This window comes from Chlorocebus sabaeus, chromosome 10 (genome assembly GCF_047675955.1).
Source record: "Chlorocebus sabaeus isolate Y175 chromosome 10, mChlSab1.0.hap1, whole genome shotgun sequence".
In the NCBI taxonomy this organism is placed as follows: Eukaryota; Metazoa; Chordata; class Mammalia; order Primates; family Cercopithecidae; genus Chlorocebus; species Chlorocebus sabaeus.
The window spans coordinates 73,811,464-73,883,552 of NC_132913.1; the positions used below are offsets into that span (position 1 = coordinate 73,811,464).

Genomic DNA, 72,089 nt, shown 5'->3' on the forward strand with positions numbered 1-72,089 from the left:
CTGCCTTAATCTATTACATCTGATACATTCCAATAGATGTAAAGTTATCCAAATGGCTATATCCAAGGCAGTAAATTCACAGCCTGTCTACCAAATGAAAGCAGTCAGCTTTGGCAGTTTTTCTTTTAGGTCTTTTATGGTGGGTATTTACCTCAGGTTTAACACTGTTCCCACAACTTCCTAATGTATTTCACTCATTCTGACGCTCAAGTTTATATCCCTGCTTTCTTGGGTATTTGAATCGTAACCCTTGGACTATGCCTTCTAAGTATTGTTTTGTGAAAGTTTCGTTAGAATTGTAAGGTCAATAAAAATAGCAGTAGAAAACATAAAATTCCCAGCCCTGCTTCCATTTGCTATTTGAGACCATGAAAAACCATTTACCTTATTTCAAAAACTAGTGAACTCAATGAGTTGGACTTGTTATTTCTAAAATGTATGAAGAAATGATGTATGAGGGAGAGTGCTATGAGAGCATGTACTGTATTCAGAAATGTATATTCTCCACTTGAGGCAAGAAAGGATCTTTGTTCTCTACCAGGGCCACACTTCAGAGGAAAAAAACGAAAGCAAAGGTCACAAGGAGGCAGAGGAAGCTATGAATCATGAAACTGAAGCCATTATCATAACATTATAAGATTCTAGATTTTTTGTAACTTCCCCGTATTTGTTATTTATAATTCATTTGCCTCATAATAATCAGTACAATTACTCAAAATCAAAGACCCAAAGGGTATCTTTGGGGCACTAAAAGTAGGAAGTTAAGACAACTACATTCCATATGCAAACAAAGTCTCAAAGGAGACGATCTCCAAATAATCAAATGGATTATAATACTAAGTAAAGAGGGAGCTGGCTGCATCCCTTCATCCTCTGACAAGAACCATGACAATTACAAAAAATAAAGATGAAAATATGTAAAAGAGGGGGGAACCCATTAACCTGCAGTAGGAGCCCAAATGAAAAGAATTGTGTCTACACACACCTATCATTCTCGACACAATTCTTTTTAGTAGCTATCACATTTTTTCTACACACACACGCTCACACACCATACTTGGGGTTCCTTGACATTATCTTACGTAGAAAATTACTAAGTAAATAATCAATTTGACTAAGTAGGGGGGCTTATCGTTTTCTCCCTATTCGAATTAATGAAAAAGATAAAAAACTTTTATCTATAAAGATGATTCTTGGTTCCACAATGCTTCTTAACAGAAATAAACAATAATCATTTTTTAAAATAACAGCTAAGCATTGTACATTTAAAAAAAATAGTATTTTGGTTTGTACAAGTATCAATGGGTCCCATTCATCATTTAAGTGCCTTTTCAAACAGGATCTAAGTTTGTAATGTTAGGTAATAGGCATATAGGCTGAAGCCAGACTGCCAAGATTAAAATTTCTGGCTCTGTCCTTAGTATAACTTTGGGTATCTTTCTTCCTTTCTCTGCTTCATCTATAAAATGAAAACAGTAACAATTCCCACCTAAGTGTCGTTGTGATAACTAAATGAAATAGTGTGTGCAATGTGCCAAGCAATTTCTGGAGCTACCAAGTACTTTAAGTTCAAACTAAGTTTGGTTACTTTCACATTATAAAGGAATTTTTAGGAATCACCTAGGCACTCTCCTAAAGTCTCAAAATAACTTAATACAGTACTTTTAAGGAGTTCAAGTGCCTCCTTATCTGGGACGCCATCTCAGATGCTCTTCAAATGAAAAGTTAACTTTTTCCATTTTTTTCATAATCCTTCACAGGAATCTGAAGTACACTGCACTCACGGGCCATTCAGCTCCGCCTCTCCAAGGAACAAGAAGGTAACTGAGTAACCTGGTCACGGAGCAACCCCGAGTCCCTGCGGCTGCTCAGTAGTCACTCAGGATGGGGATGGTACAGGGGACCATTAACCGAGCCGGCAGGAAAAGTTTCCAGGTGAGGCGACGATAGACAAGAGTTGCCCCCACGGTAAGCGAAAGTTGAGTGAGAGGAAGCACAAACGCATGGACTCAACCAGCTCGCCCAGATTCATCCTCAGGCCTGTTGCCATCTGGAAAGGGCCTATCGGATGCGCGACATCACGTGTGACGCGTAGTCATTTTCCCACGTCCCATCCCTGCCCCCTCCTTGTCGGACTCAGTGGATGCGCACGCGCAGCTCCGCTTCCGGGAGCCGCTCCTCGCTACCCACTATGCTCTGCGACATCGACCTGTCGCAAAGGCCGCGTTTGCGGGGCGAATGAGCGACTCGCTTTCCGTGCGGTGCGGCGAGTGAGGCCCCCGTCCTCCTCCTCCTGCCGCAGGGCCAGAACCCCTGACAGTATTCAGCTGCGCTTAAGTCTGGCCGGTGTCATCTGTCTCCGCAATGCCCCCGAAGAAACAGGCTCAGGCCGGGGGCAGCAAAAAGGCGGAGCAAAAAAAGAAGGAGAAGATTATCGAAGTGAGTACCCACCCCTCCCCCACTCGTGCCGCGAGCCCTCCGGAAAGCCACTTCCCCGCTCCGGGCTTCCCTGGGAGCCGGCTCTCTTCCTCGGGCCACGTGTTCTTCCCTTAAGGTTTGTGTGGCCCACTGTCCCTTCTCCAGCCCCTGATGACGCTAGCTGTCTCTCATTACTATAGTGACGCTGCTGGCGCCCCCGCACCTGGGCTTTGCCTCTCTGCCCACACGCCGGTGTTCACCCACCCATGCACCCGGGTGCTAAATGACCCCTCGGGACTGCCACAGGGTTTTATCCTTCGCTAGTCCTCAGAATTGAGGAGATTTTCCAGGGTTGTGTGTGAAGAAATTCGCTGAACGGTCTTGGGCCAGCGTCTTTCTGGAAGACCGACTCATGACGAGTCTTTGTGTTCCTTATTTCTTTACCTGTCACCCAGGGGTGGTACTGTGCTTTCGAACCAACAAATTACTACTTGGTGTCTTTTTCCATCCACCTTTGAACTGTTTGAAGTTCCATAAAGAATGGAAGGACTTTCCATCACAACCCAGGGTCTTGAACGCAGCGCGTGATACTTGTATTCTGAAGTGGATTAAATAGAATAACGCCTTAAAAGAGATTAGGTTTCAGTGTCACTAATTGTGTGACACTGTTTGAGATATATATGTGTGTGTGTGTGTATATACGTATATACGTATACATATGTGTGTGTGTGTGTATATATATATTCGTTTAACACATTGAGCCTGTAGCCCTTTAGTGGCCAAGGAACCCTATTGATGTTCTTACATGTTCTGCACTTGTTTTCCAACAACTGAATTGTGAGTTTCCTTAAAAGATGAACCATATTTGACATTACATAAACATACCATACAGACCCCAACGAGGTATTTCTTCCCTCTATTTCTGCTATTAACCCTCCTCGTAATTAAATAGGACCTCTTGTACTTTGAATATAATTAGAAAAAGCCACGACCATTTCACCGCATAAGGTGTAAAGTCTGCTCATTGGATTTAAGAAAATGCTTAAGAATTTTAGTGTCCTTGGCCAAGTTCAACTTTGAAGCAGAACTGGTATTCTTATTGCTAATTTGTACAGTTTAAAACTGTCATGAAGTACTATAGCCAGACCCTTACAAACAAAATATTACCTTCACATCTGTGTTTTCTATTACCTTATTTGAACAACCTGGATTCGTGGCACTTAGGTAAATTTCAGGGATTTCTGATCAGATGGCATTCACTTTTATGAAAACCAAGTACCTTTTAGGGATGTTGTTTTCCTTGAGTTTGGACCATCGTACAAGGTAAGACTTCCATTGAAATTAAATGTTATGTAACAATTTAAACAATTTAAATTATACTTTATGCATTGTAGGGCTTTCTCTATATCTAATTGTTTTATTTTTAATTAGTAGAACTAGTATTTTTATTTTAAGGAATTACATGTGAAAGTTGTTTATAGTATCCATCAACTTTTAAAATGATGCTTTTGTTATGATTCTAGTCATCTTGTGACAGTTATTAGGTAAAGAGAAAGCAATTTTAGTTTCAATAATGAAGATATCGCCAAAGAGAAATGCAAAATAAGACAACTGCACTTTTTTAACTAAAAATATCCTAACAAAGTGGTGAAATTAAGCCTGATTCTGTGTTTTCCACATTTAATATAATGTTTTTAATTTATTTTTTGTTGAGGTATAACTTATGTAAAAGAAAATGTATAGGTTCTAGATGTGTAGTTCTGTGTGTTTGAGGAATTTATTCACCCAGGTAACTGCCACCCTAATTAAGACTTGAAACATTTCCATCACCCCACTAAATTTGTTTTGTGCCTCTATTTAATTCTTTCCACTCGTGCAGCCACTAATTTTTTTGACAGGATAGATTAGTTTTTACCACTCTAGGAATTCGTATAAATTACACAGTAGGTAGCCTTTGTGTCCTTCTTTTTGCTTTCACACCACGCAGCGTTTCTGAGATCTATCCATGTTGTGTATACTTCGTATGTTCCTTATTGCTGAAAAGTATTCTCTTGTATGAGAATCATTACAATATGTCACCTTTTGTGTTTAGTGTCTCTCTCTACTTGGAAGAGCCAAAAGATACTATAATTGACGCTTGAAGAACAAACTTAGGATTTCAAATTGGGTTAGAGGCAGTATTGGTTAAAATCTTGGCAGCCAGAATGAATTATTTTGTGGCTAATGGAGTCATCTGTAGGGACCTCAACCTTGGGGCATACGCTGAGTTGGCATGAGAGTGTCCAAACATCTGTATACATTAGAGCTACAGGATAGGCATCATTAGGAGATCCGTGTGCTGTGCCTGTATTTCTCTTGGAAGGACTGGTCTTAACTACACCCTCAGGTAATTGCAGTTGTTGAGCTTCTTGCTTTTGCTGAATATGCTTGCATTTTGCTTTCTTGTGTTTTGTACTATCATTCTTTAACCTAACCTGCAGTACCGTTGGACGTATGTCTTTGAGGCCATTTCTTTCTGAAGACTGAGATTTGGGTATGGGTTCTTAGTGAACAAGATGTTCAGATCTTCTGTTTGTTTCTCAGTGATCATAGTTTGTTTCCTTTGAAATGTGTCTGCTTGCCTTTAAGAAGGTCCTCCTAGCCTGACATCTTGTAATCTAGATGTTCTTTTATGTTCCGGTCCAGGGACCTGATGAGCTTTTTCAAAAAATATTGCAATAAAGTTTTTCAAACTCATGTGCAACATTAATATTTGCTACTACTGGAGAGGTACAACAGTATTTTGAATTGTAGTGTTAAGTTACAGCATTTGTGAAATTAGATTTATAGAGACTATTCTGTTAATCCAGCCTGGTTAGGAAATGATGTAGTCTGCTTCATTAGACAGGCAACTTTTTTTTTAAACTTCCCTGAAAGCCTAGCACGTCTCAGTGACTATTCCAAGAAGATAATTGATCTCTGTGGCTGTTATAATTTTGGAGGGGGAAATACTACTTTTTTATAGTCTGTTTTGACATATAAAGACTGATACTTATTTCAGAATCTGGTTAACTTTGGGAGATTTTATAGCTGTATGACCTGAAATTCTAAATTGCTCAAAATTAATAGTTAACTAAAACATGTATTTTTAAACAGCATTTTAAATAGACTTGAAAATAATGGTTGCCCTACCTACCTCTTTCCTCTTCTGTACCTGTTCTGCTGCCACCTCTATGGACCCTCACTGTGGAAAAATCAACATGCAGGTTTTGGGAACACTAAGGAAGTAAAAACATCAGATAGCACTAGCTTTGGAGTCAGAGACCTGGGTTTGAGTCCCATGTTTCAAATTACTAGCTCTATATTTTTAGACAAGTTACAAAATCTAACTGGACTGCAATTCTCATCTGCAAAATGCAGCTAGTTCCCGTGAGTTAAATGAGATAATACATGTAAAGTGCCTGCCATATGGTGTGTATATTCAGTAAATGGCAGCTATTGTTATTGCCTATTTTGATAGTGTATTCTAAATAAAAACGGGGATATAATCAGGCCGATCTGCACTGTTTATACAGTGCTTAGTTTTTGCCCATTTTTGAATACTGCCTCCATTTTTTTATTTGCCTCTTCAAATGCCCCAAAACTTTTTGAATTCATTTGTATTATTAATGCTTTGCGAAATGAATATGTCAAACAAGTTTATGGTTCTGTTAGAAATTAACACATTAGTCCGAAATGGCATATGCCATTTGCTTTCTTACAACTAAAATTTAGTGACAAATGGAGTCAGCATTGAGCAATAGAAAGTTTGAATATGGAAAGAGGGAAATAATCTTGGGCTTAGGGCAAGCAAATAAAAGATACCCAGCTAAGAACTTGTATCAGCAAGGAAATAGTAATAGGATCCTATAGAGACAGGATCCAAGTGTTGTGAAGGATGGAGCAAGAGAAATTGGTTGCCATTGTAGAACAGCTGCCAACAGCCAAAATCAAATGTTGATTACTTGAAGGTGGATTAACCAGTTGTGTAATATATATTGCATGGATGGACAACAAAAATACATTAGTGCATGTGGGAGAAAACTAACGAGATAAAACAGTGACAACCTCTGCCTACCTGAATGTCCCAAGAGGTGGACTCCCATTATCTTGGAGCACTATTCAGCGTGGACCTGCCCTTCTGCTGCTTCCCTTTTCCAAACATCTTATTTAGGGAGTGGACGCTGGCCCGTAAAAGGAATGGGATTACTTAGAGATGGGAGGGGAGTTTTAAGAGAAGCCTGGAATTCACTGAGTGTTAAGGCTCTTGGAGCCTCAGGAAGTCGTCCTTTTCTTACTACCCACTTTCTAGACTCCTCTGTATTCATTTCCCAAGTTGTCTTCTGAAACACACATAAAACACAAAGTTCCTTTACTATCACGTTAACTTTTGAGACCTTATTAATCCAATGAGGACCATTATTCCCCTAGTTTTATTTTAACTGTGGTTTGGGTTGACTTCTTTTTTTCTGCCTTATAGTTCAGATTAATCTTTAGGTAAGGCTCTGTCCTAAACTCAGAAAGAAGTCTTTTGAACTTCTCCAAATTGCAAATCATTCTGTTTTCAAGAGGTGCTATTGGTATCTCACATCTGCAGTGTGATATTTAGAAAGCTTATTGAGCACCAGCCAGCTCAATAACTTAACAAGGTGTCTCTGGGAAGTAGTTTATTAAAAACTGTAGAAAGAACAAGGAATTTGCTTGGAGTCAAATATACCTAGGTTCAAATATCATCTGTGACTTAATAGTTAACATTTACTGGGCCAGACAAGGTTCCCAGTGTTTTGGGGAGAAGGAGAGAAGAGAAACAAGCCAACTACAAGTGATAAATATACTAGCTCCTTTGATTCTCTCAGTGGGATACGTATTATTACCCCTTTTACAGTTTTAAAAACATGCATAGAGATTAAATAACTTGCTCAAGTTTACTAACCTGGCGAGTAACTCTGCCAGGGATTCTAACGCAGGAAGTCTGCCTTTAGAGTCCTTGCTGTCCACCACTGTCTCTCTGAGGTAAATCTTTTAACTTGCACAACAACCCTAAGTGAGACTCACTTTACAAATAAGAAACTGTGGCAAAGAGGGTAATTTACCCAGCTCTGTTTGGGATTAAAATTTGGGCAGTCTGGTTCCAGAGTTTATACTTCTAAATCTTTGCACTATACAGCCAGCCCCTTATTAATGACTTAACTTCAAATGAATTTATCATTTCTGAGTTTCTGTGTATCATAGAATTGTTGAGAGGATTCAATAAAGTATATATTCAGGGGTTGTGTTTATGTTTAGTGAATGCTAGATGAGTAAGTAGTCCCCTTTCTCTGTGGAAAAATGTTAATTTCTGAGCTCTAACTTAAAGGTGAACACAACTCACTTATTATCTCTTTAAACTGGTCATTTATGTGCCAGAGCAGTATAATGAAACCTGAATTTTTTTTTTTTTCTTCTGGAATCTGGAGTTTATACACCTTTACCAGTAACTGCCATTGTGAGTACTTTCTTTTCTTACTGGCCAGGTCCCCTTAGGGGACTTTTTTCTTTCCTAAGTCTATGTGGCAGTATCTACTTTGCTATTTGGCCTTATTTATTCATTGTTTCTTCTCTGTAATTACAGGTGGAGCATGGGTTGAACCCGTTTATTTTCTCTGGCAGAGCACCTGTAGATGCTGTTTAATCCTGATCATATTTTTTTCTAGAGCCTCCTCTGCCTCCCGTGAGAGCTCACTTTTTTGTAAAGGAAAAGTATGGCATTTTATACTTAGTTGCTGCACTGTGTTCATCTGTATATATCACATTATCTTGACTATCTTTCTTCAAATTGAATTGAGTGTTAAACTTTATAGAAACAAGGGAAGCCATCCGTAAAAGGCTCAGTGCAGAGACATCCAACTTGTTTGTGTGCATCCTACCTTTTTTCATACACATAGGCTGTAGAAAATTCATGTAGAATTTTGTATAATACCATGTTGGGATGTTAAATCATGAAACAAGCATTTAAGTAGAGGAAATCAAAGTTTTGGTATATGGAGATAGATGTCATTAATAAAGAGTTATTTCCCAGTGAGAGATAACCATTTAGAAGCAAAACCCTCTGTACTTTTTTGTTTTAAGACTATTGAAAGGTCTTTTACTGATATTGAGGTTGCTATAAACATTATGTCATGTTGGATGTTTTTAAATACTAATTGTTTTAGTACTATTGTTTTCTGTTTCTAGCTTGTCCACATGGTGATTTTGTTTCTATAATACTTTCTACTCATTACTTTTTCCTTTCCCTTAGAAATAATAGCAAAATAAAGGCTATAAAATAGCCACTTGTTTCATACTAAATGCCACTCAGAAGGTCTCAGATTACTTTGAGAAGAGCTTTTTGCCTCTTCTTCCTCTCTAAAACCACCCATAAACAAGAGAATGAGAAAGAAGTACAAATTCTATTTTGAAATTAGAAGACATCTATAATCTTGAACCTCAAGGTATGAAGATTGGCAGTGGATGGATGAGTTGGTAACTGACTTAGAGCAGAGCGGTTATGTCTGAGTGCCTGTCTAGGAGTGTGCCAGTAAAAATCAAGTGCATTTCCTCTACAAAATTATGAAAAAAACCTCAACAATGGGAAGCACTAGGTAATACAGAAGGCAAGAGGCTGAAAACTAGGAGTTAAAAGTGTTAGGAGTGATTAATAATTCTTACCTACTACAACTCGGCCAGGTGACCACCTCTGCAAGAAACAGGAGGTATCTTCTTGGAGGTAGGGGGTGGCGGGGAACAGGCCTCTCTGCTTCCAAAACACTAAGCACAGAGGAGGTGGGATGTGAGCCTGAAAATGGAAGCTAGTAAATCGGTATGGTAAACTGAGACCCCTTCTACCTACTCTCTTCTCCTGTTTACAGTTAACTTACTACCCTCCCAGCTAGAGGATCTTTCTCCAGAGAATCAGAAAAGACCCAGAAAAAAAATATTTCAGATATTAGCATTTGGTTATTTCTTGTCAGGCTTGTCACGCATTCACCTTAGGGAGAAGCTCACTAGTCAAGCCTGCTTTATGGGTTTCTTAGGGCTGCTGTAACATGACTATAAACTGGGTCACTTAAAACAACAGAAATTTATTCTCTCAGAGATCTGGAGGCTAAAAGTCTGAAATTAATGTCAGCAGGGCCATGCTCCCTCCCTCTGAAGACTCTAGGGAATAATTCTTCCTTGCGTTTTCCTAGTTTCTGGTGGCATCTGGCAATCCTTGGCCTTCTTTGGGTTATATAGCAATGTCACTCCAGTCTGTCTGCCTCTGTCTTCACATTTCCTTCTCTTTGTGTCTGTGTGGTCCTTATTAAGGCACCAGTTACTGGATCTAGGTCCTACCTTAATCTAGTATGATGTCATCTTAACTCATCACGTCTGTGAAGACCTACGTCCAAATAAAGTCAAATTTAAGGTCAGGTGGACTTGAATTTTGGGGGGCATTCCAAAATTCAGCCCACTACAGACCACTGCCCCCTTCCACACACACGCTTACTCATACTTGTGCAGTGGCTTCTAAATGTTTTTGTACTGCATACTTATTTTTTTTTATATTTTTCTCCCCCCAACCCCATACTGCATACTAACTTAATATGAGTAGATAGCCAAGGATCACCATTAGTGCTTAGCACATAATGAGCATTCCGTAAGTGATAGCTGCTGTTATATTGAATATTACCAAGTTATTGTATTAATATTCCAGATTTAAAGAAAATGTTGCTTTTAGTTTATATACTTTCAATATTTCCATCTTAACAATAACTAGAAATGTATACATTTCAGTAGTTTGATTCAATTTATTAAATTTATTTTTGAGAGGAGAACATTTATTAACTAAAAAACCAGTCCAGAACTGAGTGTATCTTCCTTTTCTTATGTAGTAGTCCTAAACATGTGTTCAGTATTGTATAGCCTCTCAAGATACTCTGAGTAAAAATGGATTCTGCTGCAAAGGAAGATTTGGAGGTGCTGCATATTATATTCCCTCTGATAAGGGCTGTAAGATACCTTGTGCTTAAGAATTAAGAATCCTTTTAATCAAGCATTTTCCTAAATGTATTTAACTGTAGGACTTCTTATCCCGGTATAAGAACTTTGCACATCCCATAGAACTGATAATCCAAAACAGGCTTTAGAAAAACCTTCATAGAATAACAGGTTTAGTGATGATAATGGTGAGTACGTATTGAATTGTAAAGAATCTGGGTGATGATTAAAGGTCATATATTGCCTTGACTTGATGTTCAGTGTTTTCCATGTTTTTATATTAGTAAAGAATAATTATCAATAAATAAAAGAATAATTTTTAGGTATCATTGGAGGAAATATATGGTAACATAAATTGCTAAGATATTTCTGTGCTCTTTCTCATGTAGGACAAAACTTTTGGTTTGAAGAATAAGAAAGGAGCAAAGCAACAGAAGTTTATTAAGGCTGTCACACATCAAGTTAAATTTGGTCAACAAAATCCACGTCAGGTAAGTAATTTAAATTTCCATGTCTTTTTATGAATGTAATATTAATACAGCCTCTGTTTCAGATAAAATGTCTGGTATTATTATATAATTGTATTTCAAAACAGAATCCTACTCGAAACGTTTTTGCATCTTGGCCTTCCTTACCAGCAGTACCTCTTGGATGTTGTCCAAGCCATTGTGATATAGCTCTTATTTATTCTAATAATGACTGCATGCCATTCTACAGTACAGGTGTGTTATATTCATCCATTTCACTATTCATAAGTGATCACTTTGTTTCCAGCTTTCTTTTTTTCTCTTTTTTTTGAGACGGAGTCTCGCTCTGTCGCCCAGACTGGATTGCAGTGGCGCGATCTCGGCTCACTGCAAGCTCCGCCTCCCGGGTTCACGCCATTCTCCTGCCTCAGCCTCCCAAGTAGCTGAGACTACAAGCGCCCGCCACCGCGCCCGGCTAATTTTTTGTATTTTTAGTAGAGACGGGGTTTCACCGTGGTCTCGATCTCCTGACCTTGTGATCTACCCGCCTCGGCCTGCCAAAGTGCTGGGATTATAGGCGTGAGCCACCGTGCCCAGCGTTTCCAGCTTTCTGACGCTAAGACCACCTCTAGAAGAAATACAGGAGTTCTTACATGTGTTTGGGCTTTTATTTCTGTGGCATAAATTGTCTGGTAACAGACTCCAGATCAAGGGAAATGGATTTCTAATTTTAATATTATAAATTTGCCAGATCACTTTCCGTAGAGGCTGTAGTACTTCACATTTTCATTTGTAGTACATGAGCAATAGATACTAACGTTCTTTTTAATGTGTTCCAATCTGATAAGTATAAAGTGATATCTTAGTGTTACATTGTTTCTCTCACTACTAGAGAGTGTCTTTTGTATACATGTTAGCTGTTTGAGTTTGCACTTCTGTGACTTGCCTATTGAAATTATTTGCTTTATTGGTTGTCTTTTTCTTGTCAATTTATGAGATACCTTTTGTCTGCATTGCAGATATTTGGTGATATTTCAGTTATGTTTTGCCATGCACCAATTTTTAACTTATCTGTATATATAGAGTTTAATATTGCCAGTTACATTTGCTAGCTTTTTAAAAATATGGTTAAAAGGTCTCCCCTGCCACTGGATTCTGTGTGTTTTTCCTAGATCATTTCTAATTATTTTATTTTTGTAGTCTATATTTCATCATATAAATTTATTTTATATATCTTAAAGTTCTCACTCTGTTGTCCAGGCAGGAATACAATGGTGTGATCTTGGCTCACTGTGGCCTCCGCCTCCTGGGTTCATGCCATCCGCCCACCTCATCCTCCTAAGTAGCTGGGAACTACAGGCGCATGACACCACACCTAGTTAATTTTTGTGTTTTTTGTAGAGACGGGATTTCGCCGTGTCACCCATGCTGGCCTCGCAATCTGCCTGCCTTGGCCTCCCAAAGTGCTGGGATTACAGATGTGAACCACCATGCCCAGACTAAGTTTGTTTTCTTTTAAATGAATAGCTGCTTACACCAGCATTATTTATCCCACTGAAATACCGCTATTGACCTACAGTCATAGTCATACGTTGTTTAGTGATGTGAATACAATCTGAGAAATGTGTCGTTAGGTGATTTAGTCATTATGCAAATAATATAGTGTACTTACACAAACCTAGATATTACAGCCTACTACGCACCTAGGCTATATGATATAGCCTGTTGCTCCAAGGCTTCTAACTTATAAAACATGTTACCGTACTGAATACTGTAGGCAGTTGTAACACATTAGTAATGATTCGTGTATCTGAACATAGAAAGATAGAGTAAAAATATGGTGTTATAACCTTACAGGATTACTGTCATATGTGGTCCATCATTGACCTAAACGTCATAATGCTGTGCTTGACTGTACATTAAAGTCTCAAGGCAAGTCTTTTCCCCAAAATGGTATACCTTTTCTATTTTTCCTGGTTGTTCTTAGGTATTTGTTCTTTCATATGAATTTTAAAATGAGTTTATCCATTGGCAACTCGTTAGAAAAAAATGTAGCCCCTTTTTCTTCAGGTTCTTTAGACCTCTCACTTCTAAAGATTTCATAGACATGGATCTGTATTTTTTAAAGTACATTTTTTCCACCATTTCTATATCCTTTTCATTAACTTCTGGAAACACATTTTTGTAATGTAGGAGAGAAGAAAGAATTTCTCATGTGTTTATAGATTTTTTAAAAATCTGCTAATATGTATTTGTGAGATAAATTTCTCTTGCTCATGCTGTCTACAAATCAGTGACCCAACACTTTCCTTTCACATCCATTTTCTCAGCTTGATTCTAGAATCTAAAACTATTGTTCTTCCAAACTGCTAACTTAATAGCCTGGTTTAATAAAAATTAATGTTTAGACCATGGCTGGGTGCAGCGGCTCCTGCCTGTAATCCCAGCACTTTGGGAGACCGCGGCGGGCAGATCAGCTGAGAATTTGCAGTCAGATAGACTTGGGTGTGATTCTTCCTGTCTTTTTTGTTACATGATCCTTAAATGGTAACCCTGGTCTTTATATGTATTGTGGAAGTGCAGTTATTCCTTGTTGGATTCTTCTGGTGGTTAAATAAGAAAATAATGTAAATTTTCTGGTGAATATAGATATCAATATGTAAGAAGAACTCACTTTCTTCACTTAGCCCCTTTTTCAATCCTGTTTCCCTTCCCCAACTTTTTCTTCTAGTGGGAAGTGTTTTGAGTGGCAATACTAGAATTCATAAACCTGGGAAAGTTATTAAATTTGTGTGCTGGTAGTTAGCTTTGATAGTATATTTAATATTATAGTTTTGATACTTGCGTGGATAACTGGACTTTTATCTGTGAACGTGGGGTACCTACCCATCATATATAACATCGGAAATGAGCAGTAGTGCTGCTCTTAGAGCTGGACAGGAGGTATCCTGGTCTAGGCCCTGTGATATATGTGTCTTCTCCAGACCGCTGTCTCCCCTCAGGTAAGGAGTCACTGAAGCCAAGGGGATGTACCTACCCAGATTTTGCAACACCTCTTCCTACAACAGTCTGACCCTGGTTTATCTGCCTACAAAGGCCTCTCCCCCATGCCCATCTCTGTCTAGGTACATTGTGCTACCAATATGTCTGAGGTAGCCAAAACAACAGCATATGCTAAGGGTTTGAACAGAGCCTGCATCCATACCCTTTCCTTCCTTCCTGCACCTTTACCTCTCCCTACACCCAAAGTGGAATGAAATGGGGTAGGAAGAGGAGAAAAAAGAGCCCCGGGCTGACTCTTGTGTTACTGCTGTACTTCAGTGTGGAACTCCATGGAGTCTGAGCATTTTAAATTTGAACCTGTCCTTCCAGGTCATAAGGTATATTTGTGAAGTAGGATTACAGACCACATTTTATTCATCATGAATGTGATTTCTAATTTTAAATATTTAGATAAATGGCTTGTAGGCCTCCATTGTATTCTTGCACTGGACCCCACAAATGTTTGAGATGGGCCTGATGAGCAAAGGATACTTCTATTAAAAATAAAGCGACTTAAATTTTTTCTTTCAAAACATTTTTTCTGTTTAAACACATCCACCATATAGGGTCACATTCAGCTTTTGGGATGCCTTTGACCTAATTATAGCATTTGGCCATTCCTTTCCTTAAATTTCCTCTGTCTTGAACATATTTTGTCCTGGTTTTCTGTCTGCTTCCCTGATGTTTCTAGGTCTTTTTATTGGGCTTTTTAGGTTCTTTTGTCCCATTTCATGTTGATTTTCTTCAAGGAAGTGTCCTTTGCTCTTGCCACATTTTTATGCTGTCCTTGAGTAATATACCCAAAGTTTTAATTATCTGTAAGCTGCTGTTTCTAAAGTCTTTATCTCAAAGCAGACCCTCTGATTTCAGTGGAATCAATATGCATGTCCATCTGCCTTCAAAAGATCTCCGCCCAGATGCCCTGTAAGCATCTTGCATTCTGTATATCTGAAACTACGCTCATCTTCACCTCTTACCCTGAAACCTGTTCCTCCTGTATTCCCTGTCTTGTTTAACAGCACTAACCATATACATGATAATCCTAGATTCCTCCCCCTTTATACTTCATGTTCAGTCACAGTCCTATCAGCTCTGTCTCCTTTTCTCCATCCTCACCAGTAATGCTCATTTTGAGCTCTTGTGTTTTCTTGTGTGCAGCAGTTGCAACAGGCTCTTGCCTTTATTCTTGGATTCCCAATCTATCCTCCACAAAACTTGCTCTCTTGATATTTTATAAAATGTGACCTGATCTTGTTACTGGCTTACTTTAAACAGTTGAGTGGAACTCTGTTCAATCTACTGATACAATCTAAGCATCTCATTGATGTTTTTCATACTTTGCCCCTCTAATCCCTGTAACTTTGCATTGGCTGGCCCTTTCTGTATTTCTTTCCTTGCCCATCAAGAAGAATTCATTTATAAGGTTATTGGCTCAATGTAATTTTCTCAGGTATATGGGCATTCTTTGTTCCCAGAGCACTATATATTATGTTACAGTTGTTGACATGTCTGTCATCCTGCTAGTTTCTGAGCTTCTTTAAATAAGCATCTTTGTCTTTTCATTATATTCTCTGTCATCTAACATAGGACCTGACATATAAATGTTTGGATGAATCCTCTAATCATATTAGGTATGTAAATCGTGTGCCTGGAACTATATTATATGTCATGTTTTGTTTTGAGTTGTTTTGTTTAATATCCTACATTGACCTAACCCAGTGTTTTTCCATGAGGACACTATATAGGTTTTTGGGGTGGTATAATTCATTATCATGTGGGACTGTACATTTCAGGATGTTTGTTTCTCTGATCTTCAAAATGAACCTGTACATTTCTGGGGAGTGGGCTGTTTTCACAGAAGAATATTGCAGGTGAAAAGTATTTGCTAAAAATGCTGGGCATGTAGTAAATGCTTAATAAATGCTTGTTGCTGTAAGCTTTTGCTTTTAACTAGGCATGGTACCATCATTACAATTTTGTTTAATAGTTTAACCACAACATTGAATAGACACTGTAAGGCCATTATAACACTGATGTTAAAAGGTAAGGACTATAAATATGCAAGTGTCTTGTTATATTAATGCTAACTGTGCAGTAAAAACAATTTTGTAAACAATCAAATTTACATTTTAAACCTGGGAATATTATAGGTAGCACAGAGTGAAGCTGAAAAGAAATTGAAGAAGGATGACAAGAAGAAAGAATTGCAGGAGCTAAATGAGCTGTTCAAACCTGTAGTTGCTGCTCAAAAAATAAGTAAAGGTAAACTTTAAATTTCAGAAGTGTGTTTTTTATCAAATATGGTTTATGCTAAGAACTGTTTATTTGGATGTTATTTTCTTTAAATAAGACAGTTGTGTCTGCAATGAAAATATTAGTCCCTTCATCAAAATTACCTATGTCAGTGGGTTGCTTATGGTTCCTCTGTATATGTTCACATCAGTGTCATTGTACAGCTGAACTGCAGCCATGCGCCCCACACTTAAGGCAAAATTAGTAATTTAACAGACTGCTAATTGATTTATAACATTCAGTCTTTGGTAGTAGCCAAGGCAAAGCCATAGTTGAATAAACTATATGTCTCAAGTTTTTGGCACTGTTCTGCCATGTATGTTCATTCCTTTTTTGCCTCTTTTTTTTTTTTTTTTTTTTTTGAAACGGAGTCTTGCTCTGTCATCAGGCTGGAGTGCGGTGGCACCATCTCGGTTCACTGCAACCTCCGACTGTCTGGTTCAAGCTATTCTCCTGCCTCGGCCTCCCGAGTAGCTGGGATTACAGGCACACACTAACATGCCCAGCTAGTTTTTGTATTTTTAGTAGAGAAAGGGTTTCATCATGTTGGCCAGGATGGTCTCGATTTCCTGACCTCATGATCTATCTGCCTCGGCCCCCCAAAGTGCTGGAATTACAGGCGCGAGCCACCATGCCTGGCCTCCTGTTTTGCCTCTTGCCCTATTGACGTCAACTAGACAAAGCCTGTGGAATATCTTATGTTCTTGTTTGGTTTCCCACTCTCTGCCACCTTTTATAGTCAGAATAAAAGAAACAAAAGTGGACATAAAATGCTACAAAAAGAACTTTAAGGAAATGTCTTGCTAATCACCCATAAGTGCCATTTTCCTTTCACATCAGTGAATGGAAAATAAGTTAACCAAAATTAATCTTATTTCAGGTAGAATCTATATTTTACAGTCTGGCAGGTTATAATACAAATACCATATACCATTTGACATAGGTGCAGATCCCAAGTCTGTGGTATGTGCATTCTTCAAGCAAGGACAGTGTACTAAAGGAGATAAGTGTAAGTTCTCTCATGACTTGACTCTGGAGAGAAAATGTGAAAAGCGAAGTGTTTACATTGATGCAAGAGATGAAGAACTTGAAAAAGGTAATTTGTTTTAAAACATCTTAAAAATAAATGTTTAATACTTTTGGTTTGTTACTAAGATATTTATTAAATGAAGAACATTTCAATCTTAATAGACTGTTTATAAAGAATAATTAATTGGGTTTATTATGTTTTATAAAATCTGAAAATTACCATAATATACCCTTTAAGTAAATGAAGATACTTTAAAAAACAGTGATTTATTTTGGATTTGTCTGTCACTCTTTCCTTCAGTACTACCTTCTCAATTTGTCCAAAGTACTTAGGAAGATTTGGTGAATAATTTTTTTTTTTTTTTTTTGAGATGGAGTCTTGGCTCTGTCGCCCAAACTGGAGTGCAGTGGCATGATCTCAGCTCACTGCAGCCTCCATCTCCCAGGTTCAAGCAATTCTTCTGCCTCAGCCTCCCGAGTAGCTGGGTCTACAGGTCCACGCCTCCACACCCAACTAATTTTTATATTTTTAGTAGAGATGGGGTTTCATCATGTTGGCCAGGATGGTCTTGATCTCCTGACCTCATGATCCACCCACCCTGGCCTCTCAAAGTGCTGGGATTATAGATGTGAGCTGCTGTTCTGGCCTTGGTGAATAATCTTAAAACTATTCATTTCTGCCTTTGGTGTTTTAAGAAAACCATGAGGCCAGGAGCAGCAGCTCATACCTATAATCCCTGCACTTTGGGAGGCCAAGGCAGCAAGAATCACTTGAGCCCAAGTGTTCAAGACCAGCATAGGCAACATAATGAGACCCCATCTCTACAAAAAAAAATAGAAAAATTAGCCAGGCATTGTGGTGCATACCTCTAGTCCCAGCTACTTGGGAGGCTGAGGCAGGAGGAATTGATCGAGCTCAATCAATCAAGGCTGATTGAGGGAGGTCAAGGCTTCAGTAGACTGTCATCATGCCATCACACTCCTTCCTGAGCAACAGTGAGAACCTGTCTCAACAAAAAGAAAAGAAAAAGAAAAATGTGTTAAGCCATGAGTCTTATAACACATCATTCATGTCTAAGGAGATACGTGTTGTGGGAGTAGTAGATAAAATTACAGTATTTAATCTTCATTTCTTTATTTAGATACTATGGATAATTGGGATGAGAAAAAGCTGGAAGAAGTAGTGAACAAGAAGCACGGTGAGGCGGAAAAGAAAAAACCAAAAACTCAAATAGTATGTCCTTTTCTTGAATTGAGTTGCTGTGATATTTATCATTAGGGAGAATTATGTGGCAAGGTATTTGCTGCTATTTTCTATTAGATTATTCTGTAAGTTACTGGAAATTTTGATTTCATCAAGATAAGGTACATGAAGCTTTATTTTTGGAGTTTACAAGTTAGATTTTGTAGATTCTTGTTCAGAAATAGCTGAACAAGAATAAAACTATGTTACTAAAGTCCTTTAAATGCCGTTTTTATTTTTATTTTTATTTTTTTTGAGACAAGAGTCTCGCTTTGTCACCCAGGCTGGAGTGCAGTGGTGCTATCTCAGCTCACTGCAAGCTCCGCCTCCCAGGTTCATGCCATTCTCCTGCCTTAGCCTCCCAAGTAGCTGGGACTGCAGGCGCCTGCCACCACGCCTGGCTAATTTTTTCTATTTTTTAGTAGAGACGGGGTTTCACAGTGTTAGCCAGGATGGTCTCGATCTCCTGACCTCGTGATCCACCCACCTCGGCCTCCCAGAGTGCTGGGATTACAGGCGTGAGCCACCGTGCCCGGCCTTAAATGCCATTTTCTGAGGTGAACTTTCTCAAATATGGATAAACAAAATTACATATCCAGACAAAAATCCCTATTTTTTTTGCATAGAGTGGAAGGAGGCCTGTTAAACTAACCCACTTAATAATTTATTTAGTTTCAATAGGGATAAATTTTTAAATTTTAAGGTTTAAAATATTACTACATATGAATTCCAGAATGAATTTTTGGTAGGTAGTGGCTCTAATTCCAGGAAATGTACCATTAAAACTTGGTTCTTTATATCTCAAACTTTGCATTTATGTCTATATTTATAATGTAGTTACAGTGAAAAGTCTTGCTGTGCTAGAAAAATTCTAAATACTACATTAATACACATCTGTTATGTTTGTTGTAGGGGGTGGATACTGTTTGTTAATTTTCTCTTACTTGCAAAGCTTATTACTTGAGGCTTAAATACAATTGTATCTTCCATCCATGTTGTGAAGGGTGACTCTCTTTTGTGTTCCTTTCGTACCTTGCTCCTGTATACTGCTTGTGATTCATTTTTATTTAGGAAAGATCAAACCAATGAAAATTATTTATTCGATTTATTTATTTTTTATTTTATTTTTGAGACAGAGTTTGGCTCTTGTTGCCCAAGCTGGAGTGCAATGGCATGGTCTTAGCTCACTGCAACCTCTGCTTCCTGGGTTCAAGAGATTCTCCTGCGTCAGCCTCCCAAGTAGCTGGGATTACAGGCGTGTGCCACTATGCCCAGCTAATTTTTTGTATTTTTAGTAGGAGTTTCACCATGTTAGCCAGGCTGGTCTTGAACTCCTGAACTCAGTAGGTGATCCACCTGCCTCAGCCTGCCAAAGTGCTGGGATTATAGGTGTGAGCCGCCATGCCCAGCCTGATTTTATTTTTTTATAGCCAATTGTATATTCTGATTTGGGGGTGTATATTTACAAAGGGTAACTGAAACAAGTCATTTTTGTATGATTTAGAATTTAGAACAAATGAAAATGTTGTATAGATTCCCCTTTAAGGGAATTTGTCATTGTTTTAGGTATTTTAAGGTAAACATATGTTGCATTTCTGCAGAGAATAGAAGCTAGACAGAGCACCCTTATGTACAGAAATGAATAGAATGTACTTGTGTAATAGAACATACTTGTGTCTATACTTGTTCCATATACTTAGACATTTACCTTGGAAATGGCCTACACTGAGCCACCGCTTGTGAATAATATCGTCTCTATAGGTGTGCAAGCATTTCCTTGAAGCTATTGAAAACAACAAGTATGGCTGGTTTTGGGTATGCCCTGGAGGGGGTGATATTTGCATGTATCGTCATGCACTTCCTCCTGGATTTGTGTTGAAAAAAGATAAAAAGAAAGAAGAGAAAGAAGATGAAATTTCATTAGAAGATCTAATTGAGAGAGAGGTAACTAGTATCCTTTTCCTACCATAAAAACTGAAAGCAGTATTTATTGTGAAATTCTAATACTTACCACTTGGGGGCAATAGCCTTTTATGAAAGGAAAAAATATATATATTGTGATCTATTTCCAAAATTGCCCTACTTTAATTATTCTTGTATATGTAAAGTGTTAACTTAGCCATAAACATGAGCCAATCATGACATTAATTTTAGGATTGTGAAACAATTTTTTAAGTACTAGCTACTGGCTTATCAAATTGTTTCTGTGAGATTGAGTTACTAAAAATGCTTAGTTCTCAGATTGATTGAATTTTTGTAGTTTTAGATTTTTTGTCCTGTTATCTTTTGTTTTTCACTAGTATTTTAGTTATTAGCATATGTATGGAAGAAAACAACACTCTAGTTTTTAAATTACATGTTTTATCAGCTCTGGACTCAAAACACTCTGCTTATAGAAGGGAATAAGTCTGAAGAGGATATTCAGCACTTGTCTTTGGCTTAGTACAAAACACAGTTTTTATTCTATGAAAATTTTGAGATTATTAGAAACATTAGATTTAGGGTTGCATATTAAAAACTATTTTGCCTTATTATTTAGTGTCTCAGTCAGGATATAACGTACTATAATAGAAAATATAGACTTCAGAGTCAGGTGTATTTGAGATGGTTTGTGTACTGGTTCTGACACTTGTTAGCTATTCCTCTTTGGTAAATTCCCCATTACCCTTTGTTCACTTATTTGTGGGGATCCGTGCATTAGCATGTATAAAGCATTTAATACCTGGGAGGTGTTAAGCAAATTATTTGTTCTATATATTTATTATTTGATTATTGGCCCTGAGAAGCAGGTGTTTTTTTGTTTGTTTAGTTTTATTTCTCATCTCAGAAACACAAGTGAAACTTGGATATTGTTATAGTGCTTTTTATATTTATTATTTTCAGCAATTGATTCATATTAAAACAATTTCTTATGACAAGTAAGTTTTACTCATCTTCAATGTTGAGAAGAAATCTAGCGCAGAATAGTATATTTTTAGTGTTTGTATCTCTGGATACTCATTTTGCTCATTGCCATGTAAAGTAAAAATATACATATATCAGCTTATTCAAATGTAATATATTCAGGATAGTCATGGGCAAGGAATTAATCACATTAAGAGAAACTGCTACCAAGCACTATTTGAGGTGAATTCTGTGGGAAAAAAAATTAACTCTTTATTGTTGCAGCGTTCTGCCCTAGGTCCAAATGTTACCAAAATCACTCTAGAATCTTTTCTTGCCTGGAAGAAAAGGAAAAGACAAGAAAAGATTGATAAACTTGAACAAGATATGGAAAGAAGGAAAGCTGACTTCAAAGCAGGGAAAGCGCTAGTGGTATGTTTCAGACTCACCCAAACTGATTCTTTATTCTTCCATTTTTAATTTTCTGTGTCATGCAATATTTTGTCCCTATTTCATCAATGACAAGGAATGTTTAGATTTTTGACCTGAGTTGATATATTTGTGTGTCCGAATAGATCAGTGGTCGTGAAGTGTTTGAATTTCGTCCTGAACTGGTCAATGATGATGATGAGGAAGCAGATGATACCCGCTACACCCAGGGAACAGGTGGTGATGAGGTAAGAGGAAGCTTTGTGCCTCATCTCCTTATGTTAATTGAAAGAAACAATAAATAATACCGCAACATGGTTAAGAGCCACCAACATCAGAGCCACGGTGCCTGGGTTCAAATCCTTACTCCAACCATGGGAAATTACTCTAGGCTTCCACCCTCATCTGTAATACAGACATAATGATTATCTACATCATAGGGAGTTTGTGAGAATTAAATGAGTTCATGAATTAGTAGTTCTTTATACAGCTTAGAATAGTGCCTAGTAGGTGGTTGAGTGCTATATGTATTACCTGTAAAAAGTATGTTTTGTCCTCCCTCTAAAAGAAAAAGAGTAATTTTTGTTTAATATTTTATGTTTAAAGTTATGGGACAAGTGCACTAATTTAAAACTACAGTGTAGGGAGCATGAGACAATAGCACAGTCATTTGGTTGTTGACAGATTTAGTAATAACAGATAAGTTACTATTCATTTTTTGTGTACTTACAAAATTCTGGCCTCTGGGTTGAAAGAAAAAAATCGTACTCTATATAAAAATGTGATGGCAGAGGAAGAGGTTTCATATACCACCTTGCTATTCTTTTTAAAAGAAACTTAGGAAAAATAATTTTGACAATAGATCTTTTGTTTTTGTTTTTTATAGAGACGAGGTCTGGCTTTGTTGCCCAGGCTGGTCTCAAACTCCTAAGCCCAGGTGATCCTCCAGCTCGACCTCCCAAAGTGTTGGGATTACAGTTGTGAGCGTCCACACCTGGCCAGTAATTGGTCTTTTTTTTTCACTTGGATCAGTGATAATTTTGGCTAATTAAGATAAATGTCAGGAGTAAAAGAAAACTGTTCTTATTTGTAACAACTTTCTTTTCTATATGTTGTTAAAGGTTGATGATTCAGTGAGTGTAAATGACATAGATTTAAGCCTGTACATCCCAAGAGATGTAGATGAAACAGGTATTACTGTAGCCAGTCTTGAAAGATTCAGCACATATACTTCAGATAAAGATGGTAAGTATGCTAACTTTTGCCTAATTTTAAGAACTAGGAAATTATCTATAGGGGGTTATACCAGACTTGGCAAACTTAGATGTGTGCAGGTACCAGACTGGTAACATAAATGTGTGGTTTGACCATATATAAAAAGAGTAATAAACAGTAAAAGGCCAGACATGAGCAGCTGGGTATATATTAAAATCATTAATGGAAACTAGAAGGAGACATAAATGAGCTTGGAGTTAAAGTCAGTGAGTTCACTTTGAGACCTCATGAGTTTGAGATTTTTTGATTATCAAAAGTGTACTGTCTGGGATATTGTATAAACATGAACACCCTGCAAAACATCAGTGTTTTGGGGTAGGTAAAAGAAGAAATGCTAAGGAAAGACATTGAGAAGGTCAGAGAAAAAATAAGAAACAAGTTTCCAAAGAAGCAAGTAGGGTGAAAAAGAATATAAATAAGTTATAGTTGTAATTGGTTATAGGAATAAGGTGCCAGTTTCATTGAGACTGCAGTTATAACAGTGAGAAGAAAAATGAATGCAGTCCTCTCTGTCTTAATGTTTAGAGGGAAGACATGGTCATGGAAGGGCTTTTTAGGATATGGAAAACCTAAATGTATCTGTAGGTCAGAGGGAGAGGATCTGGTAAGGAGGAAAAGTTGCTAATAAAAGATCAGTTATAGAAGCAAGACATGAAAGTATAAATAATGAGTTAGGTATGAGAATGAAGGGAAGGCTATCTAGGATTGTTGGTATAATTTATGTCTAATTGTGCCTTGAGTTAGGTACTTAAAGAAAGGGGTAAAAGTTCGGGAGCAAACGGCAGAAGAAATGCCCATTAAGGCAAAAGCTGAGACAGAAAAGTCTGAACCTTATTTTTACAATAAAAGCACACAAACTATAACCTGAAAAACCAGCTTGCCCTCCCAAGATCTGAGAGTGTTAGCAAACCACTGTCTTGCCTGTATTCAGATTGACTTGCTCTTTGTAGAAGTAGGGACTTTGGTGACAGTAGGCACAACTGCAAATAATTCAGAGATTATAAAATTCCCAAGACTTTGTCTTCAGAGATGTTTGAAATAGCTAAAATCTAAATTAGGCTGTTAAAAAATGTCTGTGTAAATGTTGATGGCATTGAATAAGAAAAGGCAGCATTTTTTTCCTCTCAGTTATTTATAATCTATAAGGAAAAGTAGCTGTGTATAGCACTATGTTTTTTCTTAACAATTTGATTACATGATGAAGATTTTCTGCTGTCACAATCACAGCATTACAACAGCGTGATTTAAATACTATTTGCAAAACCAAAAGCCAAGTAACTGCTTATATTACAAACACTTTTTTTGTTTCCATAACCATTTATTCAAATAAAATATTGTATGGAAATTGACTATTTAAAATCTAATTGCTAGGTTATGTCGGGAACACAGAGGTGTAGAAGATTGATCCTGTCCTTAAATGTATAAACCATTAAGTAGTCAAATGTCTACAGTGAAAAACAGTATTTTATACTAGGTATAGATAATTGGCACAAATAAGCTCAGAAAAGAATGATCAGTTCTTGCTGGAGTAATTCTAGGGAAATGGCTTTCATGGAGAAAAGGAAAAGAGGAAGTGTAGTATGAGTCTGTGTTGTCTATTGCTAATGTAGAATGTTGTTTTCTGCTTCTATGCCTTACTGATTCCAGTTTTTATTTTTAGAAAACAAATTAAGTGAAGCCTCTGGAGGTAGGGCTGAAAATGGTGAAAGAAGTGACTTGGAAGAGGACAACGAAAGGGAGGGACCAGAAAATGGAGCCATTGATGCTGTTCCTGTTGATGAAAATCTTTTCACTGGAGAGGATTTGGATGAACTAGAAGAAGAATTAAATACACTTGATTTAGAAGAATGACATCAAACACGTCGCTGAAAAAATTTAAGTCAGCTCAGCATGAGTTGAAATTGACTACATTAATTTCTTTCCACCTAGAATCAACAGGATGTTTATTTCCTATGCTGATTCTGGAGGAGTTAACCTCCTGTGAAAAAGGAATATTGTCCCTACGTCTTCTCTTCTGACTTTGGCTACATCTCATAGTAAGTTCAGAGTAGTTCATGATAAATTGAAAATATAATGGTCATTGCAGAAAATGATTGATTGTTGTAACTGTCCACCCAAGTAAGAAGTGTATCTGCTTTTCCATCTTTGGTTTTCATTTGGGCATGTGCTATAGCCAGAAACAACAAACTTACATTTAAAATACCCTTCATTTGACACAGTTTTTAATAAGTGATTTAATTTCCTTTGTATTTGTATGTTTAGAAGACTGCCTAAAACATCAACACTGTACTTCATAAAGGAAACTGCATATGCAGATTCAGTATTGTATATCTTTGGACAATTAGATGGACATTTAAAATGGAACTTCTTATATCTGACAGGATCAGCTACAATGCCCTGTGTTAAATTGTTTAAAAGTTTTCCCTTTTCTTTTTTGCCAATAAAGTTGTAAATAAAGACCATCATACGTTAAAATCCAAATATGGCCTTTTTTTAAGTTTTTCTATGAAAAATTTAACATTTCTAGCTTGAAGATTTAAAATACCTGTTAATAGTATCACATAAGGCATTGTTTCTTAATATTTACTACAGAAGCATCTAGAGTACTTGACAGTACTACGATGAGTTTAATAACACAAATACTAAGCTTCCAAAAAGACTATAGGTGATGTTACATGAAAGAGTAACTTCGGAATTGATACAACATCAACCTAATTAAATATCACCTGCAGTTGAATCAAGTACTGCTTAAGAATTGTTTTGTTGAGATCCATGGTGTTAAAATAGTACATACTAATGTAAGTATAAACAAATTCACCAGAAAACTTTGGGCTGAGGGTCTTTGGCACTAAGATCCCCTGAAAAATTAGGGTGATCATACATTTAAAATAGACACAATTTGCTCATGACATATTTAATACTAGCTACACCTTTTTTATTGTTGTGTATTTTCAAATAATATGCTGCTTTTGTTATTTGCGAATATAAATGAATTTTAAGACAACTAAGATAACAGCACTAAAATGTCAGGTGAGCTGGGCCCTAATCTCATTTCTACCTTAGATAAATTATATGATTTTTAAATCTCTGAATCTTCGTTTCTTTATTTGCATATTAAAGTTAAGACTCAATGATCTGGCCAGGCATAGTGGCTCACTCCTGTAATCCTAGCACTTTGGGAGGCTAAGACAGGTGGATCACTTGAGGTCAGGAGTTCAAGACCAGCCTGGCCAACATGGCGAAACCCCATCTCTACTAAAAATACAAAAATTATCCGGGCATGATAGTGCATGCCTGTAATCCCAGCTACTCAAGAGGCTGAGGCAAGGGAATCGCCTGAACCCGGGAGGCAGAGGTTGCAGTGAGCCAAGATCATACCACTGCACTCCAGCCTGGGCAACAGAGCAAGACTCCATCTCAAACAAACCAAAAAAAAAGACTCAACGATCACTAACATACTTCTAAGTTGTGAAGCCTAAGAAATTCATGATTGCAAATCTTGTCAAATGATAAATTCAAAGTTAATAAAGAAATTGACTTCCTAGTTGTTTAGTACTAGTACTATATAACTGACAGTTTTTAAATACAGAACATCAGGAGCCAAGTTTATTTCCCAACTACAATGAAAGTGTACTTAAATACTTCATATATATTTTTTATATATTTTTTAAAAAGCTTGAGTTTTAAAGTTTATGTTCATGAAAGATTTGTTCCATTGTTTTGTAAAAGTTTAAATGGTACTTACTGCATTATTTAATAATGAAACATTTTCAGAATAGTCTAAAGAGCTTAAACCTTTTTTCTATTTTGAAGTCATCTAAAACATTTTCTTAGAATTTATCGTATAAATAAAAGTTAAAATCCATTTACTTTAGACCAAGCTTTTCCAACCTGAAGCTGTGTGCCACATACCGCCCAGAATGGCTTTGAATGTGGCCCAACACAAATTCGTAAACTTAATGAAAACATGAGATTTTTTTTTTTTTAATCTCAGCTATCGCTAGTGTTAGTGTATTTTATGTGTGGCCCAAGACCGTTCTTCCAGTGTGGCCCAGGGAGGTCAAAAGATTGGACACCCTTGCTTTCGACCTTAAGTTTGGGGGCTTTTTTTTTTAAACTGTATATAAAGTAGGGCCATATAAACAAAAGGATGCTGAAAGATTTTAGGTGTGTTTGAAACATTACTATCTTACAGCAAATAATGTGATCTCAAAAGTCAAGGTGTTTTTTAGTAAGTATCAATATAAAGCAAAATGGTTCAATGTGGAGGTAATTTTTTATACCTACAAGTCTTTAATTACTGGATGGCCTTCCTCTATCTTGCCTTGAAATTTCTTCCATTATTGAGACAATACATGCACAGAGAATGTCAAAAGTATTTTAATCTGAGAGAATCAGAGTGCAAAATTTAATCTGCTTCTAAAATTATAGTACATTTCAGAGGTTTATAGAAATAATTTTTGTATTTTCAATGTAGTTACTCAATATTGGTACAGTTAATTTGAAATTGGCTCTACTTTTCAAGCCCATTTATATGTAAATAACCATTACCGCCTATAATGATCCCATGTTTGCCAGTCTTTCTAATTCAAAATACAGTCATGTGTCACATAACAAAGTTTCAGTTGCCTCTACACTACATGTACAAAGGTGTCCCATAAGATTATAGTAACTGTATTTTTACCTTAACCTTTTCTATGTTTAGATACACAAATACTTACAATTGTGTTATAATTGCCTGCAGTATTCAGTACAGTAATATGCTGTACAGGTTTGCAGCCTAGGAAAATAGGTTATTTCATATAGCCTATTGGCAGGTGTGGTAGATGGTAGGCTATACCCTCTAGGTTTGTATAACTATGATGTTCACATAACTGAAATCACCTAACGATGGGTTTCTCAGAACATATCCCTTAGTTAAGCGGTGCATGACTGAAGTTACATTGTGAATTTTACCTTATCTTTGCACAGATGGTTTATCAGATGCTATTAGCCCATCATACATGGACTGATATAAATGGTATAATTGTACAGTGTATTTTTAATGTGTATTATTCAGCGCTGACCATTAAATGATTCAGAATGTGATAGCAGTGAGATTACAGGATCAGATCATTAAGAAAACATTGCATCTATCAGGTTTTAACACATAAAGTGGACAAAGGGAACTTATGGCAGACATTCATACAGATAATTAGTAGTAGTATTATATGAGTTATCTTGTTCTGGGTAGTTAACTTTGTATAAAGAACTTTCAGAATCACAGATGAGATTTCTCCCTATGTTAAGTATAAGACTGTGATACTGATACATATATATATCCACATACACTATTATGTTAATGCTTCTAGGTACTTAGCACACCATTCATATCATATGAACTCAGATATATGTTATAATAAATTCGTTTCAAGGAATACCAGATGAGAGGATAAACTACCAAAATCTTGTGTTTTGGGTTTTTGTCTCTTTTTTTTAAGCATATGTCTTACTGATGATAGGTAGGTTCTCTGAGGACAAAGATAACACTTTACTTTTCAATTGTAGGAATTACTGGAAGCTGAACTCTAACTAGAATTTGACAACATCTGCAAAATTTTATAATATCTCTAGAAACAAACCCAAATGAAATAATAGTACAGAATGTATTTTCACATTTTCTCCTTTTAATGTTGTATTTTTTAATTGTTACTCTTTGTTAATATCAAAAGAAGAGAAAAGGAGATTAGTTTTCATTAATTTCATTAATATTGTGTGCTTTGCCACACGTACAGCACTTGTATTGGGCACTACAGATAGCATGAACTGTATGACAGTTTAAGACATGGTCTCAGCCTGATTTGAGTATACATTTTAGAATGAGAAAATCACAACTATACAAGGCAGAACTAGTAAGTTCCTGACCATTAACAAAGATGCCTTTTCAATTAGACTTTCCAGTATTTTACATTCAGTTTCATTGAGTTTTTTGTGGTTTTTTTTTTAAATAAAGATTTTCTTTGTGAAGATAGTGTGATGGACATTTTTCAGACAAAGGTGGTTATTTTGTACTCAGTCCCCAGAGGCATACATTTCTGTTACAGCTGATCCGGTTTTCAAACGTAAAATTAACTTGTCCTTATGGGACTTAAGAATCAAGACTTAGTTTCCTTATGCCTATGTAGTTAGCCTTATAAACCAAAAGACAATGAAATACTACTTTTTTTTGCCAGTTAATCTCCAGGATGTTTTCAAAGTTTTCATATATCAGCTTCATTCCAAATGTGTTTCATTCCACCTGTGACTCCTTTAAACTGTATTTTTATCTAAGTCTTAGGAAACTGTATATTTCAGTGACAAAGGTCATTAATATGACTTAAGAATTTTTTATGTTAACCATATTTGATGATTATGTATTTTGAATTATCTTTTTACAGCATGTATGGAAATATATCAGAGAATGTATAATTAAACGAATTTAAAATCTCTCAAGTTAGAAGTATAGTATATAATATAGTAATGTGGATCACTTCATGATTGTGCATTATTGTATATATTGGACATATTTCACTTAAAAGAGAAATTTAATGCATGAGAAGTGGAATCCAATGTGTTCGGAATCTTCATCTGTGAATTTTTACACTGTGCTGAATAGGTACTGAAAGTAAAAATTTTAGTAACTAAATCTGCCAGGTACAATCACATGTGCCTGCAGTTCCAGGTATTCTGGATTCAAAGGCGGAAGGATCACTTGGTCCCAGGAGTTTGAGCCTGCAGTGCACTGTGATTGCATCTGTGACCAGCCACTGCACTCCAAATTTAGTGAGACCTTATCTCTTTAAAAAAAGCAGGGAAGGGGATGATTAAATCTTCTTTGATAATTAATTTTGAGAATATTTGATTGAAAAACTAGATAATTTGTGGAGATACGTTGTCTATCAGTTGTATACACACTAACTACATTGGTGATTCACTCCATGGATCATTTTTTTCAGATACGTTGGGAATTATTATCTACTCCCACACTTAGGGCACTAATGACTCACCATAGAAGGAAAAGAAAAATTTTAATTTACGTATAAAAAACTTTTTGATTGAATAGATAATTGTGTATATTTGTGGTTAATTATTTTACACTCTGGACCTATTTCTACCCCTGTAGGGAAGAAACTTAATCACTGATATCTTCAGCCTGTCAGATACCTACCACTGGTATCTTCAGTCTAGTTTTAAGAAAACCTAGGACTAAGAAGAATTATATAATCAAGTTCAAGCTAATCATGGCCATTTTTTAATTACCTGACCTTTTTTAATACTTTTTCCCAGAGCAACCTTCTAAATGGAAGGGCAAAGCCTCAACTATCTACAATGCAGCTTTTAAGGACTCTTAGATGTATGAAATGCCTTATGTACAGGAGATTCCATCTATGCCTTGACACCCACACCACTCCCACCCCTGTTCCTCTTTCAAGAAGGTTTTTGGCAGCAAATAATTCTCTTTATTTAATTATTATATTTAAATATTTTTATATATTCACATTAGGGATAACAACTAAGAAAATTATTTAATTGGCAGGTTGATTGGGTACTTGTCGATTGATGACATGTATAACAGTCCAAATGGTATGATAGGTGAAGCCAGTGCAGTACCACATGCCTGTCATCCCAGCACTTTGGGATTGCTTGAGCCCAAGAGTTCGAGGTTGCAGTGAGCCATGTTTGTGTCACTGCACTCCAGTGCACTCCAGCCTGGGTGACAGTGTGAGACTCCATCTCAAAAAAAAAAAAAAAAAATTGTATAAAGGGTGAAGGTTTACCTTTTATTAAAAAAACAAAAGCAGAATCAATATTAGAAGAGACAGAAGTATTAACACAGATGAGTTGTCTATAAGAAGATGAGAAAAAGTGAGCTACCACCTCATAATGTTTAAAAGGCTGTAGGGGTATTCACAGGAACAGTTCTATAGCATGCTAATGATTATATACCTCTGTGTACATATACAGCATGCTACTGTACAAAAATAATACTATCTAAAAATACAGGAATGCAAAGAACAAGTGAATATCGTTTAAAGAATCAGTTCTCTTGATAATCCATTTGCACAAAATCAAAGGTTTCTTCTGGGAAGTACATAAATGCGCTTTTCACTCTTTACATGGGAGTGTCATGTGCATGGAAAAGAAAGGGAGAATCTCAAAGACTTCTATAGCTAGAGATGACAAAATATTCTTGATATTGAATAATCATGTTGAATGCCTTTTAAATCTCTCGAATGCATTAATGTAAAATATAACAGTTTTAAAAGGTAGCACAGTTCCCTTCCACACAGAGTTAGCTGACCTCCCTCTTTCAGAATTGCAGAATATGACTCACCAGAGAGGCATGTGACAATTAATTTCAATCAACTATTGCTAATAAGGGATAAACTACAATAAAATCCTCAAAATTAAGAGCCAAATATTCCTTGTTCAGATGTCGTTCCCCCTCCCCCAGTTTGATTATGTAATCTGTACAATTATAGGAAGAAATACAAGATTAAATAAGGTGAACTTCTGTTGAAGAGAGAATACCAGATAGTACACTTCTTTTGCTGATATTTTAGAAATACTGAGTTTGAATTTTCAAAGGAATGAATTTTAGCATAAGATAGCCATACCAAAAAAGTGCTTTGTCGTTTCAACAAGCACCTGAAATTTTTCATGTTAAACTAGAAGTGCTGTGAAAGTACAGTATAGAATATAAGTTTTATTATGTTTAGAAAAGTATATTATACTTATTAAAAAGTCATTTTTAATCTTTTTACTGAATACTTAAATGTTCCAAAAATGATTTTCAGAGCATTACTGGACATTTTAATTAAAAAGAACTAGTTAGTATGAGGAGATAGAGACAATGGTAAATATCTACTATTACTCCCTGCCCCCAGCAAAAAGACTGCCATTCAGGGAGTAGGAAACAGCAAAAGTGGAATTTAAGTTTTCCTGAATGGGTTTAACCTGTTAGCATTTAAAAATAGTATTTTGTGGTCAGTCATCTTAAGCTTGTCTTTATTTTATCTATATGTACATATTATTACAAATAACACGCATTAAAATTTAACAAACTTTATATGGTGCCTAGAACTGTACTGGTTTATTGGAAGTCAAATACAAATAGAATTTTTTTTAAGGTTTCAATAAGATTCTTAAATGTGTAATGTAATGTATTACTGCTCATTCTTCTTAAACAGAATTGCCTGCTGCTAACAGTTTTGAAAAGATTGTCCATCTTTTTCATCTCTTCCCTTTGATAGTTGAAGATCAGAAGACCAACTGCAAAATTCACTGTCAGAACTTGTCCAGAGGCAAACAGTAAAAGCATAGGAAAAATATTAAAGTGAGCCAATAGGATTTCAGAGGCCTAGACAACAAACAAGGGCGGCTAACAGGTTTATACTTGCACTGACATTTTTATATCTGACTTAATTGCATAAGTAAATGAGAATCAGCATACTTGACTGTAGAAATAAGAATGAGCCCTCTATGAGACACAGAACAATATTTTGGATTTGTTTGGCAATGGTTTTTACATGGAAATTTTGGCCACAGTTTTAAGTGAAATATATTTTTCTTTTTTAAAATGGGAGCTTATATGGTGACTTATTAACATCTAAAAATGTAAAACAAACCAAATTTCAAAGAGGTAAATTGAGAGAGATGTTTGATTAATTCCTCTGGTAAAACAAAATAGCTTTTGATAGATCTTTACTAAACTTTTTAAACAGCTTTAAGGTATATGTGGCACAATAAACTATACATATTCAAAGTGTACAATTTGGTGTTTGACAAATGTATTTACCTGTGAAATCGTAACAAGATATAATCTACATATTCATCCCTCCCAAAAGATTTCTTATGTTCCTTTGTAATCCTTTCCTCCCCAAACACCAACCACCCACCAACTCCAGACAAGCACTGGTCACCATAGATTAGTTTACAGTTTTTTAATGGTTTTATATAAATGGAATCATATAATATATACTTTTCATTTTACTTTTACTCAGCATAATTATTTGGAGATTTATCTATGTTATTGTAGATATCAGTACATTCCTGTAAATTGCTTAGTAATAGTATTTTGTATGGATCTGACACTATCCATTCACTTGTTGATGGACTTGTGTTGTTTCCAATTTGGAATTATTACAAATAAAGTTAATATGAATATTCACATACAAATCTTTGTATGAACATATAGTTTCATTTCTTTTGGGTAAATTGTAGGAGTGGAAGGTCTGATTCATATGTTTTCTACAAAGTGGTTGTGCTATTTTATATTCCCAACGGCAGTTTGTAAGAGTTCCAGGCTGGGTGCAGTGGCTTATGCCTGTAATCTCAGCACTTTGGGAGGCCGAGGTGAGTGGATCATATGAAGCCAGGAGTTCGAGACCCACGTGACCAACATGACAAAACCCCATCTCTACCAAAAATACAAAAAATTAGCCAAGTGTGGTGGTGCAACTGTAATCCCAGCTACTCCAGGTGGGGCTGAGGCATGACAATCACTTGAATTAGGAGGTGGAGTTTGCAATGAGACAAGATTGCACCACTACACTCCAGCCTGAGCAACAGAGAGAAACCCTGTGTCAAAAAAAGTTCCAATTGTTCAACATCCTCAGTAACACTTGATCTGGTCAGTTTTAATTTAGATCTGTAATCCATTGGGGTTAAATTTTGTATATAATCACAGTTTGGATCAAAGTTCACTTTTTTCCTTGTGTTAATCCAATTGTTCTATAACCATTTGTTGAAAGGACTATCCTACATTATCTTTGCACCTGTGTCAAAAACCAACTGATTATCAGTCAATAGTGCTTTGTTTTTTTTTAAATTCTGTTTTGATTCATTTTTCTATTTGTCCATCTTTAACATAAGTCTTGAAATCTGATAGAATGAATCCCACTTTCTTAATCTTTTTCAGAGTGACTTTGGCTATTCTAGATTCTTTGCATTTCAGTGTACATTTTAGAATCAGCTATTGATTTCTACCAAAAGAAACTACAAGAATTTTTATTGAGTTTGCATTAAATCTGTAGATCAGATTTATGGAGTTGACATCTGATATAGTTTGGCCGTGTTGCCACCCAAAATCTCATCTTGAATTGTAATCTCCATAATCCCCACGTATCAAGGGAGAGAACAGATGGAGGTAATTGAATAATGGGGCAGTTTCCTCCATGCTGTTCTTGTGATAGTGAGTGAGTTCTCATGCGCTCTGATGGTTTTATAAGGGGCTCTTCCCTCATCGCTGGGCACTTCTTCCTGCCGCCCTGTGAAGAAGGTAACTTGTTTCCCCTTTGCCGTCTGCCAGAATTGTAAGTTTCCTAAGGCTCCCAAGCCATGCTGAACTGTGAGTCAATTAAATCTCTTTCCTTTATAAATTACCTAGTCTGAGACAGTTCTTTATAGCAGTATGAAAACGGACTAATACGATGTCTCAATGTTAATATTGAGCCTTGTGACCCATATGTATATTCAAGTATTTAGGTCTTTTAAAATCACTCCAGCAATAAATGTTTTTTTAAATTTCAGTTCACAATTATTTGTTGTTAGTATATGGAAATACAGTTGACTTTTGCATTTTAATTTTATCATGCTACCTTGCTAAACTCACTTATTCTAGTAACTTTTTTGTTGATTTCACAAGATTGTCTTCTACATAGACAATCATGTCCTCTGTAAATAAAGATGGTTTTCTTTCTTTCCAATCTGAACACATTTTATTTCTTTTTCTTATGTTATTGCATGAGTCAGCGAACTTATAGACAGTTTTATTCTTTATGCACTGTCTATACCTGCTTTCATGCTACAATGGCAGAGTTGAGTAGTTGCACAGAGACTGACAGAAAAAGTTGGTCAAACTCTGCCTTACTGTGCTGGTGATGAGAGCAAACATTCTTGCCTTTTTGTGATCTTAAGTGGAAAGCATTCAGTCTTGCATGATTAAGTAATGACAGCTGTATATCGTAAATGCACTGAGGAAGTTTTTTTTCTGTTCCTAGTTTACTGAGACTTGGGGGTTGCTTTGTATTTTGTTTTAATCAAGAATGGGTTTTGGATTTTGTCAAATCTTTTTCTGACTCTATTGAGGTGGTCAAATGGCTTTTTTTTAAAACTTACTAATATGGTGAAAACAGCCTGAATTCCTAGGATAAACCCCACTTGAGCCTGATACATTTTCTTTTTATATATTATTGGATTTGATTTGAAAAAATTTAGCGTACTTGTTTCTATGTTCATAATTGATGAATTAATCTGTAGTTTTTGTATCCGGATAATGCTGTTGAAACCAGCTCTGTAGTCCCATAGACAGTTATTTTTGGGTAAATATAGAAATTGACCCTTCTGCTGTTAAAGCTTGAAACTTATATAGGTTGGTGCAAAAGTAATTGTCGACTTTTGATCAACCCAAAGAACCAGCTTTTGGTTTCACTGATTTTTCTGTATAAATTTGCTCTTTCACTGATTTCCCCTCTGATCTTTGTTTCTTCTCCTTACTTGGGGTTTAATTTGTTTTTTGTTCCTTAACCTAGAAGTTGAGGTTATTGATTTGATCCTTTTTCTAAAATAGGCATTGAGAACTACAGAACCCCCAGCTAATTCCTCACAGCTAGATCCTCATGTTTACCCAGGTAGCTTCTGTTTTTAGTCAACACTACTTTTGACAGAAATAGCTTTACTAATATTGAGAAAGTTAAGGTTTAAGACAACCTGAAAAGATTAATCTGATTTTTTTCTAACAAGATTATTTTTTAATGGCCAAGATGAATGATATTTTAAGCATTTGAGTAGAAATTCTTTATATATGAATGGCTGCTCTAATACAAATGTCAAGAACTGTAGGAGAAATTAATAAAAAGGTCTGTTGAATTGCATAGTGTTTTTGTTGTAATACATGTTTCCTTTGACTTCACTGTTAAAAAGATGTATGTGTATTTAAAGTGATTCCATTAAACAAGAAAGATTCCCCCAAATATATTGCTCTTATGTTGAAGCCACAGTAACTACTAACAAATCATTTAAAACCCTGTAGAACTTTATAGGGGCTGAATTCAGTGGATGACCTTCTCAGAAAAGATACAGATATATCATTATGTCTCATTTTTATTTTCATGTGTTCAGATTAAAACTATTGCTTTAAATTGGATATTAGAACTCAAGAAATATTGAGACATGTTTGACCACTTTTGTTTCCTTGGTTCATTTGCTTGTCCATACACTGAAGACTACCGTAAAAACAGGAAAAACATTTTGAAATGACAACTTGTTCAAAATCTAAACTTTAAAAACTAAGCTCTAGAAATTCAAGGAATATAATAATATGACATTTTGTTTTGCCTCAAGCCCTGAACAGATCATTGGTATAATCATTTAGCTAATGTCAAACAACAAGTGTCTGGCAAGAGTTTCGCTAGAGTCAGCTGTCAACTCTCCACAGCTTATCACTGAACTAACAAGCTTCTCATGGTGACCATATTAAAACTTATCAGTTTTACATTTGAAAGACCCAGTGTCAACCTGGAAAAAATTGCTTACATTGATGAGTAATAAATTCTGCATTTTGCACATTCTCACAACTGCCTGAATTCATTTCACAATGTTGGCAAAGAATCTGAATTCTTAACTGTAGTATACATACATATTTCTCTTCCAAGCAGGTATTAAAAACACATTGCTTCTCAGAGAGTTATAGTTGAGTTACTGCACTATGTCTTTTTGACAGTAGTTTTAAGGTTTGGAATATATTGGAGTTGCTTGAAAAGATTCATTATCCTGCTCTATTAATGTAACCCCAGTGGGCTGAACCATTTGTATTCAGATACATGGGGAAATATGTAGTCTACTTTAAAACTTTTTCCACTGAAAAAAAAAGAATTTTGTTAAATTAGGGGAAAAAAATAGGTAAATAATTGAAAAGTCAGTGTTTTCTGTTGAACTGTAGTAAATTATGGATGTTATTGGTACTTACTGAAGCATCAAAGTTATTTTAAAAAGAGAGACAAGCACAGTAAGCATGCCAGTACTCCTACTGCTTAATTTCAACTTCCCAGACGGTTAAGTGAAGTTTTGTTTTGGATGTGCTTCCATACGACTTTGTTTTCTGGGCAAAAGAATATGAATTTGCCTTATACAATTTTTATTTATTTATTTTTTTTTTAGATGGAGTCTTGCTCTGTCACCCAGGCTGGAGTGCAGTGGCGCAGTCTTGGCTCACTGCAACCTCTGCCTCCTGGGTTCAAGCAATTCTCGTTCCTTAGCCTCCCGAGTAGCTGGGACTACAGGCATGCAGCACCATGCCTGGCTAATTTTGGTATTTTTAGTAAAGATGGGGTTTCGCCGTGTTGGCCAGGCTAGTCTCGAACTCCTGGCCTCAAGTGACCCACCTACCTCAGCTTCCCCAAAGTGCTGTTGTGAGCCACCGAGCCTGGCCTAAAATTTTTAAATGCATTTTTTTTCTCATTCACAGCAGCCGTTAAATTCAAAATGCTTTTTTACATAGATAAATTCCATATAGTAATTTTAAGGTGTACTTTGCCTTTCCTGGGTGAGAGTTACATCTCTATATAAATGAAACTGTAAGTCATGGGCTTTCACATGTGAACACTAAGTGACTTGGCAGTGTACTATGTGGTTGTGAATACACTGATAAAACCAAGATAAATTCTGTTTTTCAGTCTTCATGTCATCACTGATGAGGGAGAACCCTCAGCTTGACAGTCTAAGGCAAGTTATGTGGGAAACAATAGCATTATTACAGATGTGCTGATGTACAGGAAAGTGACAGAAAATGGAGACAGTTGAGTGGCCCACATCACTTACTGCTGTATTTACCTTCTTGTATCAATCCATCTAGTCTTGAACTCAGATTACATTTATAACATGACCCTCAGGAATTCACATTCACAGGAAAAGTGGTGATGAAAATGCCCTGAAATGAGAAGCAGGAAGCACATTGTGAAGTTGCCCTTTCGTATCCTGGCCAGCTCCTGTCAAACACAGCATTCCATGTGGGCCATTGGTAATTTTCACTGGCTCAAGATGATCAAGTAATTATAGAACTGTCTTTAACCTCATTTGGTATTTACACTTTGAGGGTTTTTCTAAAGAAGTGTTCCTTTTCCTCCGGACCTCTTTGCCATCTTTGATTATTCTCTATCCCTTGGCAGCCTCATTCACTTTCATGATTTAAATAACTGCTTCCATATGAACAACTATATCTTCAGCCTCACATGTCCAGTAAGCTACTGCACAGCTCAACATGAATATCCGCCAGTTCTTCAGATTCCAAACTAAAGTCGTTATTTTCTTTCCTAAATCTTTTCCTCTTTTTTCCCCTTTCTTTTTTCCCTATTATTGAGATTTTATTGTCCAGCCAAGTGGACTAAAAAATATCTATTGGTTATTTTGCCAGGCCAAGATTTCTCCCACATCCGTCCTCTTTTCTATTCATATGGCCACTATCCTATATTACTCAGGCTATCATCTCCTTTTTGTAATTAGTCACATGTAATTTATCTTAAAAACTGAAACATTTTTTGAGTGTGGAAGGGACACTATGGAGAGTGAAGAAAACTCTTTTAGTACTTATATTAACTGGTATACATTGGAACTGTCCTTTGCAAACTTGGGCATATGGTCACTGTACTTGTAATCAATTTAACCTGTTTCCTTTCCTTCCTGTAACTGATCCATCCAAGGCATTGCCAGATTTATCTTCTTAAGCATAGTTTTAATCATGAGGTCTACCACTCCATAATTCTTTAATGGCTCTAAATTGCCTACTAAATACAATCTAAATATTTAGGCCTGATCTTCAAATTCTTCTTTGGTGGCCCCATTTTCCCTCTCCTACCTTCTTTCTTCTTTAGTCAAGTAACTCACAATGTAATGCTTAACTTTTTTGATCCTGAGTTACCTCATTAGTAGGGTAGGGATTAAAATGTCTCTTCCTCAGTTGTGAAGCTGTAATTATATCTAGAGAAAGTAGGTTGGTATATAAGTACTTAGCAGCAAGTACTTAGTACATAGGCACTGAGGTATTAGCTATTATCACATACACTGTAGGGTTGTTTGTTTGTTTTGCTTTGTTTTGTTTTCTGAGGCAGACTTATTCCGTCACCTGGAGTGCAGTGGCACAATTACACCTCAGTGCAACCTCCGAGTCCCGGATTCAAGCGATTCTTTTGCCTCAGCCTCCCGAGTAGCGGGGATTACAGGCACTTGCCACCACACCCAGCTAATTTTTGTATTTTTAGTAGAGATGTGCTTTCGCTATGTTGGTCAGGCTGATCTCAAACTCCTGGCCTCAAGTCATCTGCCCTCCTTGGCCTCCCAAAATGCTGAGATTACAGGCATGAACCACCACACCAAGCCCATACACTGTAGTTTTCTATGCCTTTTCTATGTGTTCCTACTTCATGAAATATCCCTTTTGACAGTGTTCACATTCCTAAATCCTTCCTATCCTTGAATGTTTTGAAGATGTATTCCCATGAAGACTTTGATTCCCCGAAACTGGGGATTCAAAATTCACATGGCAATTAAGAATCTGTTTCTCTACCTTGTTTATGTGTGTATCTTGGCTCTTATAATAAGAATGTTGTTTTCTTGAGAGTAGGAACTCTGTCATTCTTTGATGGTGCCCTCTTCCTTAGTGCTGTACATTTAGGCAAAGAATATTTGTTAACTTTTTTTAATTTTTTAATTAATATTTTTAATATTTGTTAAATTTTTTTCATTAAAGGGACCATTCCTTTGGAAATATTAAGACTCTGAGACTTATGGTACTGCCTTTGCCAAATATAGTATATCCATACAGTAAAATACTACACAGCTGTTTACAAGAATGAGAAAAGATTTTTCCACGTACTGACAAAGATGACCATGATGTTCTGTTTAGTGCTTTTTTTTTTTTTTTTGCTGGTGACGGAGTCTCGCTCTGTCGCCCAGGGTTGAGTGCAGTGGCACCATCTCGGTTCACTGCAACCTCCGCCTCTGGGTTCAAACAATTCTCCTGCCTCAGCCTCCCGAGTAGCTGGGACTACAGGCGTACGCCACCATACCCTGCTAATTTTTTGTATTTTAGTAGAGATAGGGTTTCACCGTGTTACCCAGGCTGTTCTCAAACTCCTGAACTCAGGCAATCCGCCTGCCTCGGCCTCCCAAAGTGCTAGGATGACAGGCGTGAGCCACTGCGCCCGCCCTTTTTTAAAGATAAGTATGGCTGAGTGTAGTGGCTCACACCCATAATCCCAGCATTTTGGGAGGCCAAGGCAAGAGGATCACTTGAGGCCAGAAGTTTGAGACCAGCCTGGGTAATGTACTAAGAACTTGTCTCTACAAAAAAAAAAAAAAAAGCCAGACGTGGTGGTTCATGCCTGTGGTACCAGCTACTTGGGAGCCTGAGGCAGGAAGATCACTTGAGTCCAGGAATTTAAGGTTACAATGTGTTGATTGTACCTCTGCACTCCAGCCTTGGCAACAGAGCAAGATCCCTGTCCCATCTCCCCCCAAAATAAATAAATAAATAAATAAGCCTATATGAGAATCTCATGCATGTGTGACTGGGTGCAGTGGCTCACACCTGTTATCCCAGCACTTCGGAGGCTGAAGCAGGAGGTTCACTAGAGCTCAGGAGTTCAAGACCTGCCTGGGCAACATAGAGCTCATCTCTACAAAAAATAAAATAAGCCAGGATTTATTTTGGTCCCAGCTATTCAGGAAGCTGAGGTTGGAGGATCGCTTGAGCCTGGGAAGTCCAAGCTACACTGAGCCAAGATTGCACCACTGCACTCAAGCTAGGTGAGTGTATAGTGTGTATGTGTGTATGTAATGAAAAAAGATCTAGAAGTTATAGGCCTGATAACCGTAGTCGTCTTTGGTGTTTGTAGGGCGGAAGAGGTGTAACTACAGAGAATATGATTTTCATGTTTTTGTTGTTGTTTTTAAATTGTAAAAGACACCTAACAAAAATTTACCACCTTAACCATTTCTAAATGTACTGTTCAGTAGTGTTAAGTATATTCACGTTGTTGTGCAACAGATCTCTAGAACTTTTTCATCTTGCAAAATTGAAACTCAAAACTCATAAAACCCTAATTTTTCTCCTCCCCCCAATCCTTTGGCAACTACCTTTCTACTTTTCATTTCTATGATTTTGACTACATTAGATACTTCACATAAGTGGAATAATACAGTATTTGTCCTTTTGTGACTGGCTTGTTTTTCCAGTATAATGTCCTTGAGGTTCATCCGCATTGTTGTATGTGACAGTATTTCCCTCTTTTTAAAGGCTGCATGGTATTTCATTGCTTGTATATACCATGTTTTCTCTATTCACTCATCTCTCCAACATTTGGATTGCTTCCACCTCTTGGCTATTGCTGCAGTGAACATGGGTGTGCAAATTTCTCTTTAAGAGCCCGCTTTGAATTCTTTTTGATATATACCCAGAAGCGGAGTTGCTGGATCACATTCTATTTTTAATTTTTTGAGGATTCTATTTTTAATGTTTTATTGTTTTTTATAATGGCTGTACCACTTTACACTCCCTACAACAGTGCACAAGGCCTCCAGTGTCTCCACATCCTCCCCAGCACTTACTTTCTGTTATTTTGATATTGACTATCCTAAGGGGTGTGAGGTTATATCTCAGTGTGGTTTTGATTTGCATTTCTCTCAATTAGTGGTGTCAAGCATATTTTCATATGCTTGTTGGTCATTTATAATAGAGAATTGCCTATTCAAGCCTTTTGCCCATGTTTTCATTGAGTTATTTGGTTTTTGTTGTTGAGTTGTAAACGTTCCTTTTATTTTCTGTATATCAGTACATTATCCAATATATGATTTGCAATATTTTCTCCCATTCCATACCTTGCCTTTTTACTCTGTTATTTCCTTTGATGCACCTTTTTTTTACATTTGATATAGTCACATTTGTCTGGTTTTGGTTTTGTTACGTATGCTTTGGATGTCATATCCAAGAAATCTTTGCCAAGTCCGGTGTCCTGAAGCTTCTCACCTATGTTTTCTTCTAGGAGTTGTATAGTTTTAGGTCTTATCTAGGTCTTTAATTTCTTTTGAATTAATTTTTACATATAGTGTAAGGTAAAAGTCCAACTTCATTCTTTGCATATGGTTATCCAGTCCTCCCAACACCATTTGTTGAAGAGACTGTCCTTTCCCCATTAGATAGTCTTGGCACCCTTGTCAAAAATCATTTGGCCATAGGCTCAAGGGTTTGTTTCTGGGCTGTTATGTTCCATTGGTCTATATATCTACTTATGCCAGTACCACATCATCTTGATTACTGTTGCTTTGAAGTAGGTTTTAATATCAGGAAGAGGGGTTCTCCAAATTTGTTCTTTTTCAATATTATTTTGGCTATTCAGGGTCCCTTGAGATTCCATATGAATTTTAAGATTTTTTTTCTGTTTCTGCAAAAATATTCCCTTGGGATTTGTTTTTTAGTGGCAGGATTTCACTATGTCCCCCAGGCTGGCCTCGAACTGAGGATAAAGTGATCCACTTCAGCCTTCCAAGAATCTGGGACTAAGGCATGTGCTACAACACCCAGCTTGCCATTGGGATTATGATAAATAATGCATTGAATATGCAAATGGCTTTGGATAGTATGGGCATTTTAACAAAATTAAAGTTTTTCAATCCATGAGCATGGATGTCTCTCCATTTTATCTTTTTTGCTTTCTTTTAGCTATATTATATAACTTTGAGTATTCAAGTCTTTCACTTCCTTGGTTAAGTTTATTCCTAAGTATTCTATACTTTTTGATGATACAGCAAATGGGACTTGTTTTTAAATTTCCTCTTTGGACTGGTTATTTTTAGAGTATAGAATTGCAGCTGGCAGGCCGGGCATGGTGGCTCACGCCTGTAATCCCAGCACTTTGGGAGGCCGAGGCAGGCGGATCACCTGAGGTCAGGACTTCAAGACCAACCTGACCAACAGGGATAAACCCCATCTCTACTAAAAACACAAAATTAGCTGGGCGTGGAGGCGCATGCCTGTAATCCCAGCTACTTGGGAGGCTGAGGCAGAAGAATCGCTTGAACCCGGGAGGCAGAGGTTGCGGTGAGCCGAGATCACGCCATTGCACTCCAGCCTGGGCAACAAGAGTGAAACTTTGTCTCAAAAAAAAAAAAAAAGAAATGAAATGAAGCTGGCTTTTATATGTTGATTATATATCCTGCAAATTTGCTGAAATTATTAACGGGTCTTTTTGGTGGTATCTTTATGGTTTTCTAAATGCAAGAGAATGTCATCTGTGAATAGAAATAATTTTACTTTTTCCTTTCCAATATGGATGCCTTTTATTTCTTTTTCTTGTCTAACTGCTGTGACTAGAATTTTCGGTACTATGTTTCACCTATTCCTAGTTTGTTGAGTATTTTTATCATTAAAGGGTATTGAATTTGATCAAAATTTTTCTCTTTGCTTAAACCCAGGAGTTTGAGGTTACAGTGAGCTGACTGCATCACTGCACCCCAGCCTGAGTGACAGAGTGATACCCTATCTCACAAGAAAATTTTTTTAAGATTTCTGCATCAATCAAGATGATTGTGTGGTTTTTATCCCTCAGTCTGTTAATGTGTGGTGTATTACATTGATTGATTTTCATATGTTGAATTAACTTTCTGTTTTACACATGCCTATTTGGTTTATACCATTTTTATAAGGAGTGTGTATTCTAAAATACAAAATTATGTTTGTGTAATATTTGCATATATACATGACAAGATTAATATGTTTACTGCCTAAAAATGTATTAAAAGCTTAAAATAAAATGTTTTGTTATATAAAATTTGAAAAATATAGAGAGTATAAAAAAGAAAAGTTACCAAATTGCACAACTCATAAACTCAGTTAATATTTTTCCTCCATTGTGATTGGGAATTTTTTTATTCTACATTATAGCATTACTTTCCTATCTTAAAAACTATATTGAAATCATTTTAATAAGTTGAATGGCAGAAACATTCATGGGACTATGCCTAAATTTCTAAAATATTTATATAGCATGAATATAAGAAATATATATTTAAATTTGCATTTTATTGTAAATATAATTATACAAATGAGATATTATAATTAATTACTGGATATTTAAAGTACTTTGAAGGGTTTTTTAAAATTTGGATTTTGTTAATTATTAAGTTTAGATTTGATTTTCCTTTACTTGGAGCTCAAACCCGATGGAATTGAGGAGAAATAGCAGTCACATAAGGAGCAGTAGTAGTGATGATATGGAGGAAGAGGAAGAGGAGAGGAGAGCAATTTATGTCTACTGAGCACTTACTATGTCTCAGGCATCATGCTAAGTTCTTTACATGATAATCTCATGTATTCCTCACAATAACCCTATGATCTGAGTACTGTTATACCTATTTTACATAAAATGTAAATGAGGCCCAGAAAAGTTAAGAAGATTACCCAAGGTACAGAGCTAGTAAGCATCTGAAGCAGAATTCAAATCCTGATTTGTCTTAAGAGCTTTGCTAAGGGCATTATTTTATGAGTAGCTCTTTATTCCTAACCTAAACTTTGAATACTGTGGGGCTATTATAATTACCAATATAAAAATCAACATTACTGTGATTTAGTTAGAAGAATATCTGAGTCTATTCAGCAACTCATTTCTGGGCAATGGATCTGCAATATTAATTAATTGAATCAAGGCATAACAGATCCATTCAAAATGGATGCCGATCTCTCTGTGTCAAAAAAGATTGTGAAATGACAGCAGTGAACTTCTAAAGCAGGCCACTTAGCCATTAAATGAATCCATTTGTTACATTCCTATATGTACTCATTCCTTCTTTCTCAGTGTGACATCCTTATAGCAATCCTTATAACTAGAACTTTTTAATTAGAATGATTAAAGTGCCCCATCAATAATGTACTGCCATTATACATAATGTTAATGATGTGAAGCTAACGTGCTTGCTTCACATGGAGAACTTGTTGCTACAGAGAGTAATTTACTTGAAATAATTTTAGGAGCAGAGATCAGTATGGAAACTGGCCATTTGGGTGCTGTGTCTGCTTAACAATGACTCCAGTTTGTTTTTGGTTTTTTTTTTTTTTCAAACATTGAGGAAAAAAGTAGTCAAATCCCTACAGTTTTGTTCCTTTGTTAAGCATCTCAACTTATTTCCTTCATTTATTCAACAAACTCTTGTGCAGCTACTATATGCCAAGCACTGTGCTGGGTACTGGGGATAATAGGAGAAAAAAAAAAAAAAAATCCTGTCTCCAGGAAGCCCTAGCCTAATGAGGAAGACAGAAAACTAAATGGTTTTAATACTGTGTGATAGAGATATGCATGTGTGCTATGAGAGCATGTGAGAGGAGCATCTAACCAAAGCAGGAGCAAGATGGAATAATGCTTTCACTAAAACTTGAAGTGCAAGTTAAAATTGCCCAAATGAGTTGGTGTTTGAGCAGCATTAGCAGAGGTACAGGATGTGAGTGAGCCCAGCTCATGTAAAGGCCCTGAAACTAGTTCAGTATATTTGGAACATGAAGCTAAGGAGGAGTGGTAAGAGATTTCTGATTTAGTAGTTGAAAACATTCTAGACCTAAGGAAACAATAATTAAGAGTTTCAGAACTCCAAAAGCAAGCTTTCACAGTCAAATAATTATTGCTAAAATTAAAGGAATGTTTTTGTCTTGGCATTCCTCCAAAGTGATCAAATTATTAGATGCTGCTAAGGCTTTTAATGATAAACAAATGTCATACAGTTTTCCTTTAGATAAAGCTAGAGAGTAAGATAAGAGGTTCTGAGGTGGCTTGCGCAGAGGAATGAAGACTATAGTAAAGCTCATTCTTGAGATATTTCAAGAAATAGCTCACACAACAAAGCTAGTCAGCTCCTGCTTCTTAAAATCCGATAGTGGCTAAGAAGCCCCTGCCACTACTGAGTCCTCAATGTTGCCAGAAATGGTGATCTTTAGCAAAAAATTTCATCAAACCCAAGCAATAACTGAGTTAATTTTATTAACTATTATGCCATCAAAAAGGGCCAGATTTTTAACCCCAAAATGATGTTCTCCTTGCTTATATATCCCACCTTCCCTAGCTTCCTCTGAATCTGAATGAATTACTCATCAATAACTTTCAAATATAATTATTATTAATAATGTCTTGTTTTAATATGCTTATAATTTGATAGGCATTAGCCAAACATAGAACAAAAGTTAGATTTAACTACATTGACCAAGTTCTCTCATATTTATTGACTTAGATAACCCAGAGAAAAGAATTAAACAATACTAATTTACATGATAAATGAAAATTTTAAAACAGAGTAAGCTATACATATCCAGTATTAACACAGAAAATGGTGTGTGTGTGTGTGAGAAAGGGAGAGAGAGAGAGGCTGTCCTGCTGTCGCCAAGGCTGGAGTGGCATGATTACAGCTCACTGCAGCCTCAACCCTCAACCTCCTGGGCTCAGGTGATCCTCCCACCTTAGCCTCCCAAGTAGCTGGGACTTACAGGCTTGCACCACCACACCTGGCTAATTTTTGTATTTTTTTGTGGAAACAGCATTTCACCATGTTGTCCAGGTTGGTCTCAAACTCCTGGGTTCAAGTGATCTGCCACCTCGGCCTCCCAAAGTGCTGGGATTACAGGTGTGAGCCACCAAACCCAACCTAGAAAAATTATTATTTAATTATTTCATATATTCAACATGAAAATGAAAAAACACATTTCCAGTGTTTACCTCAATTCCAAATTAGTTTCTATCAACTGTCTAGGTCTTTCAACCATTACCTTAGGCTTTTCTTTCTAAAGAATAGCAAAATAATATTGGAGCTTAATATTTCCCACTAAAGTGGAAGATGTTCCTATAAATATGTTTTAGAGTTACATGTTTGAAAATGTATCTCAACATATTGTATGTAAGGTCAGAGAAACGTTTTTTCTCTCTCTTTATACTCTTCCATGGATGCTGCCGAACTTATGCACAGACCACAAACTGACAAAAGTTGTATGTCCCATAACTGTTAAAGAATGCAATTATGTAGTAGTCATAATTCCTTGCTTATTAGGGTCCCTGAAAATTGCCTCACATTCAGAACAAGCATAGATGCCCCACCCAAACTCCAGAAACCATACAAGCAAGGCAAGGCTGACAGAACTGATAAGGGTTTCTTGAACCTGGACACTCAAAAGCCCAAAGTGGATGAGAGAGTATGAAAGTGCAGGCAGAAAGGCCCTTTTGGTCTCAGAAGTAAAAATTCATAGCCAGTGTGTCATCTTCCTTCTCCTGCAAGAGTATTGTAGTCTTGTTTTCCAAGTGTTTTTCCCATCTATGTACAGACACTGCTGTATGTGTGTATTGAAAGGTATGGTTGATTTGGAATTGAATAACCCTTTTCTTGGAAACTTCTAACTGTATGACATAACACCATGAACAACTTCCTTATTATATGAAAGGATAGCACAGTGACACACTAGTGGCCCCAAATAGAGAGTGACTACTATTGCAAGTTGTTGAGAGAGCAGAAACAAAAGGCAAAAGATTTATATAGATTACAACATGTTCTTGACACAGCACAAAAGTTGAATGGAGGTGAGGACAGTCTCAGCAACAAATGAATTAAACATTGAATCTAAAAGGAAAACACGACTATCAAACTTTAACAGAATGTCAACAATAAACCTTGCAGATCAGCTGTCCCAATAAAAAACCAGAATGTGGACTTTTTAAACACATATGTATCCAGAAGAATTATTGGGAAATTATTGTATCCATTTCTAAGTATCTCTAAGTACTGGGAATATGTATTTTGATACAGATTCAAAAAATAATTAATATGTAAGACAAACTATTTTAGAAGGTATTTAAAGGATTATATTTAGGTTGGTTAGGCAAAGAACTGAAAAGGAATACCCTGCCCTTATTTCAATTCTTCTTGCTCTGTGAAGGAGTGGAGCTGGCCAACTTAAATTATTTCTTTGTGCCCAGGATATAACTCATCCCAAGTAGCTTTTGAATTTCCTGGGAGCTCACAAAAGAAGAGGGGTCCCTGAAGGATTTCTAGGGCTATGAAATCGTTTGAGTACACCATGCTCCCTTTTTACACAGTATCCAGCTGAGTTCAAAGTACAAATAGGCAGTAAACAATGTTGACTTGAATGAATTAACTAGATATTTTCCCTGTAGCTTAAGTTTAATCTCTCCTGAGACAGTATCACATTGTTTTTCTTGAAATATTTCTAATATGATACAGTTTAAGCCCCAATCTATATCATAATACAGTGAATAATCATAGTTTCTTAGACATAGACTATTTCAAAATTCTTTGCCCCCTGAAAAGTAAGTTCAGGGAGACCCTTAAACCTCTCCTTACCCTAGATACTAAATTTCACTGCTTCTGGCAAGAACAGATGGGTTAATGCATTCTATTTATAGTTGATTCATATCCTTCTCCATCATAGAATGGATTCCAGGAAAGAGGCAGGATATTGTAACTGTGTGCAGTCACATTTCATAGTTCTTTAATACATTGGAAGTGCTGATGGAAAATTTCTTCCCTTTCTCATATTTTTGTGAAAGCCTAAATTGCAAGATTTTAAGCTGGATGGTAAGAACACAGTTACATATTATCACGCTTGACATTTGCAGACTGAAAAGAACTCTTTTTTCGACTTGGTTTCTGGCTTCACTCACTGACTCAATAAACAAGACTTATTTATTGTAGAAAGATTTAAAGACCAAACCCAGCATGGTAAAATGGCAAGAGGATGGGTCTCAGAGTAACACAACCCTAGTCACAAATTCTGACTCTTTCCCCTTAATAGCTGGATGACCGTAACCTTCTGACCATCCTCACCTGTAAAATGAAGCGAAAAAGACTCGCCCTGGGGATGCTGAGTTTTGAAGAAGAAAATGTATATGAAGCACTTAGCACAAAGCCTGAATGTTCATAACTTTCTCCTCCCTTTTCTTTATCTCCTTCCCCTCTCTTCTTTCACTTCTTTTGATGTTGTACAATATAATCATGTTTCCAGAAGAAAAGATTAAGCCATGAATTTCTTTATCCTCTATTTACACAAATTACATGTTTCTTTCTAATATGAATCATTATGCAATTCTACCACATTAAAATAACTTATGATTAAAATATACTACTAATAATGATATTTTCAATGTATATCACCTCCCAAGTTTGAAGAACTTGCTGAATATTATAATAAACTCTAAAGGTCATGATTGCCTCCTGTAACTGAATCTATCAATAGGCAAGCCTTGATCTATGCTCAGAGGATCTCATCAAGAAACTGATTTTGTAGTTTTTGCTTAGTGCACAGGCTGCGTTGTCCCCTCATGGCCCTTATGATGCAGGAGAGAGAGGAAAATTCTTTGAGAGAGACACTGGAGAAAGCAAGAGAGGATGAGCAGATATTTGGGCAGATTATCTTGTGGGAAGAACATACCAGAAAGAAGGAAATCAAATGCAAAGGTAATGGAGCAAGGAGTATACTTGATATATTACACACTAATATAATATTTTTGCCATTAAAAGTGATGCCAAAAAGAGCAATTACTTTTGCACCAACCTAAGATAACACACTAGTGGCAAATACACTAGCAAGAAGGCTAATATGGCAGAAGCAGAGTGATCACACAGAGTGGTAGGACATGAGATCAGAGAAAGATCAAAAGGCCAGTTAACATAGGGTCTTTTAGGGCATTGCATGGATATTGGCTATGGCCCTGCGTAAGATTGGAGGATTTTGGAAAAGAAGTCACATGATTTCACGTTTTTTAAGAATTACTCTGGGTGCCATGTTAAACTGGACCACAGAGAAACAAAGCAGGGAGACTTGTTAGTACATTTGCAATAAAACGGGTGGAAAATAGTTATACCTTGGATAAGGATGTAGTAATGAAGTTATTGGAAAGAATTTGAATTCCAAGTATATTTTGAAAGTAGAACCACTAGGATTTTCTCATAGACTAGATGCGGTATACGATAGGAAGCAATAGTAAGGTATGTGAGAAAAGTCTGCAGGAGGGGGAGTTTAAGGGAGAACAATTGGAAGCTTGGTTTTGTACTTGTGACATTTATGGTGCCTATTAGACAGCTTACAAGTTTATAGCTGATTATATAAAGTACTTACTCTGTCCTAGACAGTTTTAAGTGCCTAATCAACATTAATTCATTTAATCTTCACTACAGCCAGTAAATGAGGTATTTTGAATTGATGTGTCCTCAGTTCTTAGTAGGATTTAAAAACCACGAGACTGAATGAGATCACCAAGAAAGTAAGTGTAGATGAAGAAAAGAAGACCAAGGACTGAGCTAGAAGCACTCTAATGCTTAGCATTTAGGGACATCAGGGGACACCAACAAAGGAAATCTAGAAAGAGTGGCCCGTAATGGAGGAGGTGAATGAGTGTCCCAGTGAAATAAGTTAATCAGGAAAGATGAAGCATCATGGTTTCAAAGCTACCGATATTTCAAGTAAGATGAGGACTTACTTGAGTATTGCCCACATTTCAGTGGAATAGTGAGGGCAAAAGCCTGGTGGGAACAGACTCAAGAGAGAATGGGAAGAGAGGAAATAAAGACAACTAGTGAGCATAGGCAACTCGTGAATTTTTCTGTAAGATGCAGCAGAAAAATGAGATGGTGACTGGAAGGGATATGAGGTCCAGGAAGGCTCTTTGTTTTGTTTGTTTCTGGTTTTGTTTTATTTTTAACGACTTTATTTTTCAGATCTGTTCTAGATTCACAGCAAAATTAAGTGGAAGGTACAGAGATTTCTCATATACCTCCCTGCTAAGCCCACATGTGTGCAGCCTTCTCCACTATCAAAACCCTGCACCAGAGTGGCACATACGTTACAATCCATGAACCTACATCGATACATTATCACCCCAAAGTCCATAGATTACATTAGGGTCCACACTTGGTGTATATTCTATGGGTTTGAACAAATGTATAATTACAGGGGATTTTGAAGGGGTTGTCTGTTTTTGAAACAGGATAATTTTCTTTTACACACCCTGCAGTGTAGGGGCACAATTGTGGCTCACTGCCACTTTGAACTCTTGAGCTCAAGAGATCCTCCCACCTCAGCCTCCCAAGTAACTGGGACTACAGGCACATGCCACCATGCCCAGATAACTTTTTTTTTCCCCATTTTTTGTAAAGATGGGGTCATCTCACCGTGTTGCTGAAGGTGGTCTTGAACTCCTGGCCTCAAGGGATCCTTCCACCTTGACCTCTCAAAGTACAGGCATGAGCCACCATGCCCGGCCAAGTGTATAATGGCATGTATCCACCATTATAGTATCACACAGAGTAGTTTTACTTCCCTAAAAATTCTCTGTGCTCCTCCTATTTATCGTCTCTCCCACCTAACTCCTGGCAACCCCTGATCCTTTTATTGTTTTCATAGTTTTGCCTTTCCCAGAATGTCATATACTTGGAATCATAAAGTATGTAACCTTTTTAGATTGGCTTCTTTCACTTAGTAATACGCATATAAGTTTCCTTCATGTCATTTTATAAACTGATAACTCATTTCTTTTTGGCACTGAATAATACTCCATTGTCTGGATGCACCACAGGTTATTCATCTATTCACCTACTGAGGGACATTGTGGTTCTAATGTCAAAACTCAAAGTTTTGGAAATTATGAATGAAGCTACTATAAACATCCATGTGCAAGTTTCTGTGTGTACGTGAGTTTTTTTGTTTTTTTGTTTTGTTATGTTTGGTTTGGTTTTTTGAGATGGAGTCTCACTCTGTCACCCAGGCTGTAGCGCAGTGGCGCGATCTCGGCTGACTGCAAGCTCCGCCTCCCGGGTTCACACCATTCTCCTGCCTCAGCCTCCCGCATAAGTTTTTAACTCATTTGAGTAAATACAAAGGAACACAATTGCTGGATCATATGATATGTTTAATTTTATAAGAAATTGCCAAGCTGGCAATTTGTCTTCAAAGTGGATGTACCATTTTGCATTCTCACTAGCAGTGAATGAGAGTTCCTGTTGCTCCACATTCTTGCCAGTATTAGGTGATGTTAGTGTTTTGAATTTTGGCCACTCTAATAGGTGTATAGTGATAGCTTATTATAATTTGCAGTTTTCTAATAACATACGATGTGGAGCATCTTTTTGTATGCTTATATGCCATTTATATATCTTCTTCAGTGAGTTGTCTGCTCAAGTCTTTGGCCCATATTAAAATTATGTTGTTTCTGTTGAGTTTTCAGGATTGTTTGTAATATTTGGGTCAGGTGTATGGCTCTCGAGTTTAATCCCAGCACTTTGGGAGGCTGAAGTGGGTGGATCACCTGAGATCAGGAGTTCGAGAACAGCCTGGCCAACATGGTGAAACTCCATCTGTACTAAACATACAAAAATTAGCCAGGCGTGGTGGTGGAGGCCTGTAATCCCAGCTACTCAGGAGGCTGAGGCAGCAGAATCACTTGAACCTGGAAGACGGAGGCTACAGTGAGCCCAGATCACAACACTGCACTCCAGGAGCCTGGGCGACAGAGTGACAGTTTTTTGTTTTTTTTTTTTCAAAAAAAAAAAATTGTTTATATATTTTGCTTAATAATCCTTTATCAAATATATCTGCAAACATTTTATCCCAGTCTATGATTTGTCTTCTCATTCTCTTGACAGTGTATTTCACAAAGCAGAAGATTTTAGTGCAGTCCAGCTTACCATTCTTTTTTCATGGATTGTACCTTTAGTGTTGCATCTAAAAAGTTATTACCATACTCAAGGTAATCTAGGTTTTCTCTTACGTTATCGTCTAAGGCTTTTATAGTTTCACATTTTATGTTTGGTGTATGATCTACTTTGATGTAACTTTTGTGAAGGGTGTAAGGTCAGCGTGTGTATATATATACACACACACACACTTATGTATATATATTTGCATATGGCTCTCCAGATATCTTATTTATTTATTAAATAAATTTATCGAACCATTTATTGCACCATTTATTGAAAAGACTATCTTTGCACTATTGTACTGCCTTTGCTCCTTTGTCAAAAACTAGTTGGCAATGTAAAAGTATGTATGTGGGTCTATTTCTGGACTTTCTCTTCTGTCTCAATGATCTATTTGTCTATTCTTTCACCAGTACCACACTGCCTAGATTACTCTAAGTTTGTAGTAAATCTTGAAGTCATTTATAATCAGTGCTCTTTGTTCTTCTCCTTCAATATTGTGTTGGCCATTCTGGGTCTTTTGCCTCTTCATGTGACTCTATGGTCAGTTTATCAATATCCAGAAAATCTTCTGCTGGGATTTTGATTGGCATTGCATTTAACTTATAGATTAAGTTGAGAAGAATTGACATCTTGACATATTGAATCTTCCTGTCTGTGAACATGGAATATCTATTTATTTAGTTCTTTGATTTCATCAAAGTTTTATAGTTTTCCTCGTACAGATCGTTTGCATATTTTGTTAGATGTACTCCTATGTGTTTCATTTTTGGGGTGCCAATATAAATGGTATTGTGTTTTTATTTTATCTATTTTATCTATTTTATTTTTATTTTTATCTTTATTTTGTTGTTGTTATTGTTGTTGCCCATACTGGAGTACAGTGATGCGATCTCAGCTTACTGCCACCTCTGCCTCCTGGGTTCAAGCAATTCTTCTGTCCTCAGCCTCCCTAGTAGCTGGGTTTACAGGTGCCTGCCACCTCACCTGGCTAATTTTTTTATTTTAGTAGAGACAGGCTTTCATCATGTTGGCCAGAGTGGTCTCGAACTCCTGACCTCAGGCAATCCACCCACCTTGGCCTCCCAAAGTGCTGGGATTACAGGCATGAGCCACTGTGCCCGGCTGGTATTGTGTTTTTCATTTCAAATTCCACGTATTAATTACTGTTATGTAGGAAAGTAATTGACTTTTACATAATAACCTCATATCCTGCAACATTGCTATAATTACCTATTAGTTCCAGGAGTAGGGAGGAGGTTTGTTGATTCTTTTGGATTTTCTCCCTAGACATTCATGTCATCTGCAAACAAAGACAGTTTTATTTCTTCCTTTTAATTATAATACTTTTGTTTCCTCTTCCTGTCTTATTGTTTTGTTAGAACCTTCCAGTATGGTACTGAAAAGGAATGGTGAGAGGGGACATCTTTACGTTGTTTCTGATCTTAGTGGGAAAGCTTCAAGTTTCTCACTATTAAGTATGATGTTAACTGTAAGTGTTTAATTTGAGGAAGCTCAAATTGAGGATCAATTTGAGGAAGCTCCTCTCTATTGCTTTTTTGCTAAAAGTTTTTGTTTGTTTGTTTGTTTTGTTTTGTTTTGAGATGGAGTCTCATTCTGTCGCCCTGGCTGGAGTGCAGTGGCCTGATCTCCGCTCACTGCAACCTCTGCCTCCCGGGTTCAAGCAATTCTCCTGCCTCAGCCTCCTGAGTAGCTGGGATTACAGGCCTCCACCACCACGCCTGGCTAATTTTTGTATGTTTAGTACAGATGGAGTTTCACCATGTTGGTCAGGTTGGTCTCGAACTCCTGACCTCGTGATCCACCCGCCTCGGCCTCCCAAAGTGCTAGGATTACAGGTGTGAGCCACCACGCCCAGCCTTAAAAGTTTTTATTATGAGTGAGTGTTAAATTTTGTCTAATGCTTTTTCAGCATCTACTGATATAATCACGTGACTTTTCTTCCTTAGTATGTTTTTATGTAATGGATTATATTAATTGATTTTCAAATGTTGAACCAGCCCTATATTTCTGGGATAAATTCTTTTTGGTTATGGTCTATAATTTCCTTTAATACATTGTTGGATTTGATTTGCTACATAATTGAGCACATTATTGCTATTATTATTTTGAACAAACTGTATTTGTTAGATCAATTAAGAATGAGAAAAATAAAAGCTTTAATTTTAACTATACTTATTCCTTCTCGATGTCCTTTTTTTTTTCTTTTTCTTTCTTTTTTTTTTTTTTTTTTTGACATGGAGTCTCACTGTCACCCAGGCTGGAGTGCAATTGTTTGAACTCAGCTCACTCCAACCTCTACCTCCCGGGTTCAAGCAATTTTCCCGCCTCAGCCTCCCAAGTAGCTGGGGTTACAGGCATCTGCCATCATGCCGGGCTAAATTTTGTATTTTTGTAGAGACAGGGTTTCTCCATGTTGGCCAGGCTGGTCTTGAACTCCTGACCTCAGGTGATCCACCTGCCTTGACCTCCCAAAGCGCTGGAATTACAGGCGTGAGTCACCGCACCCAGCTTTCTTGATGTTCTTTTCTTTATTTACATCTCAGCTTCTGACTTACATCATTTTCCTTTTTTTCTAAATAACTTCTTTTAACATTTCTTGCATGGCAGAGCTTCTAGCGACAAATTCCCTCAACTCTGTCTGAGAAAGTATTTCTCCTTCACTTTTGAAGAGTAATTTTGCAGAGTATTCAGTTTTAGGTCAGTGGGGTTTTTTTTTTCTCTCAACACTTTAAATATTTACTCCACTCTGCTTGCATGGTTTTTGGGCAGTCAGATGTAGCCCTTATCTTTGCTCCTCTATAAGTAAGATATTTTTTTCCTCTGGCTTCTTTCAAGACTTCTTTTTAAACTTTTGATTTTCTGCAGTTTGAATATGATATGTCCAGTAGTAGTTTTTTGGTTTTTGCTGCTTTGGTGAATGATGAACTGCAATTCTGCTTCTTTAGATCTCAATAAAAGTGGAGGAAACTCCTTTTAACTTTAGGGAACCCCTTTCATCCAAAAGAACACTGTGGAATTTGATTCAAACCCAAATGAGAAAGAGGCAGACTTTAAACACATAATCTCTCACACTTCAATGATGAAAAGAGAAACATGCCAAGAAAATGACAAACACTTAATGCAAATCAGAAAATTCTGCAACTTTGTTGAAAGTAGTCTCAATTTTTTCTGCTGTAATTGGTTTAGTGTTGCAGGATTGGCTATAATCCCTGCTCAAAATCAGCCTTAGAGCTGTTTTCGTACTACCAGTTTCAGATGTCTAGAGTTACATGGCGGCTTGCTGCATATCTTAAGTGTTCCGTGTTCACTGGCCACAAAATTACTTCCATATTCTTATTCGCAATCTTTTGTCAGAGAAAGTGCAGTTTCAGTGTTTGCTGCTTTTACAGAGTTCCATAAGAGTTTCTCTATTTTCTTATTAATTCATTGACTCTCATATTTGTCAAGAAGATCTTCATTTCCTAAAGTATCATAAGGCTCTCTTTTAGAGAAGGGAGAAAATAATCTTTTTATGAGGCAACAAGGCATTTTTTGGTCATACAAATGAGTAAGTGAAGTCTAGTGCTTAAAAACATGGCTCTGCAGCCAGACTGTTCAGAATCAGCTCCCACCTTTCTTCACTACCACTAGCTGTGCATCCTTGGAATTTTCTCTTGGTTTCTCCTCTGTAAAATTGGCATAACAGGTTTGGGTGTCAGGATTAAATAAACATACACATTATAAAATTTGTAGGACCATACTTGACAGAATATACACTCAATAAATATTATACATCACAACTAAGTAAGTAACACATGAATGGATTGTAGTATTTTGTAGTTTTCTTCCTAAGTGTACCTTGCCTTGGGATTCAGCATGACTAAAACACATTTGCATACCTACATCCTTTTTTACCTTTTTTTTCCTTTATTTCTTGTGTGGGATTTTTTACTTTTTATTTTTATTTTTATTTTATTTATTTATTTATTTATTTATTTATTTATTTATTTTGGCCTTTTTGCAAGTAATCCTGGGCTTGTCCCTACAAAAACTAAATGCCCTGGGTTTGTCCCTATAGAAACTGTCTGTTATCTTAAGGATAGTTCAGTGTTTGAGGGGTGAAAAAGACAAAGCAGAGATGTCTCGGGTAAGATCATGAGTTCATATTCTCTGCCATATGTTGGTTGGTTTGTGTTGAGTTAGAGTTGAGTTAGTATGTATAAAGTGCTTAAAACAATGCCTGACTGAAGTGTTTGTTTTCCATTAGGAGAGAGGGAGAGAGAGGAAGAAAGTAGCACAGAATCTGAGAGAGAACTCTCTCCAGTTATCCGAGTCATTACCAAATCCTCCTAACTAGCTTGGGGATGCATCACCCTTTCTCCATGTTTCCTGAACAGACAATGCTGTCTCCTGATACAGGAGCCCTGTGAATGCTTGTTGTTCTGCCTGGAATGCCCATCGCCAACTCACCCACTCTTTCACCGTTTTTTTTTTTTGAGACAAGAGTTTTGCTCTGTCACCCAGACTGGAGTTCAGTGCCGTGATCTCGACTCACTGTCACCTCTGCCTCCCGGGCTCAAGCAATTCTCCTACTTCAACCTCCCAAGTAGCTGGCATTACAGGTATGCACCACCACACTCGTCTAATTTTTGTATTTTTAGTAAAGAGCCTGTTTCACCACGTTGGGCAGGCTGGTCTTGAACTCCTAACCTCAAGTGTTCCACCCGCCTTGGCCTCCTAAAGAGCTGGGATTACAGGTATGAGCCACCACGCCTGGCCTACTCTTTCCTTTTTTTTTTTTTTTTTTTTTTTTTTTTTTGAGATGGAATCTCTCTCTGTCGCCCAGGCTGGAGTGCAGTGGCGCGATCTCCGCTCACTGCAAGCTCCGCCTCTCGGGTTCACACCATTCTCCTGCCTCAGCCTCCTGAGTAGCTGGAACTACAGGCGCCCGCCACCACGCCCGACTAGTTTTTTTGTATTTTTAGGAGAGACGGGGTTTCACCGTGTTAGCCAGGGTGGTCTCGATCTGCTGACCTCGTGATCCGCCCGCCTCAGCCTCCCAAAGTGCTGGGATTACAGGCGTGAGCCACAGTGACCGGTCTACTCTTTCACTGTTTAACCCCTGCTCCTCCTTCAAATCTTAGCACAGACGTTGGTCCTTCCTGAGAGAAGGTTTTCTTTGACTCCTAAGTCCTTTGTTATAAGGACACTTCATAGTACTTAACTTTGTCTGAGATTCTGTTTATGGTTATTTGGTTAGTCTGTCTACTTGTGGTTAGTCTCACACATGCTAACCAATCTGTAAATATTTATTAAATAATAACTCAATATTTGTCTCATACTCACAATTTGAACATTTTCTTCTTCTCCCTAACTTCTTCACCGTGAATGTCTGAACAGTGACTTAAAGAAGTAGCCGCAGGAGAAAAGAGTTGGGGGCTATTTCATCATGTGGCTACATCATCTCATGGTTACATCATTTCATGGCTGTATGACTAGGGCAAATGAGAAAAAGGCATATGTCTTTTTTTTTTTTTTTTTTTTTGAGACAGTATCTCGCTCTGTCGCCTAGGCTGGAGTGCCCTGGTGCGATCTCAGCTCACTGCAAGCTCCACCTCCCGGGTTCACGCCATTCTCCTGCCTCAGCCTCCCGAGTAGCTGGGACTACAGGCGCCCGCCACCATGCCTGGCTAATTTTTTGTATTTTTAGTAGAGACAGGGTTTTACCGTGTTAGCCAGGATGATCTTGATCTCCTGACCTTGTGATCCGCCCGCCTCGGCCTCCCAAAGTGCTGGGATTATAGGCATGAGCCACCGCGCCCGGCCTTTTTTTTTTTTTTTTTTTTTAATTTGAGACAGAGTTTTGCTCTTGTTGCCCAGGCTGGAGTTCAGTGGCGCAATGTCGGCTCACTGCAACCTCCGCCTCTCCGGTTCAAGCGATTCTCCTGCCTCAGCCTCCCAAGTAGCTGGGATTACAGGCATGCACCACCACCCCTGGCTAATTTTGTATTTTTAGTAAAGACAGGGTTTCACTATGTTGAACAGGCTAGTCTTGAACTCCTGACCTCAGGTAATCCATCTGCCTTGGCCTCCTACAGTGCTGGGATTACAGGCGTGAGTTACCACGCCTGACCATAAATCTCCTTTTAAAAAGTGTAGGATACAAGAGTTGGAAGTGTTCTTACAGACTCTCTAGTCCAAATTCTTTGGTATTGACAACACAAGAAAATTCATCATTTAGTGTTTGGGTTTGAGGACTTTATCCAGTCACCTTCTAAGCAACAACTCCATGTACAAATAAAAAATGTGTTTTAAACTATAAGAGCTTAAATGTGACTCATCAACATCTGCTTTCATTAAATATTTTTCCCTCAGAGACTAAAACCACTTACAAAGTTAGAATAATACTTGTAATTTAACACATGGCAAAGGACAAGTCTTTTATGCCACTTTCTTTGTAATTCTCTCATTTTAAATCTTAAATGACTTTCCTCATCACAGGACTTTTGTGAAGAATGTTTGAAAGGATCTGTTGACTCAGAGCTACAGAACTGCTTAAGTTTGCTTTGATAAGGGAATAATCAAACGCACATCTAATTTAAGTGGAAAATTACTATATTTTGATATTGTAACCTCAATATTAGAGGATTAAAAGAATTCCAGGCTGAGGGGAGAAAACTCAAAAGTTTATTTTGGTCATCTTTGTTTTTAGTCTCCCTTCTTTCTTCCTAAAACAGGTAAATTTTGCCTCCTCACTGCCCAGAGCCTTCCATAATAGTTCTTCAAATAGCAGGGCCCTATACTGTTTTTCATACTTTGCTTACTTTATCTGTACATCTCATTCCTGCTCTGTTCTTTCTCTACTCAGTTAAAATAAAAAAAAGGAAAAACATTTCATTAAAGAACATAATCATTGTTAATGTGTTAATAGGTTTCAACAACATAATAATACCCTTCACCAAGTTAAAATCTCACATTCCAGAAAGTCCCTCAGGAATGACTAATCTGGGGGATTCCAGTCATGGCATCAGACTCATGGGTTGAAGTATATTTTAGCAGTTCAGGCTTTCTCTCTTTATTCTTTAAATGACACTGTATAAAGAGCTTCCTGTAATTGACTTTGGGAAAAGTAGACTCTGGAAATCAAATGACCAGTTACTGCCAGTTAAACAGCCTAAGAATCCAAGAGGACAAAAAGTTTTGTGCAAATTAAAAGTTGTTTCCTACTTGCAAATTAAAACTTGTTTCCCTTGTTGGAGACATCTTCAACAAAGCTAAAGCAAAGGATAGACGAAAATAGCAATCAAAGGATTAGTATTCAGACTATATGAAGAATTTCTACAAATTAAGAAAACATAAGCAATCCAATAGAAAAACAAGCAAAAGTGATGAAGAGGAAATTCATTTTTTATTTTTTATTTTTTATTTTTTTTTTTGAGATGGAGTCTCGCTCTGTCGCCCAGGCTGGAGTGCAGTGGCCAGATCTCAGCTCACTGCAAGCTCCGCCTCTCTGGTTCACGCCATTCTCCTGCCTCAGCCTCCGGAGTAGCTGGGACTACAGGCGCCCGCCACCTCGCCCGGCTAGTTTTTTTTGTATTTTTTTTTAGTAGAGACGGGGTTTCACCGTGTTAGCCAGGATGGTCTCGATCTCCTGACCTCGTGATCCGCCCGTCTCGGCCTCCCAAAGTGCTGGGATTACAGGCGTGAGCCACCGCGCCCGGCCTCATTAAAAATTAAATGCAACTGATCCACAAACATTTGAAAAGATACTCAGCCCCATTTGTAACCAGAAAAATGCACATTGAAAAAACAATGAGACATGGTTTTTTGTGTACCAGATTAGCAAATATTTAAAAGTTTGATATTATCAAAATATGAGTAGGAAGTAAGGGAATCCTTAGAATTTTTTAATATACTGCTAGTGAGAGTGTAAAGTGATAATGCCATTTGTAAGTATCTACAATGTTTAAAATGTGTGCTCTTTGGTAGCAATTCTATGTCTTCCTATTCATCCTAGAAAAATACTTCACATATGTATAATGAAGCATTTATAAGGGTGCTAACTGCAGCATCATTTGTATAACAAAATATGGAATAATACTTCTCTGCTGCCTTATTCTCCAAACTGAAATCAATAGGTGCTAGCACCCTCACATTCTAGAATGATCTACTAATGATCCCCAAAACTTGTTCCCCAAGGATATCTAAAACTGCAGGCATAATATGGAGAGCATGACAGAACATAGCCCAAGAGGACCAGCAAACAAGCAGAGAAATAATCTGAGTCTTTCAGGATAGCATTAAGCCAATGGCACTAAACTTTGGAGCCATTCTACTCCGTTCTACCTAAAACGGATTTCCTTTTTTAAGGTCGTCAATGTCTGTTGCAGGCATTTTTATTAGGTTTCTAGCCTTTACCCAGTCATCCACTAACCTCTAAACCTGATACTTTCTTCATAGACTTTTATGCCACACTCACAGTCTTTCTCTGCACCTTAACCCATGTCACTCTCCCATGGATAAACACTGACATATGAATCATGAAGATACTGAAAGTAACACTAAATAATAAAAACTATACTTCGAGCCCTTATTAAGTGTCACATGTGAGACGCTTTACATATATTATCCCATTTAATCCTCACATCAGTTCTAAAAGCGGGGAAATAATATGACCTTCATTGTATGGATGAGAATCAGACATGGAAAAGTTTAGGAACTTGCACAGAGTCACCCAACTAGAAAGTGGTAGAGCTGGGATTCTGACTGCAAAGCTGATGTCTGTAAACACTGGGTCATATTCCTACACAGTCTTTCCTCACTGCTTTCTGGACTTCCTGAAGCAGACCTCCACCTGTAGGCAAGACCTACCTGGATTTACTTGATGTGGTTTCACTTCCAAGATTTTGATCTTTGGAAATCCACAGTCTGACTTCAACCTCAAATCCTCCATTTCTTCATCATCACTGAACTTGTTTTTAATCCTACTGGTGTTTGCTTGTGTCTTGAACTCTCTCTTTTCTTCAGTTTATCCTCCCTTCTCTGAGTTTATTTTTAATGTAAATAATATGCTTATTCCTGACAGTAATACACTCTTCACCGCCTCACAGCATTCCTTGCCATTTTTCTTTTCTCTCATTCCTGTCTTACCATTTTCAAGTTCAATATAAAGAAAATATGCTTTCTCTACTGTCACTTTCTGGACATTTAACACTCTTAGGGAAAATGAATATGCTGGGTCTACAGCAATTTAATATGTCTAATTTTAGCTAAGCTCTCATTACTGCCCAGAAATTATTATATTCAGGTACAATCAACTCTCAACCTTCCATGTGGCTCTCCTGTCCTTCAGCTCCCACCCAATTTCTGGTTATTTCTCAAAATATACCAATCACTTTCTCATTTCCCAGTAAGATTCAAGATATCAGATGTAGACTTTGTGCAGCTTCATTCTCTCCATCTCAGTATCTCTTGGTAATTTTAGTCTGTTCACCCCTTTCCTTTGCTTATGCCTCTAATGATGATGGAAGTCCACCCTTTATGAGGTTCAACCTGGGCTCTATTCCTATTCTTCTTCACTTCCTTTAAGATCTTATGCACCAAGGGCCTCTCTTGATGGTGTTTTAATTTGCTCTCTGTTTGAGTTTCTAAAAATATTCTCTCTCCTTATAAAGATCCTTCCTTTGACTTGCTGCCCTCTCAAGTTACTGCCCTGTGTTATTTCTTCTCTTCTTTGGAAAACATATTTAAAAAGTAGGCTACCATCATAGCTTCCATTTTTTCCTACCACCCACTCATTCCTCAGATCCTTGGAATTTTAACTCCACCCTTGGTTCTCTTTCTAAAACTATTCTCTCAAAGGTCACCAATTACCCCATAATTGGCAAAGCCTACATTTTTTCAGGCCTTTGTGTACCACTCAGCATTGTTGAACATTCCCATTTCTTGTAATTTCTTCCTTCCTTGGTACTATGACTGGTATCATTCTGGATCTACTTCTGGATCACCAGTCTTTCCTTATGTGTCCTTTCCTGTCTTTTCTTCCTTCTTCCATCTGCAAAGCACAGATACCTAGTAAGGCGCGTCAGTGCACCTTTCTCCCTATACTTGCTCAGGATTCTTAAGTATCTATATGCATACCATTCTAAATATACCTAAGGTTGTGTGCAGGGGCTCATGTCTGTAATCCTAGCACTTTGGAAGGCCCAGGTGTGTGATTCACTTAAGCCCAGCAGTTTAAGACCAGCCTGGGAATACACACTGAGACCCTGCAACTACAAAAATTAAATTAAATTCATTTAAACTAAATTTGAAATATAGATATAATTAAATATATATATATATATATACTTAAAACCCAGATACCCCTAAGTTCCTGAAATGCATAGAAAACTACCCTCTATATATCTTCAGTTTATATTTTAAAATAGCTATATCTAGCTATCTAATATCCAGTTTTCTAAGTGAGATAGGTACTGACAAGATTCTTTAAAGAACCCATAGTGAATAGAGAGGTGACAGTGAATTATCTATCTAATATAATTGTTGTAGTAGTAGTAGTAGTAGTAGTAGTAGTAGTAGTAGTAGTAGTAATTATAGCAATGATAGCTAACATGTATTGAATCTTGGAATATATGCCAGCCATCAGGCTAAATGCTTTATATTTAAGAATTTATTAAGTCTTCACAACAACTTTATGTGGGAGTTACTAGTACTAGCCTTTTAAGAGATTCTATACACAGATTTCTCACAAATCATTACAACCACCATTACAGTAGTTATTCTTATTATCCTCATTTTGAAGATGAGCAAACCAATGTTTAGAGAGATTAAATATCACACCGCTAAGTGATGGAGACAGTATTTGAACCTGTGTCAGTAAGGATGACGACGATGGTCATAGTTACCATTTCTTAGCACCTACCACATTCCAGGACTGTGCAAGGTAAGTACATGTGTTATCTAACCTTCAGAAATCTATGAGGTTTTCCTTTTGACATAGTAGGAAACTCAGGCTAAGAAAGGTTAAATAAATGTTCTAGGTTATAAAGCAAATAAATTGCAGAATTTGTGGGGTGGATAATAAAAATGGCAAAAAGAAATTATTTGCAATTCTTGCCACAAAGAGTTACAGTCTATTTCTCTACCACTAGAAGGATAGAATGGAGCCAGAAGTGTCTAGAGTTATTCATTTGAATGTCCCATTGGCATTTCAAACTCAATATCCAAGTCTGAACTAACTATCTTATCACTTGTGTTGGTTAAGTTTATATGTCAACCTGACTGGCCATAGGATGCACAGAGGAGGCATTACTTCTGGATGTGTCTGTGAAAGAGTTTCCAGATTAAATTACCATTTGAATCAGTAGACTCAGTAAAGTAGATTGCCCTTCCCAATACAGCTGTGCATCATCCAATCCACTGAGCATCTGAATAGAACAAAATGTGGAGGAAGGAGGAATTTTCCCTTTTGCTTCCTGCCTGTCTGCTTGAGCTGGACAACTCATCTCATGTTCTCTGGTCCTTGGACTGGAATTTACACCATCAACTCTCCTGGTTCTCAGACTTCCAGACTTGGAATGAATTATACCACCAGTTTTCCTGGGTCTTCAGTTTGTGGACCTTCTCAGCCTCCGTAATTATGCATGTATACATGTGTGAGAAAGAAGTAGCAGACAAATGTCTGTCAACAGATAGACACATATCCTACTGGTTGTGTTGTTTCTCTGGAGAACACTGACTAATATATTCCCCTAAAGTAAATCTATTTTATGTGCTTTATTCTGATATATCATGGTTTAGAATTAGGGAACTGAATCTCGACACCAATTACTCTCATCCCCCAACCCTTTAATTAAATCTGTGTTATATTCCATTCCCTGGTTAATATCCATTAAATGCAACCCTAAAGTTAGTTCTCTGTTCAAAATCTTTCTGTGACTTTCCATTACCTCCCTCCCCTAACATACATACTCATGCTTTTCTGCCTTCATGGCATTGCACTTTGCTTCTCCCACCCCATATTAAGTATCTGTTTTAGTCTGTTCTGTGCTGCTATAACAATACCACAAACTGCGTCATGTATAATGAATATAACTTTATTGGATCATGGTTGCAGAGGCTGGGAAGTCCTAGATTCAAGTACTGGCATCTTGAGAGGACTTTCTTGCTGTATCATCCCATGGCAGAAAGGCAAAGAGAGGGCCAAAAAGACTAAGAGGGGGTTGAACTTACTTTTATAATAAGCCCACACTTCCAGGATAATGACGTTAATTCATTCCTGAGGTCAGATCCCTCGTGACCTAATTGCTTTCAAAGGTCCCAGCTCTCAATACTGCTGCACTGGGGTTTAAGTTTCCAACACGTAAACTTTGGGGGACACATTCAAACCATAGCATCATCTCTTCCATGAGATTTTTTCTTTTTTCAAATTGATACCTAATAGATGTACATACTTTCAAGGTATATATGATATTTAGATACCTTCATATAATTTGTAATAATTGAATGAGGGTAATTGGGATATCCATTACCTTAAACCTCTATCTTATGTTTATGCTGGGAAAATTCAAATTATTATCTGCTAGCTATTTTGAAATATACAATAGATTATTGTTGACTATCGCCACTCTACTTATTTATCAAACACTAGGTCTTATTTTTTCTATCTACCTGTACTTTTTTCTTTTTTCTTGAAACAGGGTCTCACTCTGTCACCCAGGCAATGGCACAATCATGGCTCACTGCAGCCTCAACCTCCTGGGCTCAAGGGATCCTCCTGCCTCAGCCTCCCAAAGCAACTGGGACTATATTCATGCACCACCATGCCTCACTAATTTTTTTCTAATTCTTTGTAGAGATGGGGTCTTACTATGTTGACCTTACTATGAGGTCCTGAACTCCTGGCCTCAAGTGATCCTCCCTGTTTGGCCACCCAAAGTGCTGAGATTACAGGAGTGAGCTACCACACCCAACCACTACTGTAATTTCGTACCCATTAATCAACCTCTCTTTATCCCCTCATTAGTTTTTTCTTGATGCCTCTGCATGGCAGTCATGTCTTCTCTCTTTGAATTTTTCATAACACTTTGTTTTGCTTTTCTTGTTTTAATTACTCATCTTGTGTTATAGGTATTTATGAAAAGTCATCATACATTTTACCAGATATCAACCTCTATAAGCAAGAGATGGTGTCTTAGTCATTAGTGTCATTAGTCATTAGTCATTAGTGTATTATCTGTAGTAACCTCTCAGAACCTTACACACAATAGGTTTTGAAAATTTGGAAACCCAATTAATAAAATATTATTTTTCTTCTAAACCCAACTGAGGAAAACATATTGAAGTCAGATTTATAGAGAAATATCAGCTTTATTACTGATTTTAAAAAAAAAACTCAATTGGAAAATGTGATCAAATGACTTGATATTGTAACCCTAAAATAGTAGGCTTATCATCTACCCTGTCATGGAAGAGCTAGACAGGCCAAAGTCTGCCCCAAGGGCTGGGCCTGACTGCCTAGTGGAGACCCAGACCAGAATGTACCTGGTCAGCACAATGACAGATCCACTGACCACACAGCCCAGTTCCTTCAATCAAATAAGTCACCCCTCTTCCAGAAGAGAAGTGAGTGACAGGGAAGAGAGATCTGAGGTATTGATCCAGCTGAATTCTCTCCATACAGAAACATGAGGATTGGCCTTGATGAAGATGGTGAAAGCTGAAAGGACAGCCTATCTTCAGCTAACAGCCGACCACATTTATGGAACAAGGAATAGATAAAAAGTGATTTAATCTAGAGATATACATTAATATAATAATGATGAGCGTGATGGTGCAACATAATTTTACAGTGAGTTAGGGCATCTTTCTAAGCCTTTTCATTGTATTAACTCAATTATCACCCCTATAATGACGGAGCATGTACTATATTATTATATCTTCACTTTACAGCAAAATAAACTTTGATAAAGAGTTTAAAATTTATCCAAGTTCACACAGCTAGTAAGTGTGAATTCAAAAACAGTCTTCCTCTAGAGCCACTGTAAGCTGAAAAATATTAATGATTCTTTTCAAATGTCTGTGCTGTGTAAACCTCCCCAGCCCACACACCACTTACCTGCCCCCAGCAATTTCAATAACTCAAGGTTTCTCTTTGTCATAAATAGGTTATTATTGCTTTGAAAGTTTTCAAATGAAGAATGTCTGTTATTGTGTGGTCAAACCTTAGACAGCTGCATCATTAATGAAAACCCCAGATTGCTTTCCAGAATCTAGATAGCCTTCTGAAAGTAACAAATAGTATCCTCCGGTTCTATTTTCATTGACTGTTTTCCATCATAAAATGTGTATTTATTTTATGTGATAAAATTATCTTGTCTACAGATGCCTCTCTCATTCACCAACCCATGTAGTATTGGTTTTATTTTCTAAAAAGTTCAATTTACTACTAAGACACTTTGCTTAGCTAAGAAAACATGGTAGAGGCTGTGTGGAATGAAGGTATTAACACAGGAATTTAAAAAATCCCTTGATGATTACATTCAGGCCTGGAAGACTGAAATGATTGTCTCTTAGGACACACTGAATCAGCACTAATCAAAAGCGATGTGTTATGAAAAGAAATAGGTACATGCGATAGTCAGTTATCGGGGCTGGCTGCTAAGTACATTAGCTGCCACCAGTACAAAGCTCCAGAAATCCACCCTCACACATGTCTAACACCAGATAATAAATGCCCCCAGCACTGGTGCAAGTTGAGGATATGTGATTACATGCACTTTAGAAATCCCAGAGTACCCTGACTAGGGTAGGGTAGAGTAGGGGAAGCAGGATAAGGTGGGGAGAGAAACACATACAGACATTTTTATAGTGCCACAGTCATTCAGTTGCATTTTGATAGCTACTTTAATGAAAAGTTTAAATTATCTTTGGAATTTGGATAAAATCTGGGCAGAATCCAATATGCCTTGCTACACTTTAAAAGCCTCTCCTCAGCCACAGCCAGGGCCTTGGACACCCCATAAAGAGTCAGGAATTTCACTTAGCTGCTCAGGGAATGTCTCTTTGTCTGCCCCCAACCCTTCATCCCTGGTTCCATTCACTTTATTTTGGCAAATGCAGTGTCATTATTATTCACGAGTACTTACTGAACAAGGGACCTACATAAAATAGTTATAGTTTCTACCTTCATTAAAGCTGCAGTATTAAAAAGAAGGATAATACATTTTTCTTTATAGCACTTATATAGTACTTAGTGCACAGTAATTGTTATACAGATATTAGTAACAATAATAATAATAATGTTTCCTATTTTACTTGCCCAGAATTAGCCTCTTTGCTTATTTATCTTAAACCTTGGCTGAACTCTGGTTTTTGCCCCTTGGCACTTTCTTGTATCCCCCATGTTTTTCAGATAGCTGGCCAATTTTTGTCATTTTGTCTGTGTTCTCTCTCCCTGTCACTCACACACAAACACACACACACACACACACTCCCCTGCCTTTAGGATCAGAGGTCAGGTTCAGTGCCTCAGATTTAAATAGATACTTCTCAACATTTAAATTGGTGAGTTCACAAGATGAATAAAAGACTTAAATGTAACCCCTAACACTGTAGAAACCCTAGAAGACAACCTAGGCAATACCATTTTGGACATAGGTCCTGGCACAGATTTCATGACAAAGACACCAAAAGCAATTGAAACAAGAACAAAACTTGACAAATGGAATCTAATTAAACTTAAAATCTTCTGCACAGCAAAAGAAACTACCAATAGAGTAAGCAGACAATCTACAGGATGGGAGAAAATGTGTGCAAACTATGCATCTGACAGTCCAATATCAAGCATCTATAAGAAACTTAAAATTTACACGCAAAAAAAAAAAAAAAAAAAAAACAACCCTATTGAAAAGTGGGCAAAGGCCATGAACAGACATTTCACAAAAGAAGACATACATGCAACCAACAAGCATATGAGAAAAAAAAAGCTCAACATCACTGATCACTAGAGAAATGCAAATCAAAACCACAGTGAGGTACCATCTCACAACAGTGGAAAGGCTTTTATTTAAAAGTTAAAAAATAACAGATGCTGGCAAGGTTTTGGAGAAAAGGGAACACTTATACACTGCCAGTGGGAGTATAAATTAGTTCAATCATTGTGGAAGACTGTGGCGATTCCTCAAATACCAAAAGACAGAAATGCCCTTTGACCCAGCAATCCCATTACTAGGTATACACCCAAGGTATATAAATCATTCTACCACAAAGATACATGCATGTGAATGTTCACTGCAACACTATTAACAATAGCAAAGACATGGAACCAACCTAAATGCCCATCAATGAGAGATTGGATAAGGAAAATGTGGTACATATACACCATGGAATCCTATGCAGCCACAAAAAAGAATGAGATCATGTCTTTTGCAGGAACATAGATGGAACTGGAGGCCATTATCCTCAGCAAAATAATGGAGGAACAGAAACCTAAATACTGCATGTTCTCACTTACAAGTGGGAACTAAATGATTAGAACACATGGACACAAGGAGGGAAACAGCAGGCACTGCTGGGGGTTGCTCCTTGAAAGAAGGAGAGTATCAGAAAAAAAATAAATAACTATCGGGTACTGGGCTTAATACCTGGGTGACAAAATAATCTGTACAGCAAACCCCATGACACAAGTTTACCTATATAACAAACCTACATGTATATCCCTGAACTTAAAATAAAAGTTTAAAAAATAAATTTAGTGGAATTTTGTTTTTGTAACACAGATTAATTTCATAAAGATTAGGTAATGATCTATCAACACAGAATGTTTTAGGTTTGTAAAATTATGCTATTGATTTGAACTATTCATTTTTGCATAATTTTTAAAGGTAGATAAATCATCACTAACATAACTGATAGAATTTTTTCCCTTGCATATGATTTTATTCCTATGTTCAAAGATTTTATTTACAAGCTAATATAAAACATTTAAACTTAAAAAATAAAAACTGAAAGTAAAAAAACATTTTCCTGTTCTGGAAACATTGTCTGTGTTCAAAAGTATAATACCATAGGCCTATCTGTTAAAAACACACTGGTAAACAGTCAAACTTAATTACTTGAAATTTTGTTTCCATGTAAAATGTAAGTGTTGAATGAGCAATTGCTCTGTTGAGGGATTATATACATGTTTCCAGTCAGCAGGATGTTGTTCAAACTATGTTTCTAAAGAACATGAGTTATGATGATTTCACACTTGCCAGAAAGAATTATAATTCCTGTTTGAAAGCTACTGGAAGCTCAAATGTTTCTGACTGTGTCAGATCTGACTGGAAACAGAGCCCTTAAGTGAATGAATCATTGAACAAAATCACTTATTCATACTGACATTTCATGAGGAACCCAGCTAGACCCTTCCTTACAGCAGCTTGCAGTATAATGAGGAGCTAGGACAAATGCATATGTAAAGATGAACGCTAAAAATCAGCCTGGGTTATGTACCAAATAAATAGCACAGCCCAGTACTGCTGAGATATCTAAACTGGAGTGTGGAACAATTACCAGCACCCTTTTACCCATAAGGGAATTTCACACCTAATGGCAAAGCAAGGATATGTTTTCTCAAGATTCCCACTATGTAATGTAGCAGCATTTCAGTGATGCCTGCAACACATGGCAAGATACAATAATGAGAAGTGGAGTAAACTTATCCAATATCTGTACAACTTATGCTTGGGAATTAACTCCCTATACACTCTCAGTCTATGCAGATAATTTCCTAAGCAGCTAATTCCACTTCTAGCTCTGAAGCATGTTATGTGATACAGATGTGGCCAGAGTATCATTTTGTATTGTGCTCATTATTAACTCACAAGCAGGTCAATCATAGTAATGAGACTGTCACACTGTGTTAGAGGCATCAAAGTAACAGACTCCTTTCCTGCTGGACTCGAACCAGAAAGATTGTGAAGATAAGGCTTTTGCTGCTCTCTCATCACCACAAGGAGTCTTAGAATGAAGCCTTAGCATATCTCACACAGATCGTAATATGGAAATTAAACTTGAGTCAAGAGATAGAAGCCAAGCCCTTCCTGCTTCTGCATTTTTCAGTTATGTAAGCCAAGAAATTTCTTTCTTAAGATTGTTTGTGTTTGAGGGGTTTTTGTTTTTGTGATTTGTTTTTGTCTCACATAACTTGTAAGTGTGGTAAATTTTATCTTAGGCAAACAGAGGCCAACTCAGGAGTTCAACATTAAGGAATTTCCCTTTCTCTCCAATCATTGAATCAATGCTCTCTCTTCTCAAGAACCCATGAATCAGGTGCCTGCAGCCTCACTGGCAAAAAAGATCAGTGTGCCTGCCTTAATGGAACTTACACTGTTAAAGTATATATTATACAAAGAAGTGTTAATTTACAATTGAGATAAGTGTTTCAAAAGAGAGACGGATGGTCCTATCTATAAGGACCTGAGACAGGAGAAATAGCCCAGTGAGGGAAGCCAGGACAGCTTTCCTTTAAGGGTAGACCTGAAGGAGTGTAGACATTTCCTAGATGAGGAGGGGCCCTGTGAGAGAAGAGGATACAGCAAAGTTGAGGTTCTAGAGAAGGACAGTGTGGCTGTGACACAGGCATCGAGGTTTGTAGGATCGTGTAGGACCTCAAAACCTATGTTTAGGATTTCAACATTTTAAGAATGAAATGGAATTAATATGATTTCTGTTTTAAAGAAATAAGTCTCATTTATGTCTCTGTTTCTGATCTTACTGTAACACCTCTGAAGCAAAGCATATGTTTCTTTCAACAAAGACTATCTGGTTCTTCATTCTATAATATATTGGATATAATATATATATCATATAATATTCTATAATATGATATATTCTACATCCGATAATATATTGATGTAATATATATTATATTATATATATAGATGTGTGTGTGTGTGTGTGTGTGTGTGTGTGTGTATACCCTGCAAAATAATTTAACAGAAAGAAAGAAAGGAAAGGGTGGGGGAGAGGGAGGGAGGGAGAAAGAGAGGAAGGAAGGAGGGAGGGAGGCAGTGGGAGAGAGGGAGGGAGGGAGAAAGGAAGGGAAGAAGGAATGGAGGAAGAGAGGGAGGGAGAAAGGAAGGGAAGAAGGAATGGAGGAAGGGAGGGAGGGAGGGAGGGAGGGAGGGAGGAAGGAAGGAAGGAAGGAAGGAAGGAAGGAAGGAAGGAAGGAAGGAAGGAGAAAAGAAAGAAGGGAG

The 72,089-nt window shown here is 37.1% G+C and overlaps 1 protein-coding gene across 1 annotated transcript; it reads left to right on the forward strand.

The window, feature by feature from the left end:
- The first annotated feature begins 2,193 nt into the window (after positions 1-2,193).
- Positions 2,194-25,575, forward strand: ZC3H15 (zinc finger CCCH-type containing 15). Its single transcript, XM_007965572.3, has 10 exons — positions 2,194-2,439; positions 10,824-10,925; positions 16,094-16,205; positions 17,179-17,331; positions 18,407-18,498; positions 20,269-20,451; positions 21,676-21,822; positions 21,966-22,067; positions 22,941-23,064; positions 24,755-25,575. The coding sequence occupies exons 1-10, from the start codon at positions 2,365-2,367 to the stop codon at positions 24,943-24,945; spliced, it is 1,281 nt and encodes a 426-aa protein (XP_007963763.1). The 5' UTR covers positions 2,194-2,364; the 3' UTR covers positions 24,946-25,575.
- Positions 25,576-72,089: the final 46,514 nt, after the last annotated feature.

Bases quoted from the DNA above. Each gene is read 5' to 3' on its own strand.
- ZC3H15 (XM_007965572.3), top strand. From the start codon at position 2,365: ATGCCCCCGAAGAAACAGGCTCAGGCCGGGGGCAGCAAAAAGGCGGAG. The intron at 20,452-21,675 runs GTAACTAGTATC...TTATTGTTGCAG, and splicing joins AAGATCTAATTGAGAGAGAG to CGTTCTGCCCTAGGTCCAAA. The intron at 23,065-24,754 runs GTAAGTATGCTA...TTTTATTTTTAG, and splicing joins ATATACTTCAGATAAAGATG to AAAACAAATTAAGTGAAGCC.